Source organism: Phaseolus vulgaris, chromosome 8 (genome assembly GCF_000499845.2).
Source record: "Phaseolus vulgaris cultivar G19833 chromosome 8, P. vulgaris v2.0, whole genome shotgun sequence".
In the NCBI taxonomy this organism is placed as follows: domain Eukaryota; kingdom Viridiplantae; phylum Streptophyta; class Magnoliopsida; order Fabales; family Fabaceae; genus Phaseolus; species Phaseolus vulgaris.
In genome coordinates, this window is record NC_023752.2 from 3,541,964 (window position 1) to 3,614,052 (window position 72,089).

Here is a 72,089-nt window from a genome sequence, read left to right on the forward strand (position 1 = left end):
TAGTTATGTTGTTGTAGACATATAAGATGACAAAACAAACAGATGTAATTTTTCTTGATGTCATTCATTTAATAGAGAAGTTTCATATATTTTTAGTGACTATTGAAAAAGTGTATTCTTCTATCAAAACCATAGACATCCTAATTGAAGAAATAAATTATGTCATTAATACTTTTAACATTCATTGCATTGCTTGACTTACAATATTACAAATAAATAAATAAAATATGTTTTTCATATTCTAGTCTAAAATTCTTTTGCACTAAAAAAATGTAGAATATATTTTTGAATAATATAAGAAACTTAACTATAATTTGTGAGAGTAGCTTACAAAAGCATTGAAAGATAATATGCCTTTAAGACTTATAATGAATACTATCTAAAAGTTTTTTTTCCAATAAAAAAATATAAATATAAATAAGAGTACTCCAACTCATATAAAAAAAATTATTATATGTCTTGCTTCTTGCCTTTGACATGCATATTGAACAAGTAATAGTCAATGACTAATTCCCAAACCAAAAAGGAAAAAAAAAAAAAACTTCAAGCAAAACTGCTTTATTTTACCATGAAGATATCTATTGGAATAATTTAGAATATGCTATTGTAATATTTATATTCAAGTAAAGCCATTTCTTTTTTATCTTTATAAATAATATTATACTAAAAAGTGTCATATATAAATGATTAATTTATTTAATATAATGACTAATTTTAAAAAAATTATATAATAATTGTTTTTATTGATTGTTCATCACACATAAATTCTATCTATTTATAGGAAAAATATATCAATATTTATTTATTTATTATACTAAAATGACCCGCTTGGAGGGTGATGAAGAATAAGATTGCTATTAGGGTAAATTTGGAAAGGCGAGGGGTGGTGGTTGAGAATCTGGTGTGTGGTTTGTGTGGGAAGGTGGAAAAGTCGTCATGTCATCTGTTTTTCGTCTGCGAGTTTACCTGACGGGTGTGGTGTCTTTGTTTTGAGTGGCTTGGAGTGTCGTTTGTTATTCACAAGGACCCTTTGGTAAACTTCCAACAATTCAAGTTGTGTTCGGCTTTTGATGTGGTTAATGACGTTTGGAGGGCGATTTGGGTTGGTGTTGTGAGTGGAATTTGGAGACATAGGAACTCGGTGACCTTCGACAGGGGCGTGGTAGATGCGCTCGAGGTATTTGCACTGGTACAGGTAAATGTTTGGTTTTGGATTTTTGCAAAGTCTTGTTGTAATTTCTTTACGTACTCCAATTGGGTTTTGAACCCAGTGGATTGTATGAGGCTGATTGTTTAATGCTTTCTTGAGTTGCTTTGATTGTTCCTTATTTAAGTTGGAAGGAGTTCCTTGGTTGGAGATTGGTAAGGCGCTAGCTATTTATGTATAAAGGTTGGACCACTCCTGAAGTGGTTCCTAATTATTTATTGCTGATAAAAAAAATAGTATGCCCATACAAATGATAAAACTAACTATTGATCTTATATTCTGAGAGACGGTAAAAAATAAAGTAATCAACAAAAAGAAGATAAAGAAAATATGTTGGGTCAGTTAAAAAAGTCTACGCCCCCGTAAGGTCAAGCTTGAACATCAATTTAATGATTTCAAATCTTTGTCACCTTTATATAACGTTTACGATTTTACAGTCATGTAGTATATAAAATAGTTAATAATTAAAAATTTGATAATTAATGTTAAATATTAATTCATAATTTTTTATTAGTAATAAAATTATTTTAGATAGCAATTATTTTTTAATTTATAAAATAATATTTAATATAATAATTAATTATTATTTTTTAAATTAATTGTTATTTAATTTTGGTGATAATAATTGAGAAAAAAATGACATAATAAAATAGCAAAGTTGAAAAGAAATATATGATACCAAAAATTATTATAAATATTGAAATGATAATATAGATAAATATATACTTCCATTACAGAAAAGTAGAAATGATAAGTTCAAAAAATAAAAGAAATAAAATGAGAACATTACAACGCAAGAATACCATAGAAAACAAAAAAGAACAAACATTATACTTTTTTTATAAAACACTAAATTAATGACTATTTTTTAAAAATTTATTTCAAATATTTTATTCTTTAAATATTTATTATATATGAAGCAATCCTTCAAAATAATTTGAAAAATATTTTAAAAAAACCTATAACATTACAAAATGTAAATGTTATTGTATTTTCTTGGTACTTTTTACTTTAAAATATTTTCATTTATAGTATTTGATTATCAGTTACTTGTTATAATTTGTTTGTCCGATTTTAATAACTTCTTTAATATTTTTGAATGGTTACAATGGCATTTAATTTTTTTAGAATATTTACAAGTTTTTATGTTAATATTTTTTTCTTGTTAAAAAAATTATCAATTGCAACATAACTTTTGTGATAGTAATATTATTTATTTTTTATCAGTAAAAAATTAATAAATATACTACCATCCAAACACTTAACATTTGTCAGTACTCAGCTATAAACAAAATACATATACTTCTCATGAGATAAATATAAAAGCCACATATTATGAAATAATGGGAGAGTAGCCAAACATAAAAAAAAAAAAACAAAAAAAACATAAAGCTTAGAATATAATGTAACTAAAATATAACTTCAGTCTAGCTTGTGACATTAAAAAAAAAAAAATCAGAAAGTGTGAATAAAATCCACAAGAATCTGTGTGCATGTACTTGCTACTATAAAACATATTGACTGATTGTCATGATACATTCTGCTAACATATATACCTAGACTCCGTTTTTGTGTGTTAGAAAATTTGTACATAGAATTAAGGTTCAATTGAAGTATATACAGACGTATGTGATCCTGAAAGTACTCAAAATTGATTTGATTTACTACTACAAATAAGTATAAGAAATGGGAACAAACACAAAGTTATAAATAGATGGAAAAAAATAGAGTAGCTCAGAAGCATAATAGATTGTTTTTAATATTAGAAGAGCAATCACAATTCATTAATAATATCCGAGGGGAATGAAGCTGGTTGGTGGATGTGAAAAAGAAAACTGTTTGAATTCGAAGGAAGTTGAACAGAGAATGCTTTCTTGTTGAATTAGCAGAGAATTATTTTTAAGCTAGCTCTTTGTTAAAGGATTGAGATATTTTTAAAATATTTTTTTAATTTATTTATTTATTGTCGATAAAAGAGATATTTTTAAAATACTTTTTTTTAAAATTTATTTATTCATTATTGATAAAAAAAATATTTATGAAAATGCATATAGACAAGAGGAATGAATGATTTTGAGAAATGGAGAAGGAAGAAAAGTATAAATCTCCTTATTCTTTTATTCATGATATCGAAAAAAACTGAGGCTAGAAGTAGAACAACAAAATCAAAGTTTCACCAGCTTATGGAAGAGTAAAATCCTACGTCCAATGTTATACTTTACTTGGAGGTTATATTAGAAGAGAATCACAACATAGAATAATTAAGAAAGCGTTGTGTGTCTTAACCCAAAATGTTCTAAGTGTTTCATATTTTTTTTTATGTTTTTTTAGCACAACTTGAATTAGTATATTTCTTAGGCTTATATAGAGATCTTTATCTTTTATGGATGGGTCTAATTTGTGGAGATATGGAATGATATTAGTAGATAGTACATTGAGTGTTCAATATTCAGACCACTCTTACGTAGGATGTAGGAATGTATGATTTTGTGACATCATATTTTTTTTTTATAAAGGTTGAGATATTTTTTAAATATCTTATTTTTGTTTATTATATTTTTTGTTGAAAGAAATATAATGATACTGATAGAACACTTTTTTTACCCATGTATAAAATGTGATTCAATATGGAACAAGTATTATATTTGGATGAGAATGACAATGTATTACATTGCAATACAACACGAAACTATGTTCATTTTTTTGGATTTGGTGGGGTAAAGAAATTTTAATGACAAACTTTATGGTTTGTTTGTTATATGGATATCGAAAGAGATAAATAGTTGTATTTTTAAAGAGAATATTTTTTTTTTATGTCGGAAAGGTAATTCAAAATATCAAGTTCTTTTGTTGGACATGGACTAGCAAGGTGAATCTCATCAACAACACAACTTTTATTATGTAATAAGAATCATGAATGTTATCTCTATAGATAGTTATTCCTTACACATGTATATTTGTTATTTTTTATATTTTAACTTTGTCGTAGAATCTTTTGGCTATAATATATCTAGTTGAAATTAATATTATATAGATTGTAACAATTAGTAAGATGATTTTTTTATTATTATTTCTATTCAACGACATTATAAATGACTTGGTACCCATTCTAGCAAGTATATTTACAAAGTTGTATTATTCTTCGATAATTTTTTGTTTATAATAATAAAAAAGGTATTTTTTTTTTCATCCTCAAACTTTTTTTTTTGAAACATCAAATTTAAAAATTGAATTTCAAAAGTTAAAGTAGTTGTTCTGAAAAGGTTATTGCAGATTTTTTCCCCTTCTATATTTTTATTTATGAAATTGATTTTTATTTTCTATATTTCTATTTATGAAATTTACTTTTTATGTTATGAAAATTAAATTTCGAAATTCATGTTTTATTTATGAAATTGAGTTTTATTTTCTATATTTCTATTTATGAAATTTACTTTTATGTTATGGAAATTAAATTTCGAAATTCATGAGGTGCAAGAAGAAATTTGATAGAGTACAGGAAGAAATATCTAAAAAAACAAAATTTTCTCATCCAATTTTTCTATATATTATATATATTACATGTACATTTATATATTTTTTATTTTTAATAAAAATTTTAAGATTTTTATGCGAATCCACAGATTGAATTTGTATTACTTAAACCAAGCAGACCAATACTAACAAACCAGCCTGCATTAACACCTCCTATATAAACGTACTTCATTAGCCTTACATTGCACATGAAATAAATAATATCAAACCACTTCATCTTCTTTAATCACCAATAACATTAACCTTAAACTCTGTTCTTAAAAAAAAATTCAAAAACGGTGGATCTAATAAAATTGTTGTGACTTTTAATTATTTTTTAGTGATATTAGAGGATAAAGACTGATTTTTTTTTATAATGAAATAAATAAAAAATGGAATATTCGAGGAATGTTTCATGTAAAAAAAAAATATAGAGATTATCTATTAGCCTCTCATCCCATACAACAAGCCCCAAAAAGAGTATCATTAGAATTGAAATCTAATAATACAAAATAAATACCTGAAACCTATTACTACCAAGAAAAATAGCAAGGTTGCATTGTTTACATTGAACAAAATATAGCAGAGAGTGAGTGTGCGATCTTATGCAATGATGTCCATACAGAGTATTACTCCTGTGAAGAAAATCCTACTTGAGTATTTATGTACGAGTACCTCATCCTTAGCCCATCAATTTGTTATACTGTTTTTTATTATTTTAGTGATCTTTAATGTATGTGATATTGTGTTGTCTTAATTAAAGTAATTTTTATTGACATGGATTAATGTCTAAGTTTTCAACTTCACTACAAGAAAATCATTTAATAAAAATCAATTTAAAAAAAAAATTAATTATTATAGTGACTCAATAAAAATCAATTTTAGAAGAAAAAAAAATTAATTGCTATAGTGACTAAATTAGAGACCATTTTAGAGATTAAAAAAATTATTGATTTTTAAATTAGTTTCTATTATTGATAAATAGTTTCTAAATTGGTATCTATAAAAATCTTGCTAGCTAATTAGATACCAATTTAGAAACTATTCATTAATAATAGAAACTAATTTAGAAACCAATAATTTTTTTAGTTTCTAAAATGGTTTCTAATTTAGTTACTATAACAACTAATTATTTTTTGTCTTTAAAATTGGTTTCTATTTAATGATTTTCTTGTAGTGTTATCCAAACGAGAAGAGTCCAAAAATGTTGAGCTTAAAATAGTTTAATTGATCAATGATTTGGTTGGAACCTCTAGAAATGGAATCTGCAACTAAACAGAAGAAATCGAACTTCTTAAACTAGAAGAACATATAAGGATTTTTAGGAGTGACGAGTTTAGATTCTAAGTTTCATATTAATTATGTGTAATTTGTTGGTTGTTTTATTTGGTTATATGTAGCCGGTGATTTTAAGGGGAATTCCAGTGAGATGTGAATGTTTAACGACTTAGTATTTTGTGGACATCTTAATATTTTGTTGATAACTTTGTATTTTGTTAACTAAATGATGTTACATGGTAGTGTTTTCTGATTGTACAACACTTTGGTCTAGTTTGTTACATTGTCATAAATTTTGTAATGAATTTTGCTATTGTGGTATTGACAAGCTAGCATGATGACTTTACACTTTGTCATCACCCAATCTAAGCACCATAGTCACGGCGTTTCTCCTATCAACCGACAATGCTACGAACAACACCACATAATTATCATGGCTTATAAACCAGACCACACAAAAGATTAGTCATGAACCACAAACATCTCGGATTGTCATGCACAATTTAGCTAGATCGTTCGATACTCACCATCAAACTACACCTTGAAAAGACCAATGAAAGCCATGATCGAGCACCTAAACACATTGAACCAACTCCTGCCACACCAACTAATGAACCAAATACTCCATCACTGTGCCATGTGCAGCTAAACATCTGCCACTTAAGCATCACCCCCCCAATCCCTTGAAACCTATCTACCACATTGTCACCTATAAGCTCGCATCAACTATAAGGTCCCTATTCTAGGTTATTCCTTCTTCGTCTCAAAGGTGAAATCAAATTCTTTTAGTGTTTTCATTACCATGTACGTAAACATCTTTCATTGAATCTGTCGTATTTGGTTGTTACATGTTTTCTGGTTGGGTATGTTATGTCCTTTTGGACTACATTTTTTCTATGCAGTTTGAATATGTCTTCGCTTCACTTGAAGTAATAACTTGAATGCACATTTTTACAAATATTTTTCTCTTACATGTGTTTTATTTTTTGTTTAATGGTTCACGGGCTATATGTGTACCCTAGTATGTAAGCCTTGTATAAAGCCCTTAGCTTTATAGAAGTAATCAAATAAAAGTTAAGTGAATATGGCTTGTATTCCCTTAAAAGTTTAGTAAAAACAATTGAATGAAAAACTACAAGTATAAAATATTCTTAAATTATGTTGATAAGCCAATATGAATGGCAAATGTGTAACTTTAGCTTTTGAATATTATATGCCAATACACACATGTGAGAATGTTACGTGAATTTTCATGTCAAGATGTCACGTCATGACCAATATAACACAACAAAAAATGCATTATAAAATTGACAATAGACTACTTACTTTACCAAAAGCGTGTAATCGAAACACATAAGACATCTATGCTAGGAAGAAGTGGATTTAAGCAGAGGGCATTGCAATTAAGCTGAAATTTGTGAAGTAATGGAGTTTAAAAAATATGATTTATGGAGAGAAATATTGAGAGAAATCCGTGAATGATGTGGACAGCAATGTTTTGAAGTACAATCACATGGAATTCTGTGATTTGCGGAGAAAATATTGATATAGCCCCTGAATGAGGAGCGTCAGTTTTCCATAATCACATGATCGTGCTCATAGAGACATGTACATGACGGTCCACTTTGTTTACTTAAAAGCAAACACACTCTTATAATCACACTTGAGATCCAACCTCAATTTGGAGGCACGCACCGAAGTGAAACCTACGTTCTCTCTCCGTATTCACAAAACTTCAAATACTCATATCAACTCTTTTCAATCTTAAGATCTTGTAAATGCTAGAGCAAGCAAAATACACTATTTTGTTGTTTTCAGAAGAAAACGATAGAAACTGATATCATATGCTCCAGCTCTCCCTTGTTCTACCCTGTTGTTCATATGTATTCCTTTTCTACTTCCAATTAATGCTCATAATTCAAATTATATTTACTCGTACCTTCTGTCAACTATTTCGTTTCCATGTTTTCTTTCAAGATTTTCTTTTATAATTACACCATCATAACTCAGTTTTCCCTTTTCCAAACCCTCTCTTTTCTTCTCTTTGGATACTCCAATTCAATCCAACTCTCCTTATGTTTTGCTAAAAAACGACATGCTTGCTTTACTAGAAGAGTAGCATTATTGTCATCAGAAAAAAGTTACCCATTTTATTTCTAATTTTATTTACATGACAGTTTTTTATTATTAAGAACGAGGGAAGAGAACACACTAATTGAACGACCGACTTTGTCCTTTGCAGATGGGTGTAGCTTATTTTGCTCAATATTTAAAAAACATTTTACCCTAACATGTGTATAATGGCAACTCAACAAGTGTATGTGTGTATCAACTCTCTCAGAACATAATCATCAGTTTTTGGTTGATTATTGAGTTTTCTTCCTTCTAAGTACATAAAAAATAATCTCTGAAATTATTTTTGGATTTGTATTTAAATTATTCTCTATGAGAAATAGTCTTGTTTTTATTGTAAATTTCTTGTTTTGGTTTACACCTGAAAATAGACAAGCAAGATTGATGAAATCAGCACAAAATTTGTTTGTGTTTTGCTTATTAAAGAAGATTAAAGGAATAGTTGTTGTCAATGGTGGTTAAAACTACTTTAAGATGTAATGGAGTGATTGTTATTGTATTGTCTTTTTTGTTATATCTTTAGTGTTTCGGAGTACTTCAAAGATGGGTACAAGTTACTTTAACGAAAGTTGTCACGAACTTTGTATTTACCTATATAGTTTTGATCAAGATTTCTGTGAATGACAAAGTTTATTTATGGTATTAAATTTTTTGTAAGTGCCTCCACTTAGGTTCACTTAGGTTTTGGTATTGTTGTGAAAGAGACTTCTTACTATGATTGATTTATTCCCTTTATATAGAGTAAGTGATTAATCTTAATATTTTCTGTATAAGGATTGTGACACCCCTAAAGTTTTTCATATCTATTTCATTTTTTTGTTATTGAGAAAAAAAATTCTTGTTTTTTTTAGGGTTGTGCTACTTTCCACTCTTCTTTTGTAGAAGATTTTAAACATTTTTGAAATATCTATTTTATTTTTTTTTTCATAAAAAAATATAAAAAAAATATCAATAGTAGAAATTGTTACTGCACATGAGATTTTAGGGGAAAAAATATTGTCCCGCTAGAATTTTTAGTAATAAGAAATATGAATAAAGAATAATAAATATGAGAAGTTAGGTGATTCTTTTAAGTATATATGTTCAGAGTTGTTCTGTAATTAACAAACAATTTTAGTTTGATAATCTACGCATAAAAAACGTGTATTAAACCTTAAATAGATTATGAGGTAAAATTCATATTAAATTAAAGGTCAATTTAGTCTATTGAGGTAAAATTCCAATTGTAGTTAGGTAATGATGCAATTAATTAGAGACTTCAGGTATTCTCCTAAAGTAAATTATTAATCTCTCAAATTAAAAAATTTGTGCACAAGTTTCAATAGATAATCTTTCAAACATAACACTACAAATAAAATCATAACATAACACTACAAGAAAAACATGAAATAGAAACCAATTTTAGAAACAAAAAATAATTAGTTGTAACTAAATTAGAGACCATTTTAGGGACTAAATAATTTTTGGTTTCTAAATTAGCTTATATTATTGTTAAATGATTTATAAATTGGTATCTAATTAGCAACTAAACTTTTTGCTACCAAATTTAGAATCTAAATATTTAGTAGTTAAACCTCGGTTGCTAATTAGATACTAATTCAGAAATTATTTAACAATAATAGAAACTAATTTAAAGTAGTTTCTAAAATGATCTCTAATTTAGTTATTATTGCAACTAATTATTTTGGTTTCTAAAAATTAATTTTTATTTGATGATTTTTTTTTTTATAAGTTGTGGTGAAAGAATATAGCCTGAAGGGTTGAATTTGTTAGGTCAACCCACCTAAATTACAAAAAAAAATGGTGAAATGTACTAAATGATTTACTGCACGAATTCACCTAACCCGTCAATTTATGGTGTTTTGCAGTTTTAGTTTTGTGAAGGATTATTTTGAACCCATGTGGTTCTCTGAATGAAATTCAATTACAATAATCGATGATTACTGAGATGATTTTTCAGACAGATTTTGGTGGGTTAAATCGTAACCCCATCCTTTTACCATTGACAGACCTAAAACTCATTTCTAAATGGGGTGGATTATATTTCATAACATGTTTTCTTCTGCACTGAATCTGTCACTCATGCCTATTAAAACAAGTTAAAAGTGGTTTGGGGTGAGTTAACATGTTTTCTCACTCCTAGCACATAGTTATTTGTCAAAAAAATTCCTTGCTCCCTCCCTTTTTAACTTAGGTGTTTTAACATTTTACTTTTAAGTTTCCAAAGTCTGATTTATCAGCATCAAATATATATCTTGTAGTAATTAAGATAATGAAGTAATAACTTTAATTTTCCCATGTAGTAGAACATTAATACGACTTCTTAGTGATAAGCAATCTGATGAAAGATCTTAGTCATCGATACAGTAGAGACATAATTACAAATTGGAGCAAGTTATAAAAAGAATAAATAAAAAATAGCATAGAATTAGTAAGTTTTGGATGTAAGTAAGAAGTAATGTACAAAATTAGAGTAGAAAATAATGAGTGTTAATTTAATTAAGAATTCCCTTATCTAAATTTCAAAGACTAACTAGTAGGACTAGTCCAGTGCTTTCACTATAGAAATGGGCAAATCAATGTTTTCTTGACATCCAACATAGCTGTCTATGTTATTGTACTCTCTCTATCTCTCTCCTGTCCCCATAGTCCTTTCTCTTCCTTCATTATAACTCTCTCATCACTCTCTCCTCTCTCTCAAAACCTCCCTCGTATCCAACACTCTTCTCTTCTTCCTCCTCCTACTCCTATATATCCCCTTCCCCTTCTTCCACTAACTCCATGTGTTTTATTTCTCACTTCCCAACCCAAAACCATTCATTCTTTGCTTCCTTCTGCTTCTATATCACTACCTGCTAAAACTTATCATACATATAAATACGCACACACATACCTCTGCTTATAGCACCAAAACTAGGCTAGCTTAGCTTGCACTTTCAACAATTATATACATACACAAGTACACCAAGCTCTACCTAGCAACCTACCAACATGTCTAGCCGAAGATCCAGACAACATTCAGGGTCTACAAGGATCTCCGATGACCAAATCATCGAGCTTGTTTCCAAATTGCGCCAACTTGTTCCTGAGATTCGCAGTAGGCGATCTGACAAGGTACAAAACTCAATCTCTCACCTTACTCACAAATGTAATGCGTCTCCAGCAATCAAAATCACTTCTGAAATGCGAAATTTATATATATGTAACTATTAACCTCAGTAAAAATTATGAGAAATCACATCTAGAGCGAGAATTGAAGCAAATTAAAACCATATTAATACATAGTTACCGGAGTTTTTATACTTTAACTTTTTTTCTTAAGAAAATTGAAGGGGTTCCTTGGCATGGTATAGCATGTGTATCTAACTTAGGCTGAAGCTTTTCCTGGCTCCTATAAAACGCAAGAGTTTCAACTTCACGCATACTGATAGAGATATATATCTCTTATACAAACACAGAAACAGCTTGCTTCTTTGTTGCTGTACATGTGTAGTGATAGAGTAGGATTATGCTACCGATCATAGTGGCATGTCTCGTGCAGAACATGTCAATTGTATTATAATAAACGAGGAATCATGGATAGTCAGAATTTGACCCGCATATTGAGGACCAAGTTCCAAACAATTCCAAAATCTAAACAGATCCCTCAGACTTTAAAGCCTTCTCATTGACTATAAATATATATTTGCAAAGAGAAAGATAACATATTTATATCTATATCTATCTATATATATATATAATATTTTTTAGTGCACACATTTCTTGGTACATTTTACTGATTTTACGTTGGTGTGCTATAGTTACTTACATACTCACTAATTTTAGAGTATTTCTGAAGTAGTGTTAGTTTATAACTCATAAAAGATGCGAGCAACAGTCACGACAATATTGCTAATTTATTTTTTAGGAGAGTTAATCGTGTTTGAACTTGATATAATTACTGTGAATAGTGGTTTTTAAATATTTACTTAACTTTATAGTGAACATTTTAATTAAATAGTTATATAACACAGTTACATGTTTAAAAGGAAGAACAATCAAGCTTACACCAAAACAACTCTGGCAGTAGCAGCAGTATATGTAAGGAATGCAGAACCCCAGAAATAGAAAAAAAAAACACCATAAAAAAGGAGGAAAGTAGTCAAGTGGTTAATTTTGACCAACTCATGCATGAAACGAATCTTTCCGTAAGGACTGATTGGAGCATGTAGTAACAACATTTTGGTCAGATAGCATGTGTTGGAGTCTAATATGTTTGTTCCTTCTGATTCAGCGAAAGCAGTTTTAATTTCATGCAAAGTACGGCATGTGTGTATGTTTAAGTAAGTGACTCGCAGGTAACCAAGATACTGACTTTTTTCACAATGCAGGTTTCAGCGTCCAAGGTCCTACAAGAAACCTGCAACTACATCAGAAGCTTGCACAGAGAGGTGAGTGACTTGAGTGAGCGACTGTCTCAGTTGTTGACCACAATTGATGCTGATAGTGCTGAAGCTGGAATCATTAGGAGCCTACTTAATCAATAAGCAATGAGTGTTATGATTTTTTCATTCAAAGAGTGCTAATTATTATGAGAGTGTACTTCATTCTAGGTGTGCTGAGAGAGAGCCAGGGAGCTAGAGTGCAGTTTGAGGCTGTACCTCCCGTATGGCAGGTAGGGCATTTCATAACCAGTTGTTTTCTCTTTTGCCAATAAAAATTAAGTGCTTGTACCAGCTACATATATATGTGCCTCTTTTTATGGATGGCCAAAATGTAGCTCTTGTTAAATTTATTAAGCTTCTTACTAGTTATGTACTTTAATTTATATGGCTTCAGTCACCTAGAGGTCGGAACTTGGAAGTCAGAGTTGTAACAGATGCATATTTGATGCAGAAATATATATATTAATCTTATTTGTGGTCTTTTAAACAGATAATTATGAGGTTATGTGTAGATTGAACTCGTGCTAAACACTACTCAATGTAACGGAAAGTTTGTTTATGTGGATAAAATTGTTAGTTAATGGAGGTTGTAATGCAGACCGGTTTTAATTACATGGGATTGTGTCGGTAAAGTTGGGTTCAAGTTTCTATAATATGGCCTGAAAGTATTTGACGTGAGTGGGTGGTTTGGTCTAATTGGACGGTTGGTTAAATAATATAGAAGTCCACACTTTTAGACTTTTAGTGTTGGGAAAGAGACACTTAATTCAGAGAAATACCCTCAGAAAGTGTCTTCGTTTACAAGTGAAAAGTGAAAAGAGTTTGGAATGTAGCGGATATTCAAGGAAGCGTGCTCTATTTTCTTGTGCCCATTTTTTATGGAACCATTTACTTCAGTTTTTTTTGTTTTTGTTTGTTCGTGTTTTTTGTCATGCTAATGTAGTTGCGTGATTGTGGGAAAGTAACAACAACAGTGCGAGAGAGTGAAATGAATATTACCGTTACCAAAGGATACAGAATATTCGAGTCTCTTTCACTGCACACACTTTTAAAACAGGATTGAAAGAGGTAAGATAAAAATTATAAATATAAGTATTAATGCTATAAGAAATGTACGTAAGGTGAAAATGACAATTCAAATATCTAAAAAAAATAGGTTGTTTTGGATTTAAATCCTATTGTCCTATCAACATTATTAAAGGCAAAACGATGCTGACAAAAAAAAATTAAAGGCAAAAACAATACAATGCAATAAATTTTGAATGCTGTGGATAAAAGACTAAAATATTTCAACTATTTTACTCATTTATACAACATTGAAGTGTTCTAAGTTTCCCATTTGTTTGCGCTTCGTAATGAGATTCTTTCACTGTTAGGTTCTAAATAGAAATTGGGAATTTAAATATCAAATCTTCTAAGTGTTTTGATCCACCAACAGTGTTAATTTTCAGTTAATTACATGTGTATGAGTCAAAAAATTTAATCTTTCTAAGTGTTTTGATCTTATAGTCAACTAAAAACTATTTTTAATTTTAAAAAACCAAAATCAAGTGTGTACTTGGCCTTATGTGAAAAAACAGACACTATATACTTGGAAGTTTAAGACAATTCTATCGACATGATAGAAATGACCTTCATGGAATGGGTTGAGTTCTAGTTAAAAGGACGTTAATAGAGAGCTCAACCCTCACTAGTGAAACTCTATAATAGAGGGGGTTTAGACCTCGCTAATGGTCTTGTTAAATGGTCATTCAATATACATTTTACATTTTAGGGTTTAAGATTTATGATTTAGGGTTTAGGGTTTAGTGATACAAGTTCAGCTCCAAACTAGTATCCACCATAATCCCAACATGTTTGACCTCTTACCCACTAGAATGGATTTGGAACCTGATTTGCTCAACCAAGACAAAACCCAATTTCGAACAATGGAATTGATTTGGGTTTCTCACTTTCTAACATCTCCCTACTACACTAACCAAAACAAGGAAGAAATATGGGAATTAATAAATGGTGGAAGGAAGAAATTGAAGAAGGAAGAACTAGAGGCACGATTTTGAATTTCTCACAAGCTAGCGATTTGGTTTTAGAGAAATTGGGGAAAACCTTCATGTCTCTAAAGTGAATCTAAAGTGAATTTGGGACTCAGTAATAAGTCTTACATAACGTCAGTCAGGTCCACACAAACACACATAACACCTAGCATTGGCCAAGCCCTTGGTAGTCCACATCACCACGTCACTAATAGCATCGGCCAAGCCCACACAAATCTTTCACCCCTTAGAGTCAACTTGTATGTGAGTTAGGCCTACCTTTTGTTTCTATATTTTTTTAAAATATAATTCACTTAATTGCTCATTACGTCAACCAGTACTATCAGCCAGACCCACAAAAATCCCTCATCCCCTTAGCATCAGCTTGCAGCGTGGGCTAGATCGTCTCTACCACCTTTTTAAAAAAAAAAATATAATTCACTTAATTGGCCATTGCATCAGCCAATAGTTTCGGTTAGGCCTATGCAAATTCCACATCCCCTTACCATTGGCCTGTAGTGTGGGTTAGACCCTCTTTGACTCTTCATTTGTGTCTTTTTTAATATAATTTATGTAATTCTGATTGTGTCGGCTAAACGAACACTGAGCATTATTATTTTATATACTTTCTTATAATAATTTTTTTAGTCACAATTTATTTGTTAGAATCGGTGTAACATTATCTAACTCTAACTTTTATGGTTATTGTTGTATCGTGATAAAGTCAAATTGATCCACTCTAATAACCTGGAAGCTTTAGCCGACACTATTTTTAGGTAGCTAAAATCATTGTAGTGAATGTTAATCAACTTCATTTTTTCATTCAGATTTAACATGAAAAATCTTCATCGCTTAACACTTAGAAGTATTTAAATTGAATATTGACTTGATTAATTAATTATTTAGATCAACAGCTCAATTAAGAAATCAAAATTAGTTAATAAAAAAAATAACAATTAGAAAATTTTATATAGTGTCCAAATTTTACATATTGTGTACAACAATGTGTATGTATACAACCAAATCCTGTAGTCCTGTAGATTGTCTACCGAGTCTTGTAGACCGTTTAGCAATCCTAACTACACTGTTTAGTGATCTTAGCCAAACTGTCTAGCAGGTCCTACAAACGGTCTACTGGTTCTAGTGGGATCGTCTAACAACTTTGGTAACAAAATCATTTAACAATTCCAATGAGATTGTCTAGTGGATCCTATAAAAGACCATCTAGCGGTTTTAATGAGACTGTCTAGTGAGTTTGCTTTGTACTTTTATGTTTTCGTTCTCTTTATAAGAGACCCTTGCAGGTGCGGGAGTCAAACTCTATTTTTCATAAATACTTTGTTTTCTTCTTTTGTTGTGTATTTGTATGAGATGAATTTATGTTTCTTCTTTCTTCTTTGTTGGCCTATATGACTTTGTATCTATCATGAATTACCATATCCAATATGTAGAGGAAAAAAAAGGAAGAATGGTTTGTGCCAAATAAAAACTACATAGAAAAAAAATATAGAGAGTAAGCACCCTTTTTTTTATGGGTGTAATTCTATTTATTTTATTATCAATAAAATAATAAAATAGATATAGAGCATTTTAGGAATACTCGAGCCTTATTACAATTTAAAGGGTATGATTCCTGTATAATCCCAAAAAATAAATAATCCAGAAAAAGACAATACCCTATCCACTGTAACAATAATCTATATTGTATAAGGATTGGAACATCATTAAAATACTCTATATTTATTATTTTTATTTACAATAAAAAAAATCTCTCAACATCTATACATAACCCTTATACAGCTGCTAACATATTTTATGGGTGTAGTTCTATGCTCAGAATTATCAAGAAACAATTTTGTGATATCAAGAAACAATTTTGTGATTTGGCACCTATCAGTGAAAAATGTCAGAATCTATTCACCATTGATATTACTCGATCAGCCTTCCCAACCATTCATCTTCATCACACTTCACCAGCCAATGCCACGGTCTTCTCAATAACAGCTTCACCAATTCGTTATCATATTTGGTGCCATTAGTTAACTTCACACTTTTGTTTCATCTCCATTCTCACCGACACGACCAGGTTATGTTGGTCACCACCACCTTCCACCTCGATAGATTTTTTAATATTTTCAACATTCTGATGTCCGATTATATATCAATTCGTACCCTTTCTTTTTGTTTACATCACAATTATTGTCACGGATCCAACTTGGTGAACTTAAGTTTTGATCTTTCAAAATACCATCCCAATTCCAATTCTCTTCAACTTTTTCTCACCATTCTTCATTCCCACATTTTTATAAGCTAGTCATCACCTAAGTGCACCACTCCCTTTTAAAAATAAGGCACACATCTCTTGAATCAATCAAGTGATGATTACCTAATTAACACAATCCTTATTATTTTTTTTTCTCTTAACAGATATCAACTTATTAAACAATGATCAAATATTCATATAACTAGTTTTTTTTTTATATAAAAACTGTGTATAATTATAAAATTTGACATCTCAACAATTAAATTAAATTAAATCGATCCACTTAAAGGGTGATCAAACCATCATTTACAGGTTGACATTTTAAGTAATAAAAATCATTTGTTAGCACATAAAAAAAATATTATTAAAAAAAATACAATAAAATATAGGAAACTAGATCAAAATCTATGTATTAACAAAAAAAGGTGCATAGTTAATCTATACTTATTAATAAAGAATTCTAAAAAAAATATTAAATGAAAACCTATTATACCAATGAATATACTCTCTGTAAATAAAGCCTAAGTTAACAAACTTATCAACACATGATTTTTTTCAAAAAAAAGTGAGAAACTCTAAACTTTTTTTTTTTCACACTAATTAAGACAACTGTTCTACTTATTACATAGCTAGTTTCACTCCTTTCTTTTTTATATAAAGATTAGTTCTTAAGATATATCTCTACGTTGATGATATGTACTTTGTTTGTCTTCATCGTATATCATACAAATAATTTTGTAATGTATAAGAAACTGGTATGTATAGATACTGTCGGTGCCCCATATTATTTGTGTATCTTGTCATCATACTAATAACGTAAACTCACAGATACTCATAATGCAGTTTAATTTTTGCAAAGATTATATTAATGAGAATCAGCCCAACAACTTGTTGATATACAAATTTCTCTTTTGCCGTGTACGTGGTGTTATGAGCCTTCAATTTAACAACTTGGAGCACAAATATTATTATCATTTTTATCAGCAATATATCATTTGATCAAGCAGAGTAAGTCTTTATTTCTATAAATATAAATATAAATATATATATATATAAATATAAATATATACTAGTCACAGGCCACTTACCCCACCATCTCAATGACCAGATTTTTGGATGTTTCGAGATGTGAAAAATCTTTTTAAAAGAATGGAGTTACACATTTTAAAGACGTCAGAGTTAACCTCTATTAAAAGATAAAAATATTTGTATAGTATATAAATAGTTACAAAATTTATTCTTATAAATGGTTTTATTCTTATAAATGGTTTTATAGAATTATTTAAGTTTAAAGTTTATCTTAACAAAAACTTGTTAACCTTATTATTCCGATTTTTTGATTTTAAAAGATTGAATTAAACTTAAAATCTTCCTCTTAAATAAATATAGATATTATCAAAAGTTTTGATTATATATTTGAAACAACGTAATTACATATTATAGTATTATTGACTCAATAACAGTATTTTTTATAAATAAAATAAAATTAATTGGAGTATTTAAGTATGCTCCATAAGTAAAATGTTTAATCCAACAAAACCTACAAGTACCCTGGATGACAAGGTTTGGTTAACAGTACTTAAAAGAAGAAAGGTGATGTGTAGATAAATTATTTGGGTAGTTGAATAGAATGGGTTCTGACACTTAATCTTTTATTTATAGGTACAGAATGGTTTGAGCAGAAAGAAGGGCGTGCATGTTGAAACGAAAGTGTGGATTTGATTACCTTGCAAGTTGCAGGAAGTTGGAAGAAAACAGTAGGTTTGGTAATAAAAATGTGGAAATTTTGTTAGGTGGAGATTGAGGGAAAGTGACTAAACGTTTTTGCAAGATCTGCTTCAGCCATATCATCCATAGACATAGTTGATCCTTTGCAGTAGGAAAATGATACGTGAGAACAACCCTTTCTAGCCATTCAATGTAAACCCTCCCCTTATGCATCATCAATCACTCCAAAATATTATATATTTTCTTTCTATTACCACTCCTTTCTAAGCCTTTTGCCACAACAATTCAACACAAATAACTGAAATTTTCAACATTCTGTACATGGATATTTAAATTGTAGTCAAACATCTAACTATAATTTTGGCTCTGTATGCTCCCCTATTTATATCACCATATATAATATAACTTTTCTCAAAATCAAACTATTTACTAATGATTCTATGAAATGGGAGTATTATATATATATATATATATATATATATATATATATATATAAAATATTGTGGACACATGTTTTAATAAGTAATTTTCAGATACTGTTTCATATATTTTTTTATGCAAATTTTATTCTACCCTGTTTGAGTATAATTTCATTCTGATACTCTTAGTTTCTATATATTTTTTTAAGTTATATATACAGTTTCGAACATCCTTAACATCTTTAGATATTCTAATATAATAATTTTATTTTTTGCGATATAAAGAAGTAGGTAGAGATTTTACCAATTGTGAGTAAAAGATACACTAAAAAAATCATCAAATAAAAATTAATTTTAAAAATTATAAATATTTAATCACCGTACTAACTAAATTATTAGATATTATTATAAAAAATTTAAAAAATTAAAAAATTAATGTTTAAGTCAATATCTAATTAGTTATAAATTTAGTTATCAATTACTTTAAATATAATAATAATAATTATTATTATTATTATTATTATTGTTTAATGTTTTTAAAATTGATTTCTTCTTAATAGTTTTCTTGTAGTTGTAGTGATAAGTATTATAGAATATAGAAAATGAGTTAACTTTAATAATTTGATAATTATAACTTATGAAAAGAAATATTATCTCACATTCTTAAGGTGGAAGGAAAAAATATATATAATAAATAATAATGTTATATAAATTAAAGAATATAAATATAAAATTAAATTAAATTTAAAGTTGTTTTCTTTAATAATTTTGTATTGTGATGCAAAACAGTAAGTTATAAGTTTATTGGTTTCGCAGAGCTCTGAAATTTGATTTTCTTCAGAGATGCTGTCCCTCCCATCCTATAGATAAAATTAAATAAAATAGAAAAAAAAAATCTTCAATACAAGAGTGTTGTTTATAAAAAGTATTTTTGTATGCTAAATATGATTTTAATTAATATAAATAATTACGAGTTACTTTGCATTTATATTATAATTGTAAGAAAAGATTGAAATAGTAGAGAAACAACATACTTATGAATTGAACAGATTATTAAAGTAAAATAATTAATTAGATGGTTTAAAAATTAAAGGAATTGCTAGTTTGAAAAGCATTTAAAATACTCTAATAGTGATTAAAGAGAATTATAGAGATAAACATTTAGAAGGAGGGATACATGAGAGAATTAAGATAAAAGATTCTAAGGTGGATTTTGCGTTCAGGAAAGAGGAAATGAAAAAGTATTAATGAAAATGTGCTTCTGGGCGGAAGGAGTCTAGATAGTATAATTGTAGGTGCTCTAGTTTAAGAGTGTGTTCTAGTAAAATGGTCAAAACGTATCTTACTCTTTCACAAAGGACTCTTTTTATAGTATTGGCTTATAGGCCTTGACCCTGATGGATCGAACATCAGTTATTAATTGATGCATAGTAGTTCATTGATACTAGGAACGTGTATCTTTCAGCTAATCAGTTATTCCCGCCTATTTTGGAATGTACATTCTCATTCAACACTACTTATAATTGTTGCTACTTATTGTATTTTTTATGTTCTTTGACTCGGGTGGTCGGTCACTGAGACTGAGACTGGTCCGTCCGGTACACTTGCCCCCCAGACTCAAAGAAGTTAACTTTCGAAAAGTCGAAGATGATCGTTGGAGTTCCTGAGGTAAGATGTGATAGTTGAATGCATCAAATGTTTGGCAAAGATGTGATGTTTGCTTTTTAGAAGAAAAAAAAGTTGTCATTTTGATGAACACTGTTCAATTAGATATATCTAAAGGTTGAGATTTTGTGTCGTTTCGTATGCCGAATGATGCTAATCATTGGATGGATATGGATCTAACGACTCCGAACGGATGACACGATAACCTATCTCCTGTTCGATTTCCTATAAATAGGGCATCACTTGAACGTAGTAGGGTTTACGCTTTCTTCGTTGCTATAAGGTTTGCACTGTGTGCTTCGAGTGCCGAGTCTTTCAACATGCTTTCACTTCTTCGTACATTATTTAGGTTAGTCATGTCTTCTACCTCCGACTCCACTAATAGTGTTGTACATATTAAGTCATTTGATGTTACCCGTACTGCATCTAGTAGTGCGAGAGACGTGAGTGGCTCAGACGACTCTAAATCAGACGATCTGAGTTACGAGTGGGTTGATCCACGCATCTTGGATATCCCTACTTGCTTAAGGGATTCCAATAATTTAGATAAATTTATCCAAAGTAGCTTTCTTAAAATCAGATTCGCCCTCGGACGCACTGATGTCCGATATTTGTGGTTATATCGACCAAGTTTGTCACGGTCGAAAAAATGCACCCCACGACTTCTTTTTTGTTTATAATACCTTTTTATCTGATTTACATATTGCCATTCCCTTCGACGAATTCACCATGGGGGTCGTTCAGATCCTTAATGTGGCGCCGACCCAGCTGCATCCCAATTCGTGGGTGGCTCTTAAGGCCTTCAGAATTATTTGTGACATTTTCAAAATACTACTTACGCCTCAATCATTTCTATTCTATTATAATTTCTGTCTGAGTACTATAGTGAGTTGATTGTCTTTGTCGAGTCGACCGGGGAGTGTTCAGTTTGCAGCATACACCACCTCATATAAAAATTTTAAAGAAAGATATTTCAAAATTTTTGTGGAGTCGGACGGTCGAGATTATTTTTATGATTCTGAAGGGCGAACCAGGTTTCCTTTTCATTGGATCCCTAATCCTTCAAGATTCACTACCTAACCGAGGTCATCGATGACCTCTTAGATAAAGAAGTCCTTGTTGTTTATGACCAACTCCCAAATGAATTACCTACTCGAGAGTTGGTAGCGTTGTACGAGTCATCTAAGACGTGGGTGAATTTTACTGGTATGTGGACTTCTTATATACCTAATTGTATTCATTAAGTTGATGGTGTTTAATTGATTTTTATTTTACAGCTATCATGACTCGAGTGGACCTGACCTTTGGGGACTACATGGCCCAATTACGACACTAAGCGGCTAATAGAAAAATAAGCAGCTTTAAGACGATCGAGAAAGGAAACACGGTCGTTCCAATCGACGTAATGCCCCCAACCACCATCGTTCATCTGGTGAATCAAAAGAGGGGTCGTCCAGCTAAGACAGTCCAACAAAATGTAGAGGTAGGGCCATCCTCTTGACAACCTTCTATGTTTAACCCCCTCCTGCAACTAGCGTCAAGGGTACAAATTGCAATATCATCGGAGGATGAAAGCGTTCTAGCAGTCGATTGAGCTGCAGAGCCGAGCACTGGTGGTTGGTCGGACTCTTGGAGTAAAGCTGGAAAGAACCACGACTGTGGTTGTACCCAAGTTAAAAATGGAGTTGGTCGAGTCTACCAGCTCTTTTAAAGCAACATTGGAGGCGATGGAAGTATTTAAAGAAATAATGTGCCAAGATAATGTTGCAACCAAGAAGGCCCAGCAGGCCCTGAAAACTGAGGTAGAGGCGGTAAAGGTCAAGCTTTCCAAGAAAAAGGTTGAAGCTAAAGAAAGGGAGAAAACACTATTTGTAAAGGTGGAGAAGTGTCATTCCTTCATGATGCGCATAAGTGAAGACTACTTCCACCAAGGCCTTCGTCAAGCGTCTTCTTCCATGGCATATTTGTCGAGGATACTAGGTATTACATCGAGAAAGATGTCGTTGAAGGAAAACTAGTGTCTATCAGCGGAGGTGCCAATGAGGTGATGAATGAGGTTGGCAGTGATGGAGAGAATGGCACACCCCGCAACGATTGAAGCCATCTTTCGAGGAATTATTTGAACCGCTTTACATGGATATATCCTAGATCCGGGATGTGGGCTTAAAACAATGTTTAAATTCGTTTAACGACGGATCGAGCAACTTTAATTTTAAATGCTCCTCTTATTTTGAACATGATATTAGTAGTTAAAACTTTGGTAACTAATTTAGAAACTATTTTATAATATTTTATTAATAATAGAAATCACATTAGATACTAATAATTTTTTAGTCTCTAAATTAGTATCTAATTTAGTTACATAATGACTAATTAATTTTTTTTCTCTAAATTTGGTTACTATTTAATGATTTTCTTGTACTGAATAGAAAAATTATAATAGATGAATGAAATAAGTTTTGATAAATGAGAGAATGTAGATGAAATAGATGAGTGAAAATGAAGTAGATGGGGAGAAGAGTGTGGACAAAGGAGATGGGTGTGAGTGAAGGAGATGAGTGTGGATAAGAATATGAATATGGATGAAGGAGATGAGTATGAATAAGAAGATGAATGTGAATGAAGGAGATAAGTGCGATGAGATTTATATAGAAAGTGAAAGAAAAAAAATTATGAATAAAAAGATTTATCATCTTTAAAATTGGACATTTTGATTAAAAATAATCTACAATTCATATTAGTCGTCATGAATGCACAAAGATTCATTGTTATGAAGGCAGATATATTCATTGTCATTAACGTTAATGAAACTAATACTAGTCTTATTTATTTTAGTTAATGTCGTTTAAGCTGACACTAGTCTAACATAGAAATAAATAATTTTACTTATTAAAAAAATTTAAAAATATTATAGAATTAGCTAAACCAACTCTAGTTGCATGTACTAACGTTGGCTTAGTCAACCCTAATTCGATACTAATTTATTTATTAAAAAAATAAAAATTTATTACATTTTTTAATTTGATACTAATAAAATATTTATTTATTTATATAATATACAAGGTGATTTTACATTGTAAGTTAAACTATATATCTTTTTTTTTTATGACATAATTGAATTCAGGTAGCAGAAAAGTAAATAGAAAGTAAAAATTAAAGTAATTTACATTAGAAGAAATGAAATGTGAAAAAGGATATTTTTATTATAATTATTATTTAATAATTATTCATTTATTATATTTTTAACAACATAAAAAAATATAGATTTTATAATTTTTTTGTGGATTCCTTTCAATGTGAAAAGAGATAAAAATAACTATAATATTTTAATTATTTAGTCAATATAATTGATGATATAATTATGCTTCATAAGTTTTACATTGATGTAATTTTTAAATATTTTCATAATTGATGTAATTTTTCTCAGTCTCATTTTATGTAATTTTTTAGGAGTGACAATGTTAACTGACATATCTTATATTTTGTCGATAAAAAGGGGTTAAACCATGTATAAAATTTATGGGCAAATTCTCCCTCCACAACCAATCAAAACACTATAAAACTTATTTCAACCACCAACGTTTACCACCAGCCTCCACTTGAAAATAATGAAAAAACATCATACTCCTCACTATACTCAAAAGGATATTATTAAAATTAAAATAAAGTATAGAGATGTAGAGAGAAGGTATGAAGGTGTAGGAAGAATTTGCCAACTTATAGGTTAATAAGTTTGATTCGGCGTGTATTACTATCATGTTGCGATTCTATAGGTCAACTAACATTAATTAAAAGTAAAAAAAATTAAGAAATTCTTTATTATTTTTTTAATTTTAAATTTAAATATTTTATAAAAAAATATTTAGTGCAAGTAAAAAATTCTTAATAGACTAATTAATTATTCACTTTTTATTGCAAATAAATATTAAAATATATTATAAAAAATTAAAGTAAATTAGGAAATAAAATTTAAATTTATACTTCTCAATAAAAGATTTTAGTAATTATGAAATTTGGACATGTACTTTAAATAATGTATCCTTATGTTCGACACCGACATACTTACTATATATATTAATGAAGTATCCAATTCAAAAATATGTTTTTGGATAGGTGATAGTTATAATATTTTATAAAGAACAAATTCAGTGATTTTTTAATAACTCACAACTTTGGATCTGTTTGCTTCAATGAAAGTACGATTCTTGTGGATGGAAAGTACACTAATATCCCTCATGAATAATGTTTTCCAGATTTCTCCTCAGATTATAAAGAACCTTGCGGGAAGACCACGTAAATATGTGTGTTTTTCTATTTTAACCTCGTTTTCGTCTTTGTATAGTATAGTTAATATAATAATATAATATAAATAAAATAATATTAAAGTTATCTAAATACAAATATTAATTATTACATAAATTTAACTAACACAAATATTTAATGATATTATTAATAAAATAAAATAATAATAATTAATAAAATTAATAATAAAATAAAATTTTAATATAACACCAACATATATAGTTATTTATAATAAACAAATTATATAAAAATTATTATTATTATTATAAAAATAATATTATTATTTACATTTAATAAAAAAATCATTTCTAGTTATACATTTTAATTTATAAATATTTACATTATTTATTTCTATATAACAATTTACTATTTTTACATATATTAATAATTTTACATCTAAATATTTTTCGTCAAGTAACTCATATTTTATTCAAAAATAATTATTCAACGGCATTGAAAATAATTTACAAAATTTTAATTAACTCAAATTAACACAAAAATGACTCATATTTCATTATTCATATATTTTTAAAGACGATGATAAATTTATAATATCATATTTTACACTTTTAAAAGAAATTCAAAATTGATCTCATAACCATCACATCACTCACCAACTTTAATAAATTTTTCTCATACATCTACCCTACACATATTCTTCACACTTTCCTCTCAAATTCCCCACACATCCACTCTTTCAATTCCCCTTACATCCGTTTCTCCATCAAATCCTTACACATCCACTTTTCAATCAAAACACAACTTTATTGTATGAGTTTATATTATGGAAATAAAAGAACAAACTCTATATATAATTTGAAATATTTAAATTACATATATATTATTAAAAAAAATTATTTAATCTTTTATTATATTTTCATATAAAATTGAATTTATTAAAATTATTAATTTTTTAAAATAAATTTTCACTAAATATTTTTTTTTATAAAAATAATTATTTCCAATTATATAATTTATATAATAATTATATTATATAATAAAAATGTTTTCGTTATAACTGACAAAATAGAAGTTATAACTAAAAATTTAAAATATTATATGAGATTATTGTTATGATCTAATAATTTTAAAGATGATGTCGTACATAGGTAAAGTGAAAGTAAGTTTATATTTGATTTAGGGTATTTTCCATGTAATATAGGTGTGTGTAGGGTGCAGTGTAGATTTCCAAAGAAGGTAATTTAAGAGAGGGTTGGGAGTATGAGTGAGTGCGTGTGGTAAGAAAGCGTACAGACAAAGATATAAGTGTGTGTGTCTCAGTGTGTGAGTGTCACAGTGATTAATTGCAAAGGAATCATCTCTTTCTCAACAAAACAACACACACAGTCTCTGTCCTGCACTGCACCATGGCTCCAACTTCGATGTGGTCCAATCATAACCCTATCAATCTCCCCAACAAACTCTCTTCATTTCTTCTTTCTCCCTATCTCCTTCAAATTGCTTACTGTCAATTATGTATCAAGTTGCTCTATACGCCAAACCAAACATCTTCTTAGTATATTTCATCTGTACTTTTGTTTTATGTTGTTGTTTCTCCTTTTTCTTCCTAAGTATAGGCATAGGAGAAGAACAAGGTTTGCATAATTATGCAACAAATGAAGGGCAGTAGAAGTTGATGTTTTTATTTGCAGTCAAAGAAAGACTTGTGCTGCCATCTATTCTTAAACTGACTCTCTGATGAATAAATGAAATCATGCAGATCTGTAGCGGTAGTGGTCAAAGTTGACCAACTTTTTCTTGTTTCATTTGCATTAAAATGTTTATATAATTATATCCAATTACACTTAAGTAGAATTAATAAAGCTAATCAACAATCAACAGCTAGTTAAAACATTTCTAAATATGACCCAAGCTCTCTAATTTGTTCCAATAAGAAACATTCACTAAACTAATATAAATAACACAGATTCCAAAAATCAAATACGTCATCATATAGTGCTATTACGGAACGTTAAATACTAAAATTGACTTGAACGTCGGAATGTCTTCTACAGGTACCATCCGAGTTTGGATTACCAGAAGACTGAGGAGTGGAACAAGAAGGAAGGAGCTTGCAAGGAGAGAAGTTGAAATACAAACCGACCGACCAAGGAATGAGAGGAACAGTCTTAACAATTCTCTGTGTCCAACCCCATTCAGAGAACAATAATTATTTCTTAATTCTTGTCATTTTTTATAATCTATGAGATCTGATTTTAATAGTTATAAAATAATTTTTCTGTTGTGTGAATTCATATTTTTATTTCATTCTTATTGTTTTTTTCATCCTCAAGTTCATATACCAGAAACCACAACATAAAGTTTTGAACTAATGCACATAAAACATACACATGGTTAAGAATTTAAGAAAGTTATACTCCTCTAATTTTTCATTTATTGTTTATTTTTTCTATTATTAAAAAACAAGATATAGCTATTTATACCTCTAGTTTGTTTTGTGATCTTTTTTATTGATAATATAATAAGGAGACATAAAACAGAAAGAGTATTAAAAGAAAACTTGTTGGGAAAATAGAAAGATACGTGTGCTTAGTAATAAGGAAAGGTGTAAATATCAATTTTACCATACACTAAAAAGAAGAAAAAAACACAAAGGTATGTTCCATTTCCAAGTCCAGTCCTTAGGAGCCCAAAGTCCATTTAGGTTGATACTTGTTATATACTCCCCTATTTTTTATAAATATACTTTCATTTATTTTTGAGTAAATATTTTAATTTATTTAAGAGAAATTTTTTGTTAGGAATTTATCAGTTAATACACTCATTCTCTAGGGACCAATTTGAATATTTACTCTTATTTTAAATATATTTTTCCAGAATGCTAAAATTTCAAAACATTCTTAAAAGTATTTTTGTGAAATATATTAAGCATTCTATAAATATTTTCTGAAAACAATATTTAAAAATATATAAAATGGAGATTTATTAGTAAAATAAGGAAGTGCATATAATAATTATCTTTAGGTTTTAGTCCATTAATAATATTGGAGCAACAAACTATTCAGTGATCCAAAGATGTGTATCACGCAAAGATATGTATCACGCGGGCCAAGTAAAAAATTAAATTTGAGTCCCAAATCGAGTGAATAACCCAAAACTGATGTGTTGTTGAGTTGATGTTGACTTGAGGAATAAAAGGAATGGTTGTTAACTTATTTATACATGTTTGAAAATTTTCAAGGAAAAAAGAAATTTCTTTCTTCATTTCTATAGTTTTATTTTTAAAAATTGTATAATTTATACATCTTTTAAATTCTATAATTCAAAATACAATTTTTTTTTAATTTTAGAGTTTGAAATGTATTTTTTGAGTTTGAAATTGCATTCCAAATTCTAGAGTTTGAAATTGCATTCCAAATTCTAGAGTTCGAAGAAGTGAAACACTATGCACATATCATTGAGAGTCTTTACTCAGTGTTAAGGACAATTGTGTTTAGACTAAATGTTCTCCTAAAAAGAATGAGTTTTATCTTAAAAATTATTCTTTATTCTTTTATACGAATTGACGAATTGAGATAGTTTTGAAATGTTTCATCTTAATATTTTAATTAATTATTTACTAATAAAATAATTGTATTTCGTATTTTAGAGTTCAAAATGTATTTTCGAATTTCAAACTCTAAAATTCAGAATAGAATTTTGTATAAATTCTAGACTTCAAAATGTATGAAATGTATGAATTCAAAAAAAATAAAAAAGGGGTGTAAATAAAAATAATGAAAAAAAAAAAAAAAATCATTTTAAATCTATTGAGTTATTGAGATAGAACAAGTGTACGAAGAAATATCCTCAATTATAGAAATAGTGATTATAAGTAAAAAATATTTTGAAGAGGACTAACAGGATGATTTTTTTATTAATGCTCATGCCACATTTCTCTTAATTTTTTTAGTAAAACTACAAAATCATAGATGTGACTAATTTAAAAAATTGAGATTTCTAATGAATTTGAAGCTTCTCATGGTGGGTTTTCAACAGTTTTTAAATATTTTTTATTTAGTTCAATGTGAAAAAATATATATTTTGTAATAAATTAAAAAAAACATATTCAGTATTCGAATTTTAAAATTCAATAAACTTACCAGAAAATTTTTTATTGGACAATGGTATACATTACTTTAACTATTTTTATTAACATTTGTAATTTTTGTATGTTATAACTAGCATACTATGCAATTGTAGATTAATAATATTATTAGTAATGGCTCTCCTCCTCTATATGCTCTTTCTATTGTTTTAATTTATTTTAAAATTACATAACTATATATGAAACTCATTGAATAAGAAAGATCTAAAATATTTTATAATTTATACTTTTTTTTATAAAAGTAAAAAGAAAATTGATTAAAAAGATATATTAAAATACTATTTAATAATATGTAAATGATATTCAAAATAAAATAAATATTGACATAATTTCAAATAACATGGGATGAAAACAGTATAGTTTCATCTCCAAAAAATTAAATTCAAAATGAAGAAAGGGTTATATTTTTTTTAGGAAAAAGGCATAACTTTTGCATTAAATAAACTATCTCCTAAAAGATAACTCCCAAGATGAAACGCAGTATAAAGCTATCGTTTTACTACCCACCTCACTTTTGCACTAATCTATATGTATGCCACCAACCCTATTACTCCACCAATTCAATTTCACAATAATAATAAATCATGAAGAATCTATGGCACAAACCTTATCCCTCACGCTCTTAGGACAGCAAATATGTCACGCGCCAGTTGAAATAGAAAATACTAGTTACCCTTTTATTAATTTTTGTTATCAAATATTCTTAAATTTATTAATAAATGATTTATTGTTACCAATAATTTAAGGTATTCAATTAGTAATAAATTGATGGAACTTATGCACGTACTTTATTGCATGTATAATCAACCAACTAGAATGCCACACAAGACAAACTTCAGGCGCGTGAGATTTCACAAAATTCTCATTTTCCATTGCTCCAATCACAAAAAAGCAATTCCACTTTGGATTAATTAACTGCCGATACATTCTCCTTCTCTCTCTAAACTTTCCTCTGTTTCAGTTCACCGACAAGAACTGTCAGGTAAAACATCTAACCAGTTTCAATCTCTTTCTGGTATTTGGTTTATAGTTTTCTTCAATTACTTTTGTTTCCCCATATTGATGTTGTGGTTTTTCTATTGTTTTGTTTTAGTTTCTTGTTCTGTCTCTTTCGTGGATCAAATCAGTTTTTTTCTTCAATGATTTTTATGAACTGTTCAACATCATAGAATTTGCTTGAGTTGGATTCATTTGCATTGGTTGCTTGAGTGTGAAAAAATTATGTCTTCAGTTGATGGGCAATCTTCATTCTCATTTGTGTTCTAAAATAATAAATAAAACAATTGAAATGATAGTCATGTGATCTGTGGCATAGTTCTGTGTATTAAAATTGAGGTTGATATCTGTTGGGACTATTATGAAGATATCTGTGAAGCTGTGTAGTAAAACAGTTTACGTAACTGCTTGCCCAACAGGGACCACCAAATATTTTGGAATTTACAATATCTTGAGGATGAACCGAATGCTACTGAATTATAGATAATGTTTTCTATCATTTAGTGTAGTTTTGCTTGTCTTCATTGTTTGATCTAGCAATCCGTGCCCTTGTTAATGGAGAAAACAAAATGAAAGGCAAGCCTATTCCCACTACCAGTTTCTTAAGTTATATGAGTAATCCTTACATCTTTTCCTCTTTAAAGTTGTTAGTCATTTTTTTAACTTGGTTTGCTTTCTGCAGATTTGTTGACCCGGCTCCTACTTTTTCCCTTTGAGATTGAATCACTTGACAAGTATGTATACTGACGGTTACACTGCTCTAGTTACAAACTTATCTCCAAGAGCAACAGAGAATGATGTACACAATTTTTTTGCTTATTGTGGTCCAACTGAGCATGTTGAAATAATAAGGTAATGTTACTTTTTCTGGTAAATTTCTGTGTATCAAAATTGAATCTTTTGATAGATGTTATGATCTACCAGCCCCTCACTCCGATATTAACATGGTGGACTATAAACATAGTGACATGGACAAAAAAGTCAGAATCTTAATTTTCCTTTTGGTGATTGTGCTTCACCAATACTGCTATCTAATCCTTCCCAGCAGCAATGTTAAATATTTATGACAAGTCTTGATAGTATGTTTACATGAGTCTCTGACTTAGGTTATTGAAGGAAATTCAAAAATGTGTTGTTTTGAGTGTGTATTCTGTGTCCATAACTTCATATTTGATAGATTCCAGATTTCCAGTTTATTTCAATTTCCTTTATATGATGTCTTCTAGTTAAACAGTTATGTTCTTTATCCGGAAATAAGTTAGTTATCCTGTTTGTTAAACGAGTTTCTACTATGAATTGGCTAAAATTTTCCACAGCTTTTACATTATTACAGTAAATTTATAGGAGCTATCAATTTCCCTTCTACAATGTTATTGTGGAGTATTTTTTTCTAATCAATCAATAACAATTAGCATGCTTGGATGGAATGTTTCAAAGATGTTACTTTATTTCGCAGTATGGTTATCCAGAAAGATTTTATACTTGCAAGTTACAGGGCCGAAATGATATCATTTTTAGGCGACTTTGTAGTTACAATATGAAGGTCTCTTGAAAACAATATGAACTTTAGTTTTTTCATACAGATCTGGTGAAAATGCTTCTACTGCATATGTGACTTATCGGGATGCTTATGCCCTGGAAACTGCACTATTGCTAAATGTAAGTTGCTTATTCTCTTACTTCCTTGCCCTCTTCTTGTAGGATATCATGGATTCACATAACATACAACAACTTCCTTCATTTGCTTCTCACAATTATGCTTTAGATATGTAATCTATACAACACATGAACACAGACGTCTGAGTGCAGGACATTTGTCTGACACTCTTGTATGACACAGTGACAACACGTCCAATGCACATCCATAAGTTCCTAGTTTATTATTGTTGTTATGTCCCTGATAGGGTGAGTCATAGCATAGACATGGCATTTCCAAATCAAGAACACACACATACAAAGGTTGTGTTCATGCCCTAAAACGTTTATAATTCGGATTGTCCAATTGCTCTTTGTCCCTGTCAATAATGTTTATGCTTCATAGTGTTCAATAGACGATGGTGTATTGCTTTCCTCATGAAGTGCAAGACGAATTTGAAATCTCGCTATATACGTTTTCCTTTTATCTTCTGATGGGGCAAATGGTTGAATTTTGTTTCTAGATGTATTCAATTTCAGAATGTAGATAATGATGAGAACCATTATTTTGCATCATGTCCTTTCTTAACACAGTTCAAGAAAGGATGATAAAAATAATTATATATGAAATTTTAATTCCATTGCATTAGAGAAAATTTGTTTCAGAAATAGTGTATTACTTGAACCTCTTTTAAATCAAATTCATCTTCTGATGTTGCAGAAATTAATTTTTCAGTGATGTGCCATTGTTCATTTGTTCTCACTTAATATTGTTTATATTAACCTGCATATTTGGTTCAATGTTGTTTCAGGGATCAATGATATTGGACCAATGTATATTCATTTCACGCTATGAAGCTTACGTAAATGACTATGATAATTGGGGCAGTCATGTATTAAAGCCTGAAGACAGTATTACAACCTCACAAGTATGCCTCAAATCCTCAGAATGACCTGTTTCTTTTCGTTAGACCAAGCTGAAAGAAGAAGTTTTAGAGGTTTTTTCACACCTATAATTATCTCCATGGAAAAGAAAGAGCGATTAAAAATAGCAAAATATATAAATGCAACTCAAATCCATGAGAATGTCTCAGTACTACTCAACCTCGAAATTTCTGGCTTGCCTTTCATGCACTAAAGAATATAGTGCTTCTAACATATTTTGATTAGGATAGATGTCAAGCACTGTGTTCTTTCATTTATTTCCTTCTCATCCTTAGGAGTAACTTAGTTGATGGTATGGTCATCTATTTCAGTTCATGGACTGTAGAATTTGGTAACTCCATGAGTTTAGTGAGGTAAGTTTAATGAACTTTGAAGTTGGCTTATGAATTTCTATTGATGTATCACTTCTTGTTGTTGGTAGTTTTACATATTACCTTAGTTTATCATTAAAAGAAAGAAGTAAAAGAACCTGGTAGAAAAACCCAACTTATCCTAAAACTTCACAACAATCCACCTTCGTAAAGTGTAAAAAGTGGCTTATGAGGTTGCTGTTTGAGGTCAAGAGTTGATTAAGTTAATGGTCGTTTTCTATGACAGGGTGATCGCATGGATAAGTTTGTTTCTTCCCCAGGAGAAGCACTAACTCTGGCTCAGGTGGTTGTCAAAACAATGGTGGCTAAGGGATATGTGTTGGGCAAAGATGCATTTGTCATGGCAAAAGCTTTTGATGAATCTCATAATGTGTCATCTACAGCATCATCAAAGGTTGCTGAACTCAGCAATAAAATTGGGTTGACTGATACCATTAATTCAGGCATTGAAACTTTTAAATCTGTGGATGAGAAGTATCATGTCACAGACTTCACCAAATCAGCTGCAACAGTGACTGGGACCACAGCTATAGTTGTGGCATCAGTTACCGGTAAAGCTGCTGCGGCAGCTGGAAATGCTATAGCCAACAGTAGCTACTTTGCCAAAGGTGCTCTTTGGGTTTCAGATATGTTGACACGTGCAGCCAAAGCAGCTGCTGATTTGGGTCAGAGTGAAAAGAAATGAAACTCCAAACAAAAACTGCTGCCTAATATGTTGAGTTCTTGGACCCAAACAAATAGCATCATTTGTTTGTTGATACTGTATTATAAGACATGAACTTGCTTTACATCTGTGGCTACTCATCTGGTGCAAATGTTCATATCAGTAGTTTTTGAGAATCCATGGTAAGCAGCCACTTATATGTGTACCGTTTTATAAAATTTGACAATATACAGTTTTAAATTGTAAGTACCAATTTTCTTATTGCCTACTTTCATATCAATGTGCCTAAACTTATATGAAGGAAATGCTTTAGATGGATTAATTTGGTGGAAATATTATTTTTCTTAAAAGCTCTCTTCAATGGCTAATGGTAACGCTTTTTAGGGAGATTTCCTAGAGTTTAAAGACTAGTTGAGTAGTTGCGTGCGACTAAACAAAATTGAATGCATGTGACTTGGAGATGCAAGTCACACCTATTTAATATTTCAAAAAGTTTTCTCTTTATACAAGAGCTGTTAAATAACAAGGTAAGTCTCAACCATCGCTTAATTCCTATAAATGTGCACATTTAAACAGTGATCTGAGTGATGCCTAACAATGAGCTTCTGTTAGCGGTTCAAACATGTCATAAACACTATGTATGGTATTATTGAATGTGTCTTCTTGTTCTACCACATTTTTTATACATAAAAAAACTCAAGTTAATCAGAAAAAGAAAAGGATTACTGCAATAGAGAAGGCACTTCCAACCAACCACATGCTCGATTGTTCATAGAGAAATCATTTAACCAAATGCAGTGCAGGAAAGATGCAAAATAGACATTGCTTGGCTTCCTCCATAAAATATAATTAATTTATGGTGTCAGAAGATTTGTTGCAACAACGCTCTTTTCACGTTGTCTTCAACCCAGGGTTGTTACTTTCAAAACATAAGTAACCAACAATTTACATTATAACATGTGAACTACTTTGTAATATTTGTATGCTGTGATTGATTCCTTGCCAACTTCATTGTTATGGTTTTAAAGGCATCCTAGCCAGCATTGCAAACAATTTATCATTCTCTATACGACTCAACCACTGTTTTGCGTAGTCGACTTACTTTGGTCTAATAACTTACATGCATTGATCTCAATTATTTAAATGTACTATTTCTTGTTGGTTCTCATACCGTGTCAATAGGAAAATGTAACCACATTTATCCATTCTTTTCATTTTTGTTAAAAGTACACATTGATTACTCATCTTATGTATCCATGAGGGATTGGCTTGTGAGTTTTGTTTGGTGAATGGGTACTGTCAAAGTGTGTCTCCTCCTTTTGTATTCCTACGACAATGTGCCAGTTGCAATACTTTATATACCATCAAAGTCGGGTAGTGGTTGGTTTATTTTTTCATACATGAACTCTTTTCTTTAGTAATGATATTAGTGTGAACTTTTTCACTTATGTTAGCTATAACAACATATCTCTCTAAAAGGTAAGCGAGTTTCTCTATGGATCAACAGTCATATTGTGAATATAAAGTCACTAAGTAATTATTTTCACGCCAATCTAGTGCTACACCTTTTTGTGACGATGCATTGATCCCTGTTAAATCAAAACTGTTTGTATCTGTATTCTACATCTAACATTGCTCTCCACATAAATAAGCTATCGGCATTTACAACAATTTCAGCACTGTAGTTGTCATCTACCTCTTACCTAAATGTGTTGTGATCTTGATTGGACGGCAAGGGACGTGTAGCTTATCGAGATTTTCTTGCATCTATGGCCATTGATTGCATTATATGAAGATGATTAAAAGGACATATAGATATAAGGAAGAAAAAAAGTCTTGCTTCTTTGGCACAGATCATTTGCATGATTTTGGCCTTCCTAGAGGTGCATTCTTTTGCCATGGATTTCTAATCGTGAACCTATGAATTATAGTGATTATTTCATATAATAGGGTGCCTCGAATATGGCAACGCCTCGTAATGATCAACCAAGTAAAAGTCTTAATGCTCCTTTTCAATTTTCCACACCTTCTTTGGAGATATGCTGTGATGAAACCTCAAGTCAAACTTGGTGTCTTTTAAGTTTTGGACCATCTGGACCATTCAGTGTCATTTTCTTGCACAGATTATCAGAATTCAAAGCAATGGTCTTAAATCCTTTACATTAAACTGAAGTTCAAATTTATATGTGTATAAAAAAACCCGTTAAGAAAAGTATTTTATCTTTGGTGTTTAATGGTGATTTGATAGATTAGTCTGTTCTAGGAATATTTTTTAAAGCCAAAAAACCAAGCCTCTAATGCTGAGAAGAATAAAAGAAAGAAACATATACCTGTTCTGTTGCTTCTGAAACTTTTTTAATTTTGAAGAAACTTTATATTTTCAACTGTTATGTAGGTTTTAAAAGAAGTCGTCTACTAGGTTGTGATAAGTTCACATGTAAATATAGTGCTTTGCCATCAAGAGAAACATGATTTGACTCAATCACAAGCCTCTTTCCAAAGTTGACCTATGCTATGTCCTCCTAACATGATATTTTATGCCCCCACTAAAATGACCAAGAATGCTTTAGAAAACAATCAGTTCAAAACAAATATAAAAATAAGCCATTAAAGCAGAGAATGAATAGATTACTTGAAATTTTAAAAAATTGGTCACGGTTCATTTACCAGTAACCAATCAATTGTAACCCAATATAAAATGAGGGACTAGAAAAGATGTGCTAGCCATCGACGTTCTTAATTCGTGAAGTGGTCAACATTTGATAGCAAAAAGATCACAAGCATGACAACTGCATTGAGCTCATAAACTCCATACCCTCAAGTGCAATTGGTTCAACTCTGGGCTTCAAAAGCTTCATAGCCTCCCATGCCATAACTTTCAAACATTACATCTTCAAATTTGTAATGAAGACAAATTATGAAGTGAAAGAATGCAAACGATACCAGATAACTTTATAATTCTCTTTTGCATTTCTTCTTGATTTTGCAAGAAAGGCAATGGTATACAAAAGGGAAAATGAAAAGTATACACTATGCAGCAAACTACACTGATTTTGTAGAGGGAGTGATGTGAACACATTATTCACTCCCCACCCTAGTATCCAACACATTAAAGCTTTACTGTACAACAAAATTTCACAAAGTACAGAATGCCCAGAAGAATAAAACTCAAAATTTTGTTTCAGTACCTCTTGTAAGTATTCACCCGGAATTGAGAACTAACAGCAACACATGGGGCAACGAATTAGTCCATTTTCATTGCAATCAGGGCAACGCTGGAAACCGTACTCCCCCACCTCACCATCAACATACTCTTCTTCATTTTCATCACCTTCATAGTAAATTTTACAACTTCCAGAACAGGTTTCACAGGGAACAAACCTTATATCCCCACAAGCCTCACACACTCCCCCTCCATCACTTCCAACACTGTCCTCAATCTTCTCACAATAACCCAAAAGCTTCTCAAGCTTCCCATCCTCATGCAGCCTCTGAATTTCCTCAACTCCACCAATGTAATTCTTCCCAACAAACACCCTTGGCAATCCTAAACCACCATACCCATCACCCAGTAACTCTTTAAGCTCCTCCTTGAACCCTGAGTGCATAGACACATCCCTCTCATCCACCCTCACTCCTGATCCCTTCAGAATCAATTTCACTTGGCAACAGTCCTCGTAAGTCTTTCGCACGCCGCGTAAGCTAGTGAAGTACAAGACCACCTTATCCTTCCCACATGGATGATCAATCTTAAAATCATCCTGAAAAACATCATCAACATCATCACCTTTTGTTTTATTTTCCTCAAACAGGGACCACTTTGTAGTCCCTTGAACATCTTCATCACTCGGTGCCGGTCGAAGGTGGAAAGGACTATCTGGCGAGAGTTGTTGGAAGGACTTCCTGAACGAGGAAATCATTTCAGGGTCAAAATCTGATATTGCAGGATTGAGTTTTGAGTCCTCCTCAGTCATCAGAAGCCACATGGGTTTTGGAGAAACAACAACACTCATTTTGGGTGGATCAACATCACCAACATCATCACCATTGACATCAAAGGAGAAGCTCCGGAAGTGACTCGGAGACCGGAAAGGGGTGGTATCTTCAAGGCCTTCCATGAGTTCCCATGTGTTGATTGTCTCAGGCTCACCAGGTGGTGTTCTAATTGGGGTCTTGGGAAAAACTTTCGGCAACTTTTGTTCAATCATGCTAGACCAAGTCTTGGCCTCAATCAGCCCCATTGAGAACTCTTTTCTTTTCTCTTTCTCCAATACCTCAATCTTCTCTTTCTCCTCCAACCTATGGACAGAGCTTTCACTATCAAACCTGAAACTTTCGGCATTACCAACCTTACCATTGGAAAGCCTGAAATCGTGGTCGCAATTCCCAGCAGAACTGTGAGTTGAAGCAGGAGAATTGAGTTTGAGAGTTCCCAATGTTGTGGAAGTGAGTGCCACAACATGGTAGCTATCACCTTGTGCCTGAGGTGGATGATGAACATGCATTGAGTAGCTTCTGGGAGCAGGAGAATAAGGAGCATTGCAACGCCGACATCGCTTTTGCTTTGAACTCGCACAACCCATGATCACCACAAAGCCCCCCAAAACATCTCCACCTCTTTGCCTACAACAAAACAAAACACATCCTTCTCTTGTTTTAGTTACACATTACACGTTAGTTAAAAAAGTGAAAAAGATAACAAAAGATGAACTACCTTTGTGTTGTGTGGATATTCAAATTGGTTGAACAGAAGATGAAGAAGAAGAAATGAAAATCCTTTTAGATTTGGAGCTCAAATACACACAAGGGGTGGGCCAAGTGGCGTAAATGGAGGGAGAAAAGTAAAGAAAGAAAGTGTTTTTATATACACACAGCGACCAAACTAAAAGGAACCACTCGGTTGCGTACAACTTACAATGTATGTTCAAATCGAAATTCATACTCTTCTAAATATATAGCTACCCCAAATGTTCCTACCTTACTATGATCCATCGAGTTTCCAATATAACTAACAAAAAACTCTCATTATGATTAATAGACCAATCATCAAACTCATAATCATGATTAATTGGTAATTCTTATATTTGCCTTCTGAATTGCAAAATCATTGAATAAATTAGTTTGTGTTTTAGAAGCAAAAACCCAGCATTCCGTTTCAAAATATAATTTAGCATCCATGAACTTCAGTTAATTAACTTCATTATATGTAAAGGGGAACACCATTTGTTAGAGGCTCCAATTTAATTCCAAATAGCTAAATCATTGCGTACCAAATAAGTAATAATTGTGTGGAGTAGCATACACTTGTTGACAAAGAAGAATCATGTCCGTAATGAAACTGGGAAATTTACGCAATTGAACACGCTTACACGACAAATTTTAATGTATCTTTAAGAATAATACCTAATCATTTAGATTTTACTCACACCATATAGTTTCATTTCCCCTGTGTGTGATGTTAGGGAATTAATAGCCCTTACATCAATTTGTTGAATTAGAACACAAAGATTTAAATTATAATTGACCTAAAAATGTAGATTTACGTGTGATATCACGACTTTACACTTTTTGGCACGAAGCTTGGGACATAAACATAACTTTTTCTTACAAAGGATAAGATTAACATAAGTACATATTTAACCTCTTTACCTAAGCCATCATACTAAATTAGAAATCATAATAAGTTTTAGGGCGTGGGGTTTATCCGTATAGGATATGCACTGGTTAAGCAATCAATTGTGTTTAAATAATTTCTATTTTTTATAATTTTCGAATGATTCTCCAAACTAGTAAAACCATTTTATAATTTTTGTATTCATAAATAAAAGGGTTTAATATATTTTTCATCACTCTATTATAATTTTTTAAATTAATTTTTATTTTTAGTTTAAACTTTAAATCTCGTAATATTATAATTTTTTAAATTAATTTTTATCTTTAGTTCAAACTTTAAATCTCGTAATATATACAGTAAGAAAATATGTGTTCATTTTTAAATAACAATAATATTATGACATCTTTATTAATAACGAATCAATATGAAATATTTTAATTTTATAATTTATATTGAAAATTTGTTTGTTTAAATAAAGGCTGACAATAAATTTTTTTCACTATAAATACGTAAAAATTCTAGAGTTTGAATTACGAAAAAAATTAAATTTGCATAAATATGTAAAAATTCTAAAGTTTGGATTAAAAGAAATCAAATTCAAGTAAAAGTATTGAATTAAAAACATATTTATATAGAATTAAATGTATGAGTAGTTGAAAAATTATTGAAAAAGATTTCGGATAAAGTGTATTTGTAATTTGTATAGTTGGGTGGGAGTTGCGGAGATGGTGGTGACCAGGGTTGGGGTTGGTCGCATTTAGAGACTTTTATTAATTGGTTTAAATGTTTTTTTTTTCAATAAATATGATATCATCTGTCTTCAATTATATTGCTCTTATTTTATCCACTGAAGACTTGAAGAAGTCACAATAACGGGACATAGATACACTAACTAACACATTTAATAATATCACTATGAGTATAGGCACGATATTAATTAAAGTATACCAGTAATTTTTAAAAAAAAAAAAGCTATATTTGAAAATTAAGAACATATATAGAAAATAATATGTTGTTAACAGTTTTAAAGAAATTAATAAAAATGGTATTACTAATATATATATATATATATATATTAAAATATTTTTACTATACTATTAATTGTGCAAATTATTTGGTATGAAACTTTTATAGTTTAACTAGTAGTCTTAAAAAAATAGGTGTGTCTGCTTTTTGTAACGAAAAGTACATGTATTCTATATTTATTTGTTTTCTTTTATCATATTTGAGTTTTATTTAAATGATATACATACAAACATGTTCCATTTATGATTGAAGAACATTACAACCATATTTATAATATTACCTCTAAGTTTGGTCTTAAAAAGGTAATATTGGATTATACTGATTGTCTTTTTTTCATAATATACTTATTAAAGAGGTGAACATCAACCTTAAATTAAATTAAATTTAATTAAAACAACATTAAAAAAATTATATTTATAAACTGAATAAATTCATAGATGATAACAAAAATTAGTAGGTAAATCAAATTATTCACGAAAGAAAATTTGTAAGTAATGTGGACGTGGATGATTTATATATGGATGACGCATGATGTATACAAAGAAATGGACCATTATCTCGACAATAACAAGTTGTGGATAATTGAAACCGTTGATTACCCACAAACTTCAATTTATATGTAATATTCATCAACTTTGATAGGTAGATAATATTCATCCACTATAGTTCATAGATAAAATTCATAAACTTCCATTCATAAATAAATTTACATAACATAAGGAAAATATTCAAAATTATAAATAATAAAAAAAATTACAATTATTTAATTTTCATAAGATTTGACATAACTAATTTAAATGATGAATAGTGATTCTTCAATTAAATTAATAATAATCATATTTTATTTAAAGTTATTAAAAAATTAAAAATAATTATAAGTCATAAGAAAATATGATCTTTTAATTATAGAGTAGGAATGACAATGTATGGTGGATTATGCGGGTCAGTTTGTAGTCCGTTATGAAAAATACAGAATGGAGTCCGTTGACCCGCTTAAATCCCTTTTCTACAACTTACAACCTGTATGAGCCAAGGACGGGGTGGGATAGGCCAGCTCTCAAGTCCGCATAATAATAAAACACTACAAGAAAATAATGAAATAGAAACCCATTTTTAGAGACCAAAATAATTAGTTGCAATGGTAACTAAATTAGAGACCATTTAAGAACTAACGTTTTTGCTACCAAATTTAGAAACTAAATAATTGGTAGTTAAAACATTATATGCTAATTAGATACTAATTTAGAAATTATTTAACAATAATAGCAACTAATTTAGAAACCAGATTTTTTTTAATTTTTAAAATGGTCTCTAATTTAGTTACTATTGCAACTAATTATTTTGGTCTCTAAAAATTGATTTTTATTTCATGATTTTCTTGTAGTAAAAGGGGTGTTTCTTCCTATGTCCTCTCAAATTTCTTCTTGCACCCCATCAATTCTAGAAATTGAATTGAAAGACAAAATAGTTGTTCCAGATTCTGAAAGGTAGACTAGCTGTTTTAGAAAGGTTTTTTGGAATTTTTTTTTTCTCTTCTAAATTTTCATTTATGGAATTGACTTTTATGTTATGGGAATTAAATTTTGTAATTCATAAGGTGCAGGAAGAAATTTGATTGGTACAAAAAGAAACACCTTAATAAAAAATAAAAAAGTGTTTACTCCAACTTTTATTTTCTATATATATATATATATAACAAGTGAATTAATATTTTTTTATTTTTAATGAAATTTTAATTTTAGATGCATATTTGTCTGTAGTTTCACATTACTTAAGCGAAAATCAACCTGACCTGCATTTCTCAGACTAATATGATCGGACCAGCTTGCATTATCACACTAGTCCGTGTATCCTAAACACTAAAGAACTTTATATATAATTAAACAAAAGAAAAATATAGCAATTAATTGTATTATGCAAAAGTAAGCACAAGGATTATTAACAAGATATTAAGATATTGTTAGGAAATTTAAATTTATAAATGTTGAAGTAATGGTAAGCATAGAGTGATATCCACTTGACAATTCAGGTGAACAATGTTATGCGTGGTTGGTTCATCAACGCAACATTGTCAAAAATCAGAATTCATGCTTACATAAGTAATAACATAGTGAATTAATTAATTAATTAATACTAATTGGTATTTGGAGATACACGTGATGGCACGTGGCCGTGCAGGAGATCTTTGCAGCTACCTGAGCTAACTCCTGCTTCTCGAATTATGGCTCCACATGTTCAATTTCCCTCATCAACGCCTAAATTTGGTAGCTTCTTTTTTTCTTTTATTTTTTATTAATTATATACATTTTATTATAACAAATACGAGACCAAATATTGGATGGTTTCTCAAATGTACAAAGCCTTTTCACTAGAAAAATACCATTAATTAATGGTAAAAAAATATTGGAATTAGAAATTATGTTAAAAGTAAATAAATAAGAAGTGTACTATACATTATAGTCACCAAAATCATGTTTAAAACTCGAAGCAATAATTATAATTAATAGATTTAATTAATTTGTATATTCAGGTTTAAATAAAATTAACTTAAAAAATCATAATAATTTATATTCAATATGAATAATATTTTCGTTCACTTCTATCTATCAACATCAAGATAATTTTTTTACAATATTTAAATCTCGAACTACTAAATATTTATTTTAACATCGAAAACTTTTTACAGATAAAGAAATGACTTATATACAAATGTAAGATCAATAAAAGAAAGAAGAAGACGTCTTCTCGTTCATGCAAGATTTTTTTTTTATAAATAATTTAATTTTTAATTAAAAGTATAATATTCATAAATTATCTTTGTCTAACTCCGTTTGTATCTCTTGACTGATTCAAAGTTATTAGCATCGAATTAATATTTCCCTTATTTTGCCGCAACATTTATATATATCAAAACTTAAAAAACACGTATAGACTAACACATCACATTCCATTCATATTTCATTTCAACCATTTAATAGTGTTAGTTTTCAAGTCAACCTTCATGTTGATATTTCTTATTGACCTTAATCACCATTTGTACTCTATTCATTTGAATTTCTTTGAAAATCCATTGCTACAAACCTACCAAAGCTAAATCAATATTTTTTAGAATGTTAATTGTAGCTGCAACAACACAACCTTATTGGAACCAAATCAATTCATTTATGTATGGTTTTCTTTAATATATGTATAAAAGAAAATGAGAAACCCTAATGATGACTACAATTTGAAACCTTGACCACGGGTAATCTTAATTAATTTAACCAAGCATAGAAATTATTAGTATATGATTTAGTGGCAAGAAACAGGGAAGGAGATGAGTATAATATATAGTTTATGAGAATATATAGTTATATTATTTGTTGGAGGGTATGTTTGTCGGTTCATGGTAGGTGTATATATATAAGTCATGAACTCCACTTCCAAAGTTAGGATGGTGTATTAAGAAATTGATTATTGAATGAAGAGAAAAGGTGGTTTGGAATTTGGTGACTATCATGTTATCTGATTATGTTCTCACCTTCTCCATAAACACCTCAAATTGCGCATTTCCTTTTTCTATTGAATTCAGTTCCGAATGTGGAACAATTTTCTACTCACACTCATTTATTATTTTGTTTTCTTATATCAAGACATTAAACTATTTTTTATTACGTCATGTTTACAAATTTTCTGTCACTGTTTATGGATTTTGTGTAAACTATTCTCTGTTAAAAAAATTGAATGATCACTTTACTTATATTTTTTTTCTCAGTCATGGTTTTTATTCAAAATGTTCAAACTCAACACCTTATTTAATTACTGACATTATTTTTATAAATTTAATCAAACTTGTTCTGTCAAATTAATATATAAAACTGTTGCACCTCCAAATGTAAAATTAGTATTTGGTAAAGCTCAAACATGGCATGTTGTTTTTGGGCCGCATATGGCCTTAGTGGTTAAGCCATGTTTTTGTATATTTTGCAAGTTAGGTTCCTTTTGGGCTTTTGGGCTTTTGGGCTTTTGGTTTAGGTGATCTCTTTTATGCTGATTATGCCTGCACCATCAATTCAAATATGTATCCAAATGTGAAATACTTAATGATTTAAAAGATTTCACTTCTGGATATTCATATTCGTAAAGTTAAATTAGAAAGTTCTAAATATGTAAGTCTGAAACTAATATGTCACTTTTGAATTTAGCCATATGAAAATTTACCTAAACAGTATAAATGACTTTATGGATGCCAAGATCCATAAGCAAACATAAATGAGTTATGGATCCATATTCTCAGCACCATTTATAACACACCATTCCGGACATGGAAATCCAGAACTCATAATTCACTTTCAGATATGGTCATCTAGAAGATTAAATGAAACACGAAAATGACCTTCCGGATATCTAAATCCAGACTATATAACAACCACTTTCGGATTTCTACTTCCATAAGCAATCATGAAGCCATCCGGTAACATCTCAACACCATTATCAACTAAAAAGAAAATGTAAATGGTTTTCTTTATCTCAAAAGAGATTTGCACCGCACCTAAGAGTAATGGCTTCGCTCCACCACCATAACAACCCACTTCACCATCACCACCTCCACTCAAAACGCACAACACAGTAAAAAAAACACTCCTCTGCAGCTTTTTTTTCAAAATAAAGAAGATAAGGGCAATGTTGAGTTTTAAATTTTATATTGGGTGCATGTCTTAAATGATGTGGTGAAGGGAGAAAAACCTCTTTTAAGGATTACAATATTTAGAGGACTCATTACAAGCATGGATTACAAGAATTAAGTTTTTTTAATAAGGGTTGAAGTATTTTTTAAATATTTTTATTAATTCATTTTTTATTGATGATAAAAAAATTATAATAGGTTTCTTTTATGGTGTGTTTGGATTGGAGAGTGGATGTGTGAGGATTTGAGAGAAAAGTGCTAACAAAGTGGATGTGTGAGAAAAGTTTATTGAAATTTGTGAGTGATGGTTATGAGAAAATTCTGATATTTTTTAAAGGTGTAAAATGTAAGTTTACAAATTTGCCTTTGTCTTTGAAAATATTTGAATAATGAAAGATGAAGTACTTTTGGAGTGCCTTTTGCAGGTATCATCCAAGCTTGGAGTTTATGGAGATGAGTGGAGAGACGAGAGGAGTACATAAAGGTCATTTGAGTGAAAGAGAGGAAATGTATACCGATCGATCGAGAAGGAAGATAATCGTTCTTTGGGTTCCAACCCGTTCAAGAACAACTACAAATTTATTTATATATTTAAAAAACTAATTAATTAATTTATATATTTATTTTTTATATAAATAACTATATTTGTTTTTATTATATTATAATTTTATTTTTATTATTAATAATATTATTAAATATTTGATATAAAAGAATAAAATAAAATAAATTATTATTAATAATTTTATTTAATTTACATTTATTATCATTATTTTAAAAATTTATTTTATTAATAACAATATCATTAAATATTTGTGTTAGTTAAATTTATAAAATAATTAATATTTATATTTAGATAATTTTAATATTATTTTTATTTATTTTATATTATGTTATATATAATAACTATATAATGAAAAAAAAAGTAATTGGTCACTTTCATGCAAAGACAAAAATAGGCTAAAATGGGAAAAATACATCTGCTTACGTGGCTTTCCACAAGGTTCTTTGCAATCTGAGAGGAAGTATGGAGAACACGGTTCACGTTGATCCTCCCTTCCTCTTCGACGCACATCAGTGGATCCAAATGAGGGACATCACTGCACTTTCATCCACGTAAACAGTACTTCCCTTGAAGCAAACAAACTCTTAGGGTGTGTTTATATTAGGGAAGAGATGCGTGAGAATTTGAGAAGAAAGTGAGCGTGCTTAGATTGATGTATGTTAGGTTCAATGTGTGAGAAAAGTTTAGTATAGGTTGTGAATGATGTGATCGTTATGAGAGAATTTTGAATTTTTTTAAAAGTGTAAGATGTAAGCTTACAAATTTATCCTCTATCTTTAAAAATATTCAAATAATAAAATATGAGATATTTTTATATAAATTTAAATTAATTAAAATTTTGTAAATTATTTTCAGTACCAATGAATAATTATTTTAAAAAAAACACGAGTTTATTTGTAACATGAATTCTTATAAAAAATATTATGGGGGCTCTCCTGAGTTTCATAGATAAGTTTAGCACTAGAAAAGTGAAAGCACCCAATGATTTCTTCATTAATGTATAAGCCACATTATGGCATAAAATATTCTTGTACATTTGAATGCCCTCTTGCTCTTCCCTGTATAAGTCATCCTTGTAAAAGTGAATGTGGTGGTGACTACTAATTCAGAATTCGTATTAAGAGTTCATTGTATAAGGTATGTTCTTGGTTTCAGTTGATGTTTAAAGATTCACTTTTATTATGGTAGTTGAATTTTCGTTCAAGATATGAAGTCAGGATGAATTTTCTCCAACTAAAAAAAGTTATAAAACAAGTGATAGCATATAAAATGATGAATGAAATACCACAATAGATTTGAGAAATGTTGGTGAGGAATTTGATGTATATTCTAATTAATTTGAATTAGTTGCGTAAACAATACCTTTGTGACGATTCATTGATCCTTTTTAAATCAGAAGTGTTTATATCTAACGGGGTCACTGAATGTTAGGTGATTTTTATGAAAGCATAAGAAAAGTAATGTACTATTTGTGTATTCTACATCTAACACTGCCTCCACATAAATAAGCTATTTCCATTTACAACAATTTCAGCTCTGTAGTTTTCATCTAACCACCTAAATTTGTGGTGATCTTGAATGGACAGCGAGGGATATGTAGCTTATTGGTATTTTCTTGCATCAAGGCCCATTGATGGCCTTATCATATATGAAGATGATAAAGAAAAAAGGACACAGTAGGTAAGGAAAATAAGTTTTGCTTCTTTGGCACATATTATTTGTATGATTCAGACGTTCTTTAGTGCTGCATTCTTTTGTAAATGGCACCACATGGATTTTTAATCGTAAATTCTATGGATTATAGCAATTATTTCACATAATAGTGTGCCTGTAGCACTTCCATGTAATGATCAGCTAAGAAAATGTCTAAAACACCTTTTCAATGGGAAAACCTGAACTCAAAATTGGTGTTTCTTGGTGTCTTTTAGTTTTGGACCATCTGGAATCAGAATTCAAAGCAATGGCTAAAATTCCTTTATCTGTAAGTGATGCTAAATTTTATACATGTATTAGAAAATTCATCAACAGACGTGTTTTTCTTTGGAATTTGATGTAATTTGATAAATTAATCTCCCCGAAGAGTATTCTTGAAAGCACAAAATGAAACCTCCAAATTAGATGGTTGAGAAGAATAAAATATTTGAAGTTTTAAAACATGGATCACAGTTCATCTATTAGTAATTAACCAATCAATTCCAATCCAATATAAAATCAGGGACTACCAAAGATGTGCTAAACATGATTTTGGTCAATATATGATAACAAAAATGTTACAAGCATGATATATATTGCATGGAGCTCATAAGCCCCACACCCTCAAATGCATTCTGCAATTAGCTTGTGGCAGGTTCAACTATTGGCTTAGAATGCTTCAAAGACCTCAATTCAATAACTTTCAAACATTACATCTTTGGAACTGTAATAAAGCAGAATATTATGTGAAGAATGCATATGATAACATATATAGCTTTATAATTCTCTCTTGCATTTCTTCTTGATTTTGCTAGAAGGCAAATTGTGTACAGAAGGGAAAACGAAAACAGTATATACTATGTTTCAGACTACACTGATCATGATGGGGGAGTGATTGTAACACGTTATTCCCTCTCCATGGTATCCAGCATATAAAATACTTGACTGTACAACAAAATCTCACATAATATGCAAAATGCCCTGAAGAATAGAACTCAAAATTTGGTTTTCAGTACCTCATGCCACCCGGAGTTTGGAACTAACAGCAACACTTGGGGCAACGAATTAGTCCATTTTCATTGCAATCAGGGCAACGCTGGAATCCACACTCCCCCAACTCACCATGAACATATTCTTCTTCATCTTCATCTCCTTCATAGTAAATTTTGCAACTTCCACAACAGGTTTCACAGGGAACAAACCTTATATCCCCACAAGCCTCACACACTCCCCCTCCATCACCTCCAACACTGTCCTCAATCTTCTCACAACAACCCAAAAGCTTCTCAAGCCTCCCATCTTCATGCAACTTCTGAATTTCCTCAGCTCCACCAATGTACTTCTCCCCAACAAACACCCTTGGCAATACTAAACCACCATACCCATCACCCAATATCTCTCTAAGCTCTTCCTTGAACCTTGAATGCATGGATACATCTCTCTCATCCACCCTCACTCCCTGTCCCTTCAGAATCATTCTCACTTGGCAGCAATCCTCGTAAGTCTTTCGCACGCCGCGTAAGCTGGTGAAGTACAACACCACCTTATCCTTTCCGCACAGATCACCAACATTAACATCATCCGCAAATGGGGACCCCTTTTTAGTCCCTTGCATCTCTTCATCACTCAATGCTGGTCGAAGGTGGAAGGGGCTATCCGGAGAGAGATGTTGGAAGGACTTCCTGAATGAGGAAATCACTTCAGGATCAAAATCTGAGATTGCAGAGTTGAGTATTGATTCCTCCTCAGTCATCAATAGCCACATTGGTTTTGGAGAGGCGGCAACACTCCTTTTGGGTGGATCAACATCCACATCTCCATCATCAACAGTGTCACCATTGGCATCAAAAGAGAAGCTCCGGTAGTAACTCGGCGACCGGAAATTGGTGGTCTCTTCAAGGCCTTCCATGAGTTCCCATGTGTTGATTGTCTCAGGCTCTCCAGGTGGTGTTCTAATTGGGGTCTTTGGAAAAACTGTTGGCAACTTTTGCTCAATCATGTTGGACCAAGTCTTGGCCTCAATTAGCCCTATTGAGAACTCTTCTTTTCTCTCTTTCCCAAATACTGAACTCTTCTCTTTCTCCTCCAACCTTTGCACAAACCTTTCATTATCAAACCTTAAACTTGTAGTGTTACTAACCTTGGCATTCGAAAGATTGAAGTCGTGATCACAATTCCCTGTAAAGTTTTGAGTTGAAGCAGGGGAATTGAGTTTGAGTGTGCCCAGTGTTGTGGATGTGAGTGCCACAACATGGTAGCTATCACCTTCTGCTTGAGGTGGGTGATGAACGTGCATGGAGTAGCTTCTCGGAGCATTGCAACACCGACATCGCTTTTGCTTTGAACTTGCACAACCCATGATCACTAGAAAACAAATCTGAATTGTTTTAAAACAAAAAAACTTTCGAACCTTTAATTAGGTGAGTTTGGAGCTAAAATACGATGACCCTTAAAGGTAACAAATTCACAAGGTGGAATTGTTTCTTTAATTGCGTTTTAACTTATAGCCTCCTAAGATGATTCCAATTCTTGAAAAATGTTGTGTCAGTCACCAATCCAATGAACATAGCTCCTAGCAAACCCAACTTCATTCATATTCTTCTGGTGCTCATGACCATGTTGGCTGCAACATTTAAAGACCAAACAAACAACAAGAAAAACGTAACTATTCAAGATTATTTTTCAAGAACTGTTCCAATGCGAAAACGAGTATCAGATTGAGGAGAGGGAGAGAAATCCCAGAAAGAAAAAGCAGAGGGGTAATGGGAACATGAATTGGAAAGTCAAAAGGAGAGATGGATAATCATTCATTCATCAATTGAACTGGTGCACCATTTTGATGCCTCAGCTTTCTCTCTCTAAAATTCTTGAAAGATAAATAGATAAAGTGAGAAGCAAGAAAGAAAGTAGAAAGATTTGAGAGATGCAACTTCAGTTTCAATAGATTTATACTATATAATACGAAAACATTTCTTTCTTTTACAGAAAAATAAAATAAAAAGAAAAATTGGTGGCAAATTACTTTTGAATCTAAAGAAATCATTCTTAGGGCAAAATGTAAATGGATGAGAACAAGGATAAATGTGGAATTTCCTTATTCTCTTTTTTATATCCATAGAAATAATAGTTCTAATCTCATTTATAAGTGTTATGTTTTAAAACAAAAATTTAATTTTCTTCGTTATTATTCTATGAACATAAATGTTGAATTTATTTAGATACAGTTACCGAGAGGTGTCAAGAGTGATGCCACCATCACTCGCACGTTCTATAGCGTGAAAATATTTTCAGAGCTTTTCATTTTATTAATTTTTTTCCCCAATAAAGCACTTTGTGAAAAAGAGAAACACTAACCAACCCCTTCCAATTCTAATATTTAATAGTTTTTTGCTATTAATAAAAATTATTATTATTATTATTATAAAAAGTATGGCCATTAAAAATAATTATTAATTATTTTAAATTTATGTTAACATAAAATTAATAAAGTGAATACACTGATTTTAAAAATATTAAAATTTACTTTAAAATATTAAATTAAAAATATTGATTTAATATACTAAAGTAAATTAATTTTATTACAAAAAAAGTATATTCATGATTCTTATTTTTTTATTAATATGATTTTTATAGAACTTTTGCAAAGAATTTTCATTTAAATTTATTATTATTAATAAATATATCAATTTATTATACATAAATTATTATGAAAACTAGATATATGATTCTTAGTTTAAAGTGTATTTGATTAATGTTAATTATTTGTATTATTTACATAAGTTTTTTAAACAACTTTTGATTTAAGTCATAGTAAACCAGTTGATTAAAATTATCTCTCAATATTTTTTAAGGTAGAGTTATTTTTTGTGTGTAAACATTGGTTTGATATGGCAATAGTTATGTCACTAAATAACTTTAGAGTTATGTTTTTTAATCTTAATTATTATGCGTAGTATTTATGTGACTCAATATAATGGTGATGATAAGGATTTCAGAAAAAAATGGTAAAGTGACTAGCTGACCTTTTTTTTTCTAATTCTACTAGATTTTTCTTTCCAATCTTTAATTATTGTTTGTAATACTAATAAATCTAAGAGAATCATATAGAATTATATAATCTACGGGTATAAACTTAATAATTTAAAAAAAAAACATGAAAAAAATTATGCAAAGTTTGTGAACAGAGTAACTTGTTGGGTTTTTTTCGTCAATTCTGCAAAGTTTAATTTTTGTCAATTTTAATCTTATTTATTTCATTTAATTCAAGAGTATTATCTAAAGGTGAATACAAATAATTATTAATTTATTATAATAATAATTTATTAATAATATTTTTTTAATAAAATATTATTAATGTCAATAATCAATATTAATAATAATAATTTCTAAATAATAACTTTAAATATTATTTGTAATAATCATAATAAATGGAGATATACATACTAATAATAATAGTATTAATAAATTTATTAATTCATTAAATAAATATAATCCAAAACCATTACTTTTAAATACATACAAATTAAAATGTAAAAAATAGCTAACGCAAAATTGAGGCTCAATTCCCTATCTAACACCATTTACATCTTTATTTTCCTATCTAGCACCCTTTTGTTTTTATTTCCCTATCTAGCACCCTTTTGTTTTTATTTCCCTATCTAACACTCTTTTATTTTTTATTTCCCTATCTAGCACCATTTTAAAAATAAATAAATAAATAATAAATTATTATTTTTTTAATAATTTTAATTTTGAATGCATTAAAAAATAAATATTTTTAATGTTTAAAATAATTAGAAATATAATTAATGAATAAATAAATGAGTTTTTACAAAATAAAAATAAAAAAGTAATAAATTAAAAATGTTTAGTTTAATTTTTTTTTAAAATGAAGAAAATAAAAAATTAAACTATACAACAACATAAAATTTGAATCTATAAACATAAATTAGTATTTATTTTTATTATTATTGATGATATAATTGATGATATAATCATGTTAATTTCAAGTAAAAAATACAGGACATAATTATAAAAAAAACCAAAGTCAATTAGTATTAATTAATAGTGAACACATAAATAATATTAAAGTGTCTACCCTAAATGCAAAAGTCTAAAAAAAAAACTAATGCAAATGCTACACTTAATGCATTAAAAAATAAATATTTTTAATGTTTAAAATAATTAGAAATATAATTAATGAATAAATAAATGAGTTTTTACAAAATAAAAATAAAAAAAGTAATAAATTAAAAATGTTTAGTTTAAAATTATTATTTTTAAATGAAGAAAATAAAAAATTAAACTTTACAACAACATAAAAGTTGAATCTATAAACATAAATTACTATTTATTTTGATTATTATTGATGATGTAATCATGTTAATTTCAACTAAAAAATACAGGACATATTTATAAAAAAACCAAAGTCAATTAGTATTAATTAATAGTGGACACATAAATAATATTGAAGTGTTTACCTAAATGCAAAATTCTAAAAAAAACTAATACAAATGTTACACTTAATGCTTAAAAATGAGAAGAAAAAAATGCAAAAATAAATAAGTCTAGAAAATAAAAACAACAACAATAAAATAAGTGTAACATTTGTAAAAAATAATAATTTTAAACTAAATATTTTTAATTTATTACTTTTTTATTTTTATTTTGTAAAAACTCATTTATTTATTCATTAATTATATTTCTAATTATTTTAAACATTAAAAATATTTATTTTTTAATGCATTCAAAATTAAAATTATTAAAAAAATAATAATTTATTATTTATTTATTTATTTTAAAATGGTGCTAGATAGGGAAATAAAAAATAAAAGAGTGCTAGATAGAAAAATAAAAACAAAAGGGTACTAGATAGGGAAATAAAAACAAAAAGATGTTAGATAGGAAAATAAAGATGTAAATGGTGCTAGATAGGAAATTGAACCCAAAATTGAAGCAATAAACAAGTCTTGTTTGGCAAATAAACTTGGAAGGGGGTTTCTTTGTGTGATGTTTTCGCCAAGGGTTTATCGGGAAAAATCTTTACATTTGTTTGTCCGGCGCGTGATAACAAAGAAGTGTTTTGGCGCGTGGGGAGAATCCATGCGCTGAGTAGGATAATCTATGCTAGATTGACAGTGATGTATCGCCTTAAACCTTAAGTAATAGTTTTAGTGATTTATTTATTTTCCATACGGATTTTTTTATTGTTGGTGAAGTAAAGATGGATTTAATTTTATTTATTTATTAAAATGAAAATTTACTCAAATTAAGGCATGTTAAAGGTAATTAAACAGAATATTTTAACGAAGAGGATATCATTGGGATCATTTAACAAGCATTATCCACGCAGTACCCATGAGTGTCAATAATTATTTTTTATGCATTAGCTAATCTGTTCTCTTTTTTTTTTGGATAAAATAAAGTACTTTCTTGTCACATGATAGTACATATAATAATTTAATTGAAAAAAACAAAAATAAGTTTATGGGATTTCGAGAATAAAAAATGTTATTATCAAAATTCAAAATCTGAAAAAAATATATGCTTACAAGTCATATACTCTAATTGCTCTAAAAATGTAAATGTAAGTGTCATAATATATGCTTAATAACTTATTTATAAATTAAGATATTTGATGTGAATGGTATCTTCTATTTGATGTTGATAATTCAATTTGTTCTTAATATTTGCATGTGTGTGATAAATCCGTAATTCTTAATCTTGAATTTCTGAGAAAAAATATTGATTTTTTCAAGAAAAAGTATAGATTGATATAAATATATCTTATTTTATTAATTTACTGTGATTCTAATATTTAAATTGTGAGAATAATTCATAAAATATAAGATTTGGAAAATGATTCTTGATATTAAATTTGAGTAAATTCATTCAACATGTTGAAATATTAGAAATAGATCTTACTATATTGATGATTTATAACACGAATATTCAATGTCGTTTATCAAATACTCTAGGAATTAATATTTCATAAATATTTTTAACCTTATAAGCAAGAAATTGTTTAATAAAATTTATAATTATGTTGAAAGAATGCCAATTAGAAGATGTATTAAATGAAACCATAGATATTAACATTAAGTTATTTTCAAAAAATTCTGAAACTATTTTGAAAAAATTTAATTTTTTACATCCAAAACGGAAATCCAAGAATCCTCGTACCAATTCAAAGACCCAAAACATTTTGTACTAGATTTCATTAGCTTTGCATTGTTGGGTGGTTTCTCAAGTGTACATTTCCCCTAGAATTTTAATTTCGGATAACTTTTCTTCATTAAGTAAAATATTAAAAGGCATGCTGTAATCAAAGAACATACAAGATATATAAATAAAGACATGACAAAGTGTCTTTATTTAACCCATCTTAATTAATTTGACCAAGTATGCAGAGTAAAATATATGATTTAGTGCCAAGATAACAGGGAAAGATGATGAATATATTGTATAACATACAGTTATAATATTCATGCTTAGCTAAGTGGATTTTAATTCTTGGATGGCATGTTTGTCTGCCTCTTGCTACATACATAAATCATGCACTCCACTTCCTAGGTTACTTTGGGCTATAGCTATTAAGATATTGATTATTGAATGAAGAGAAAAAGTGGTTTGGAAGTTTGTTCATTATTGGTGGAAAACAGAGACACTTCCACCATCTATGTCTTTAGCCTGTCCACAAACACCTGAAATTGTGGCCAAAATTTATGCATCTCATTCTTATGAACATACACTAATTCTTTATAAACACACCCATTGATTATTTTATGTACAAAATGTATAGTTTAAAGTATTTTAAATATAAGATATTTAGAAATATTTTAATCACTAACATTATTTTCGTAGCCTTAAATTGGAGAAAATTAGTTTTAATACAACAGGATTCACCACAAGAAAATGATGAAATAGAAACAAAATTTAGAGACAAAAAATAATTAGTTGTTATAGTGACTAAATTATAAACTAGTTTAGATACTAAAACAAATTGGTTTCTAAATTAGTTTCTATTATCGTTAAATGGTTTCTAATTTGGTATTTAATTAGCAAACAAAATTTTTGCTACCAAATTTAGAATTTAAATAATTGATAGTTAAAACTTTGGTAGCTAATTAGATACCAATTTATAAACTATTTAACAATAATATAAACTAATTTACAAACCAATTTTTTTTTTCAGTTTTGAAAATGTTATCTAATTTAGTTACTATAACAACTAATTATTTTTTATGTATAAAATTATTTTCTATTTTATGATTTTGTTGTAGTAGTAAAGTCTAATGGAATACACTAGTCTCTCACAATATCATGAATTAATCTTTGAATTCTCATTAGAAGAGATTGTAGTGCTTAATGGTGTTTTTGGGGGAAGAGATGTAGAAAACCAATCCAAGAAATTTTTAATATAAATATGATTATTAATACAACATATATATGTTTCTCTCTTTTTTTTTAATGAAAAAGCTTAATTTAATATTTATTTGAACTAAAGCTTCCGATGATGCTTCAAGAATTTGCTTAGAGTTTTATGGATGCAAAAGTATATGTATTCACGAGAAATGCAAATCATGAAATGCTTAAAAGTAGTTTGGGTCATATCAGATAATCTGGGCAATTGCTTCCTGCACCATATCACTGCACCCGATCTTAGCGGAAAAGACGAAACTGTCCTTAAAAAAAATTTCCGAAATATGTGTTTCGGATATATTTTTCCGGAACGAAATTTTATATTACGGATTTTTTTATTCGGAATTGATTTTTTATTTTTGTTTCCGGATTTTTATTTCTGAAACACAATTATTTCTTTTCCGAATTTTTTTTTCGGAATGTATTATTTTTCAGTTCCGGATTTTTTTGTCCGAAATAGAATTTTAATTTTGGTTTCTGAATTTTTATTTCCGAAACTCAATAATTACTTCCGGATTTATTTTTCCGGAATATATTATTTTCAATTCCGGATTTTTATTTCTGGAATTAAGGGCATTTTTGGAAATTAAAAAAATATGTTGGGTGCAGGTTAAAAATGATTGGGTGCAGGGAGCATTTGCCGATAATCTGATACACGAGCCCAGCACACATAAAAGAACATTTTGAACAATGAAGGACAAAAAGGGTGATGGCCGAAAAGCAAAAAATACTACGAAGCCCAAAGAATGTATAAGGTGACGGTAATATGAAAGCCCAAAAGTATATGTTCAGTTCCTTAAATTTAAAAGTGTATGTTTTAATTCATATGTTTAAAATACTGTTAAATAATTTACTTATATATAAATAATAATATAAAACAACTTGCATGGAAGTCTGCGATATTATATTTTTATAATTAAATATTTAATCTTTCGTTTGTTTTTCTTTCAAATAATATTTTTTAGAATTTAGGATTTTGAGTTTAAAGTTTAGATATATATTAAATAGTCTAATAAAAGAATGATGTGACATATAAGTAATAAACGTCGAATATTTTAGTTCATGAAATTATTGTTGTGTTAGTTCCTACATAAAATTATCACAGCATTTTAATCCTGCAAAAGAATTAATATTACAAATATTTTTTTATTAAATTAACATTACATTATTTCCATGCACAATATTATTTGCTTGACAGTTTATCATATTTTGCTAATTAAACTATAGCTGTCATGTCACAAACACAATGGCAAGGTTTCAGCAGTTATTTATATATATATATATATAAGGACTATCAATTACCATTAACCATTATAGAAAGTATAATAATATTTTTATAATAAATTTAACTTTAATTATCATAAAAAATATATGTTTTATATATGTTCTTTTTCACAACAATTATCATGTATAATAAACTCAATTGACACGTATGTATTTCTAAATAAAATCTTAATGATCTAATACATTAACAATTATAAATTTTACTAAAGATTAATATATTATTTATATAAATAATAATAATTTTTTAATTTATAAAATAATATTTAACTTAATTAATTATTCTTTTACTAAAATTAATGTTTATTTTAATAATTTTCTTGTAATAATAATTTTAATTTATTATTGATATATTAATTTAAACTTTAGTAAGCCACCTATTTTTCTGGTTTACATAATTGAAGAAAATATGGTTAGATTAATTCGACTCATGGTGGATTTATTGAAAGTTAAAAAAAGACATATCATAGACCATTTTATAATTTTTTTTTCTAACACAAAAACTTATTTGATAAAAGAAGTATAAAAAATAATGGCAGCATTAAGAGCTAAAACAACAAGATAATTAGGTTTTCATGTATTAAAAAGAAGTTGTGCATGACGTAGAACTTACTGTTCTTGACATTAGTGGTTTAACTTGAATATAATTATATTATGGATATGTTTCTACTGTACAAGACAGATGAAGTAAGAAAGGAAGTGAGAGGAAAAAAAATATTTGCAACAGAGACACATGGGAGCAGGAAAACATGTGAAGAAGATTCAGAACAATATTTTTGATAAGTAATTATTATAAAATGAATTTTAATTACAACTCAATCTTATAAAATCGATTTATGAGATTGGAGTTTGCACCCACTTATATATAATAAAATGTTCTTATTTCTAATCGATGTGAGATTTTCAACAGTAATTTTGAAATAGATATTATGAAATCTTAATCATTTATGAAATAAGTTGGCTAATTTAAGATTTTTTCATAGAGAGCCTTTTCTTTAGTATAATAGGCTTCCACCTTGTCTATTCTTATAATTCTTTATGAATAGGTATAGTCTACCTATGTATCGTTTTTATTAACATATAAGTTTTGGTTTAGTCCTCCCGTATTTTTATATATATATATATATATATATTTTCAATAATACATTTTTCATGTGATGGTAAATGATTGTTGTAACTTGAGGTGTCTGCCTGAGATCTTAAGTTGCATAATAATATCTAACATGAAAATTTTTATTTAAAAAAAATAAAAAAATTTACACTCAGTTATATATAATAAAATATTTTTATTCAGTTAATTCAATTTTGTATTGGTAGTTTGTTGAATGGCAGCTAAAGAAGAAGAGAATATGGGCCATGGCTAGTGATGCCCATACGTGTCCCATCCTTCCACCATCATTACATTTGCACAGAAATCTATGTGACAATGTGATTGCAAGTGATGCTAATGTGATTGGAAAAGTGAAAGCACCCCAATCATTTCTTCATCAATGGATACAAGACACACCAATCTTATCCCAAACAATTTCTTCTATATTAAATTTCAAACCCTTCTTCTTTCATCATTCTAAAACTGCTCAGAAGATTAACAAATTTTAGAATCAAATTTAAATGACTTTTATTTTATGTTAAGGTTTATATTTATTTTTATTTTATAAGATATTTTTATCTTTTAATGAAGGTAAAATCTTGAATAACTTTTATTGTATGAATTTTTTATTTTGTAATGAAGTAAGATGAGACCAAAGGTTAACTATCCACATATCAGCCAACAAATTCGTTGATTTGTTCATTTTTAATTTAATTAATCAAGTGAAAGCTTTCAATAATTATTAAAGAATGACAATTATAAATATCTAGATAACATAATTATAAATTTAGACTTATTCTACTTCTAATCACCACAGGAAACTATCACTCGAAATATATGAAAGAGAATAAAAATATATAGATTATAGATGAATGATTAATATTAAGAGTTAGAGTTTAATGATTAATATTATATATTATTTAATAACTGTACTATTATCCGAAAAAGTCATACAACTTTATCTTTTTATATCCTACTTTTTCTTTTCATGATTTAATCTAATGGATATTGAAAGTTATAGATGAAGCATTAATGTTATAAATGATTCAATAGCTGATAAACAAAGAAATTATTTAATTATGATTATCGAAAAAAAGTCATATCACTTTTTTTTTGTTATGCTGTGGATAAAGTGTAATAAATAGAAAACTAGAACTTACATAGTTGCTATATTTTTTTTTATATGAACACTTTTTAAATGTTCTATTTTACCTATTTTATTTTATTACCAATAAAAAAATTATATAAAATAATAATAAAAATTTAAATTGTATTTTTTTTAAACCACATGTGACCTTTTAAGTGATGATTAAGAAATTTGTCACACAACTATTTATGTATTGTTATGCAGTTCAAATCTATTTTCCCTCCCAAATTTCAATGTGTATTATATTCTGATAAACACATGTTTAAGCTTTTCTATGTACCTGGGCGTTCGAGGATATGAAGTAAGAATTTTTCCAAATGTAACTGACAACACACATAAATGGCCCGCATTAGTGAATATATTCCAAAATCAGAGTACAAGATCTTTTTTAATCACTAAAAATAATTTATAAATAAAGGGTACATCATACCCGAACCCATATACACAATTATGTATATTAAGATGTTAAATATTGTAATAATACTAAAAAAATCATTAAATAAAAACTAGAGAAAAAAAAATAAGGAGATAAGTTAATCTCATCGTTATAAAATAACACATGTACAATAATATATTTACACCAATGTTTATATATTTTTAAAATACTTTTGAAATATTTTAAGCAATTACTTAATACTACAAGTGAAGAATTGTATATAAGAAATTGTACCGGTGAAGATCGTGCGACTGATATCACGCTTCGATCCTTATCATTGGATTGACCGACAGTTAATCAAGGCCCATGTCCGTTAGGCCGACCGACAATTCAAGTCCAATTACGTTCAACCAAGGTCTGCGAAGCTAATCTATGATTAGGAGCTAGATAATGCAGCCCTGCAACCCTAAACACGGTTCAACTCCTTAACTTGACCCAATAAAAAAAATCCATCAAAGGTAATATTAATAGCGCATATTAAACCATGTACATCATATGCAGTGCTCTGAGAACTGAGTACCGAACGCCTTTACTGACTTGAGTGCCTTCTACAGGTACCCTTCAAATTTGGATTGCGAGAAGACTGAGAAGGAAGAGTGAAGAATTTGCAAGAAAGGGAGCTTAAGGACTATACAAACCAACAAAAAAAAAAAAAGATAAAAATCCTCTCAATACTCTAGATCCCATGAAACAGTAATTTTCTTATGATAAAATTGTTGGTTCCTTTAAGTTAATACATCATCATAAACCCTAAACCAAATACAATTACTATCTTCGAACTTATTAAAGGTGTGCAAGGTTTATATTATGCTAGATGATATATAGCTTTTTTTTTGTTAATGTTCAATGAGTAGATATCTTTTAAATTTTTTTATACGGGTTCTGAAATAATTTATTTAATTTTTATTAATAAAAATAATATTAAAAGTGTGTGAAGTTGTATAAGTGATTTTAAAAATACGTGTGAATGATTAAATAATTAGTTGTCTTTTTTCCAGTGGGGGCTTAACGAAGAATATCTCCAATTATACATATACAAAGGGCACAAGCAAAGGACATCTCCCCCACGAAACTATCTGCTTTTCTTTAGTGTGAACAGGAGGAACCACACTTTGAAACCAATTTCTAACTCCAGTATATATGGTGAGCAATAAAAGGCCAAAATATCTTATACGTAAAGGTATTTTTGGCCATGAAAACTCCAATAATATATATATAGTTCTATAGTTTCATGCATAAAGAATTTTGGCGTCCAAGTTGTCCAATAATTAAATTTGAACTTATCTATAAGGCAATGTAAACATATTATAATATATATATACTTTGCACACCAAGAGTGACTTTCTTTAGATTTTGTATTATTTACTTTGCACACCAAGAGTGACTTTAATATATATATATATATACTGGACTAAACTGTTAGTTGATATTGGAAACCAATTAATTAGAAAATGATCATTTTTTTTATAATAAATTATAAAACCAGCACTATGATTTGACTTAGACTAAGCAATATATACTTTAAATTTTATTCATTAATAAATTATAAAAGAACATATTATATTAATGAATCAGTAAAAAAAATGAATACAATATTTGTATTTCTTCAAAAGAATGAAAAATTAACTTAAAGTATATATTGCTTTTTACTCTAAATGTATGTTACATTTAGGAGAAAAAGCTCTAAGTATGTTATTAGTAATAGTAATAGATATTAATGAGTATTAGTGAAACTTATATTTAAGTTGTAATTTTGTCCTGGTTTTGTTTGGCTTGGTAGTTTAGAGGATGTTATAGGAATATCAGTAATTAGGAGTTGATTTTTTTTTATTCTGATTGGGCTTTTAGACTTGAAGCCTCTTTTGTTTTGTGTATATAGGTTGTAGAGGTTTTGCTTTTTGCTTCAGGGCTTGAGGGTCTGCACATTGTAAGTAAGATATTATACTCATTGTAAGTAAAATCCTAAGAACTAACCATTTCAAAATAACCTGAAAATAATTTAACATTCATTTTTCACAATAATGCCAACATGCAGACAGATTCTTAGAAGGAGAAGAAAATACTGAAGGTTTTCAACTTTTAAAATTGGTGTTATATATGTTTATACTTTTGCTAACTTGTGATTAATAGGACCCTAATTGAGAATTGATGTTGATGCTGTAAAAGGGGAGGAAAAGAATGAGAGCAGGTTGAGGAATAATGTTTTCTAAGGTTTTTAGACAATAAGGAGAGTGAGTGACTTTGTTTTTCACTTTCTAAAAGCTTCCACATACTATTTCTACTCCTTTTTATTTTTTATTAAACCCTAAGATCCAAAGTAAAACCTCACCCAAATAATTAAGTTGCGGTTTCCCTCGCTAAACCATCCTGTGGAGGGTTTTTAAACCCCAGAAAAAGACTTTCATAACCTCCGTAAAATAAAAAACAAAGCACCCACAACTAATATTGCAAAGAAAACTCATCAACCAAGATTTGAACCCAAGTCCTTCCAATAACCAAGGAAGGGTTAACCATTAGACCAGAGAAGTTCTTTGGTCATATTATCATTTTTATTTTACTTATTATTATTAACATAATTTATACATATTAATATTATATTAACATTATTATTAATATTAATATTATATTAACATTATTATTAATATTAATATTATATTAACATTATTATTAATATTAATATTATATTAACATTATTATTAATATTAATATTATATTAACATTATTATTAATATTATTATTATAATTAACATTATTATTAATATTATTATTATAATTAATATTATATTCATATTATTAATATTATTAATATTTATTAATATTATTATAAATATTATTATAAATATTATTATAAATATTATTATTAATATTATTATAAATATTATTATTAATATTAATATAAATATTATTATTAATATTATTATTAATATATTATTAATATTATTATAAATATTATTATTAATATTATTATAAATATTATTATAAATATTATTATAAATATTATTATAAATATTATTATTAATATTATTATAATGAATAGTTTCCAGTATATGATTCTTCAAAATTTGATACTGTAAATGTAACCAAAAAATAAATTATGATGATGTATATATGTGATAAGTTAATGTCACTTCACACACAACTTATTTTTACTTATTGAAATTCATAAAAACAAACTTTAAGAATTGAATAATAATTTCAATTAATGAAGTGCCTTCTAACTTCAATTAATGAATCAACCTCTAAGACCTAAGTTCAAAGCATATTTAAATATGTATACCAGTTTAGGCTAAACTCACTAAAAAATTTAATTATATCTATTTATTAAGAATTGAGAAAATATATTTTATTGATGTTTTACAATAAATTTTTGACACTTAAAAAAAATTAAAAAACTCTATTATTTTGATGAGATTTTAGAATAAATATTTAGAATTTAACGAAGGTTTTAAAATAAACCTTTGGAAATTAACGAAGGTTAAAAAAATCTTTGTTATTTTATGGAGGTTTTAAAATAAACCTTTGTAAATTAACAAAGGTTAAAAAAACCTTCGTTATTTTGTGGAGGTTTTAAAATAAACCTTTGAAAATTAACGAAGGTTAAAAAAACCTTCGTTATTTTGCGGAGGTTTTAAAATAAACCTTTGGAAATTAATAAAGGTTAAAAAAACCTCTGTTATTTTACTGAGGTTTTAGAATAAACCTTTGGAATTTAGCTAAGGTTAAAAAACCTCCGTTATTTTGATGAGGTTTTAGAAAAAACCTCAATTAATTAAATCAATTTCTAAGGTTATATTAACCTCCACTAAATAACCTCTATTAAAACCTTTTTTTATTGTAGTGTGATATTAAGTAACAAAACAAACATACAATTCAATTCAGAATTATTAAAATTCACACATAAAAAATAAAATAAAATAAAACTTAATCCATTTGGATATTGAAACATACACTACAAAAAAAATTATCAAATAAAAAATAATTTTAAAAATCAAACTATTAGTATCTAAACTTAGAAATAATTTATAAATTAAAATAAATTATCTAAACTTAGTTATTATATTAATTAAATTAAAAATCATTTTATAAACTTAGAAATTATTAGTATCTAAACTAATTTTTATTATTAATAAAAATTTATAAATTTATAATTAACCATTAGTTACCATAATTTTAACTAATAATTACTTTATATTATAAATTAGTTTCTATTAATTTTTTAAAACTAATTTATAATTAAAATATTAATAATTAAAATTTTGATAACTAATTCAAAATTTATTTTATAAAATTTTATTAATAATATAAACAATATTAATAAATTTTAATATATAAAATAATATGTAGTTTAATTAATATAATTATTAATTTTTTTTTAAAATTTAGTTATTATTTAAAGATTTTGTTACAGTAACTTTGCGTCTTATATACTTCTCAAGTTTTAAAATACTACATATTTATATTAATTAGTTTTTTTATCAGAAAAATATTAACTAGTAATGTTTTGAAATAAATTCCACTAATAAAAGAAAAGCCAATTCTGTAACATTTCATGGAGTTATTTTCACATCCTTTAAAATAAGCATATAATTTATATAGTTATCTGGATTTAAAGGTGCATAAGTTAAGAGTTATTTGGAAGGGATCTAACTCTCTCTTTCTCTCTCCTACACAGTTGTCTGTACTTAGAAATCTCGATCTCTGCACATCGTCATCTCCCTTTCTCAAAGTTTTCTGATCATGCACCTCCTTAAACTTCAACAGTAAGACTCAGAAACCAATTTGCATGTACGATATATCACTATCATATCATCATCATCATCATCTTCTTCTTCTTCTTCTTCTACCATGGCCTTTCCACCTTCTCACAGCTTCACGTTTCACACTCATGAAGAAGATCACCACCACCTCCCTTCAACCTCTCTCAACGCCTACCCCTCTTTCCCACCACAACACTTTCAAGGTTCATCAATCTCTTTCCGTCACAACACAGCTGTCTTTTAACTATATATATATATTCTTTGTTGCTGCAAAAATATAAACTCATATTTCCCTTTAGAATTAGATAACATTATATATAAGTACATATTCTCTTTTCTTTTTTGTCGAGTTCAATTTCTATACCCTTTTACTCAACCGATGAAAAAGTATTGTTAATACAGTTTTTAAAACAAATATTATAATAACTGAATGAGTGTGTAAATTTTTGTATACTATTGCTATGTTATTTACTCTTTGTGGATATGATTTCGGGAAAATTGGGTTTTGTCTTAATGTTGCAGGGGGTGCACCACCATTCATGTTGAAGCGGTCCATGTCGTTTTCAGGCATTGAGAACAAGTGCGATGAGGTGAACGGAGATGATGAGTTATCCGACGATGGGAACTTTCAATGTGGGGAGAAGAAAAAGAGGCTGAATTTGGAACAGTTAAAGGCTCTTGAGAAGAGTTTTGAGTTGGCGAACAAGCTTGAGCCAGAAAGAAAAGTGCAGTTAGCTAAGGCTTTGGGGTTGCAACCAAGACAAATTGCCATATGGTTCCAGAACAGAAGGGCCAGATGGAAAACCAAGCAATTGGAGAAGGAATATGAAGCTCTCAAGAAGCAGTTTGAGGGAGCTAAGGCTGATAATGATGTTCTTAAGATTCAGAATCAGAAACTACAGGCAGAGGTAATATTGGTTCTAACTTGCTTCAAATTTGTGTTTGGATCATTCATTGAACTTTCCATACTGGTCTCTTTCTGGATCAAGGTTTTCTAGGATCAAAGTAATAAAGTTTTTTCAGAAATTGACCAAGGGGAACATGAACTTAATTACTCATCAGACTCTAGGGGTTAATGTCACTAAACTGTTGTTCTTGATCTTTATTCAGATAATCTGAATGTGTTATATATATTCTAGTCATTGACTTGATGTAATTCAATTGAGTGGTGATATGTTAACACCACAAACAAAGAAATCTTTTCCAATTCAATTTGTTACATTTTTTTAATCAGTAGGAAGTTTTCCTACTCCTCATGTTTTTTTGGCTTTATAAGAAGATGAACTCTTTTCCATGTTTTTTAGTTTTGGTACTTCTGAAACCCCATTTCTTATTCTATCACTATACCTGACATTGGACAGCAACTTTTTAAAGTTTCCCACATGAACTATTTGCTTCTATAAGTTGGTTATTAATTTGGTGAAGAATCTGTCACTGTCAGACCCCATACCTGCAACAAGTTGTAATGTTTTTTATGTTTTATGCAACGAGTTTTAATTTTTACTATGACTATAACAGACACATTGCACTGATGTTTCAAGCTTTTAACACACTAGAATATATGATACTTGATTATCTTGCTTTTACATTATTTTTTTCTACTACATAATGTTTGCAGTTAGAAGCAGTAAAAAGTAGGGGTTGGTGTGAAGCTGGAACAATCAGCCTTAAGAAAGAAACTGAGGGTTCATGGAGCAATGGAAGTGAGAACAGCTCAGACATTAATTTAGATCTCTCAAGAACACCAATTTTGAATAATCCTACATCTTGTCAAGCCCCCTTTCCCACCAGCATAACTCAGATCCTTCAATATTCGTCAAAACCAGACTTTCAGGATGATGACTTCTGCAACGTGATTCACAACATTGATGTACAACAAAACTTTTGGCCCTGGCCTGGTCAACAGAACCACCATTTCCATTGACACTATAAATGATTTTTGGCTTCAGTGATATAAGGATCTCTCATACAACATTTTTCCTTCAGTTTTTGTTCTTTGCATTATTATTTATATGGTGTAGATTGGTGTATAAAGTTTGAACAGATTAAATGTATGTAGATGCATGGCGTCGGTGGACTTTAAGCAGTGCAATTTCCTTCCCATAAACATTATTGTTCCATACACATTATTGTATTGAAAACTATAAAATAATATTTACGTTAGGCAGAGAAGTAAAAAAATATTAATGGTGAGTTATGGCATGTGCCTCCTAAGTGGATTTCCAGGTCTGCAGTGCAGAGTGGACCATGGATAATTAAAAAATGGATTCTCTGTTTCCTTCTTTAAGCACATATTTTATTTCATATTGGTACTTTGCAATCTTCACATTGAGATGATGTTGTGGAAAAATGCATGCAAAGCTCACCATAATCAGAAAAAGAGTGTGGCGAGCACACACCCCAAGAAACAATACAAATGAGATTTTTACTTATTTATATATATTATAAAATGTTATTAATTAATGTGTCTAAGAATAATTAGTTTGAAATCACAGGAAAAATTACTTTGCATGACGTAAGCAACTCAACATCTACCATCATTGGCATTTAAGAATGGTTGACAAAAGCACTTGTTGTTTGTTTTGAGAAATAATTAACTCCAGATTCTTATAATAAAATTTATGAGAAATAAAATAAATAGAGAATAAGTACACACAAATTGACATAGAATTTGGTTAATTATATCTAGATCACCATGTTACAGAAAATGTGTTATTAAAAGAGAAAATTATAAAATATGTACTATTTTATAAAACACTCCATTTACTTTTAAAAAATATAAATAATATTTTCTTACCAAAAAATATTTGATACAAATTATCCTTACACTATAAGAAATATTAAAAATTAGTATTATATATATGTATATATTAACTGTAAGTAAATATATATTTACCATTTAAAATAATTTTACATGTTATTCAATTATAAAATATTATTAGTATGATTTTTAAAGTATTTTTTATAAATAAGTATCATGGATTGTATATATATATATATATATAATTTGATGAAACTTTGTTCTTAATTTACAACTTTCCTAGTACAAAAATATAATATTGTCTACATACACACAAACCCAAAAAACCGACATAAAATCGGTTTTCGTGAACAGTCAATTTTTTTAATATTATAATAAATATTTTAACTTTTGAAAATTTTGATATAAGTTAGATAAATTAAATTGATTAAGTGTTTCATTCTAAAATTAAATCTATGTAATGGAGGAATGAGTTGGTGATTTTTTTTTTATATTTATTGTGATATAAAATATGTTACTTTTCATAATGAACCATAAGATTATCTTAAAGATTTATTTATAATGTATATAATACAAATATTAAGACTAAGTGTGAGTAAGTAACTTATTTTTAATTCTTAGATTAGTAAAATACTAAAAGTGTCTCAAACTTGACCACAACAAATAGAATATATAACAAAATTATTCTTTAATTATTGGATCTCTTTCCATTTTCTTATCGGGTTAATTTATATTCTTGGTAGTAGATGTTATGACACATACAATGGAATTGTTTGATCTAAAAAATAATTTTTTTTCAATATCGCACCTTAAGAGTAATTTTTTGGTTTTGTCAAGACATTAATAAATTGGTTATTTTTAAATAATAGTAGATAGAAACAATACTAAGGATAAATGGTTTTCCAAACCAAAGTTTAATTGAATTATGTATTTATTTTTGTTGTATAAATTAAATTATTTTTTTGTTGTATAAGTTAAATTGCTTTTTTTTTTTGTATAAACTAAATTTGTTGTTGTATAAATTATATTACTTTTTTTTGTATGAATTAAATTTATTTGTTGTTGTATAAATTAAATTATTATTTTTATATAAATTAAATGTATTTTTGTTGTATAAATTAAACTATTTTTTGTTGTATAAATTAAATTATTATTTTTTGTATAAATTAATTATTTTTTTTTATAAATTAAATTATTATTTTTGTATAAATTAAATTATTTTTTGTTGTATAAATTAAACTAATTTTTTGTTCTATAAAATTAAATTATTATTTTTTAATAAATTAAATTAATTTTTTTTGTATAAATTAAATTACTTTTTTAAAAGTTTTAATTCATTTTATTAAGATTTAATTAAAATGTTTAAAATATTAGGAAAATGGTGAATTAAATATGTATTAATTAATTTTTTATATAAGCTGGGTCGGCGTGAGCCAGGCGATGCAAAATGCCCTTCCACTTATGTGTTGGACGTGACCGACGCATACAATGCCCTTCCACTTATGTGTTTGACGTGACCGACACATACAGTATGTTATTTAAATAGAAAATTTATTTTTTCCTCATTCACATTTCGCTGCACCCTCCGTCTTTTGCCGTGACTACTCCGACATTGTTCACCGTCGGTGTGTTCTTGCTTCGTTTGTCTTCTCTTCTCTTATTTTATTATATTTTTTTTCTTTTCCATTTCAGCTCTAAGTTTTATTGGTCTTCTTCATTTAAGCCTTCATCGCTACTGTTAAGCTCTACCTCCTACTCTACTTTGGTCAGCTTTCAGTTCCTTTCGCTGCTCCAACACCATTAATCGGAGGTAAAGTTTTAAAATTTCATAATTTTTTATTATATTTTTTTTATTACAGATGTGAATGTATGTGATTCTGAGTTTATGTGAATGATTTTATTGCGAACATAATTAAAAAAAAAAAAAAAACTGTAATAGAACACCTTGAAACTTGAAAGCTTATGCACGTGAGAGTGGCAAAGAAAAAAAACTGTTGTGAGTGTACAAAATTTATAAACCTTAATTTTAATAAAATTGAATTACTAAAACTAATTTAATAGAATTTAGGATTTCAATTTGATTAAAAATAATTTAATAAAATCTGAAAGTTAAAATTTTCATTAAAAAATGGAAATGAGAATAAAAGGAAAAGTATTTAATAAAAGAAGAAAAAGGTAATTAATAAAAGAAGTGATAATTTTTCATTAAATATCTTGTAGTAATGTAGATTTAGAATTTTTTTTATTTTTTTATTATTGATTATGTTGAATTAATGGTTATGTTGCAATAATTAAGTACATTATAAGTTTAGAAGTTTTATTTTCTTTTCCATTGTTGTAATAATTAAATACATTTAGAAGTTTTTCATTTTTCCATTGGTTATTTAAAAAAAATTAAAAGGTGATGGGTGTACAAACTAAATAGGTGCTAAAAACATGGGCAGCAGATTGAGCCAAGTTTTTCAAGAAAAGTTTGCAAATAGTGATGTGTAGGGTGTATAAATTAAATAGGGGCTCCGTAGAGTAAAAGTTATAGGCAGCAAAATGGGCCATATTTTTCATTAATATGTTGCAAATAGTGAACTGGTGGGTGTAGAAAACAAATAGGGACTACATAGAATAATAATAGTCTTGGGCAGCAGAATGTACCCATGTTTTTCAAGAAAATGTTACAAATAGTGATGTGAGGGTGTATAAATTAAATAGGGCTGCATAGTATAAAAGTGATGGGCAGCATAATGGGCCCATGTTTTTCATATTAATATGCTGGAAGTAGTGAAGTGGGGGTGTATAAAATAAATAGGGGCTTCACAGAGTAAAAGAGAAAGGGCAGCAGAATGAACCCATGTTTTTCATTAATATGTTGGAATTAGTGAACTGGTGGGTGTAGAAAACAAATGGGGGCTGCATAGAGTAAAAGTCTTGTGCAGCAGAATGGATCCATGTTTTTCAAGAAAATACTACAGTTAGTCATGTGGGGGTGTATAAATTAAATAGGAGATGCATAGAATAAAAGTGATGGGCAGCATAGACTAAAAGTGATGAGGAGCATAATGGGCCATGTTTTTCATATTAATGTTGGAAGTAGTGGTGTGGGGATGTATAAAATAAATAGGAGCTACATAGAGTAAAAGTGAAGGGCAGAAGAATGGGCCCATATTTTCCATTATTATGTTGCAAGTAGTGAACTAGTGGTATAGAAAACAAATTGGCCCAAGTTGCAAATAACTAGAATATTTTTAAAATTGTGATAGATAAAAAAAGGAATTAGGAGAGTAAATTTATTTAATTTTTATATGTACACGTTAAATGAAATTACAATCTAAGAATTACTATGTTTATACGTTCACGTTAAAAGAAATCACGATGTATGAGTTACGATATTTATACGTATGCGTTAAATGAAATTACGATGTATGAATTATAATGTTTATACGTACGCGTTAACTAAAATTTCGATGTATGAATGAGGATGTATGAATTATTGTATTATGTATAACTCGAACCTTATTGTGTCCTATTCGTTTAGGATTTACAAATACAAAATTCTTACAAATGTCCATCAAGTTGATCCAACAACTAAGCGTCTAACTTGGAAGAAAGTTGTCGGAGGAAAGAGTAGAGGTCGAGTGTAAGGTACGACACACTTGGCTGTTAACTTCCGCCAAGAAGTCTCTTCCTTCACTCAACCCTCTACTTTTAGTGCTTCACAATTTGATAAGTTGATTGAAAATCAACAACTTCATGCAGAACTTAATATGTGGTGTCAAAAGTATGTACACTTAGAAGACGAACTGAAGGTCATAATGGAACAGTTTGCCTCAATGTTGCAACGTGACAATCCTTCCACTAGCACAACTCAATTTGACCACCAATATAATCCAGAGCATGATGATCAACCCCTCTCTTAAAGTGCATCCTAGATTGGAAGTTTAATTATTTCATATTTTTATTATATACTAAATATTTTAGTTATTTACATTTAGTTATTCACATTGTTTGTTTTTTTTTACAGGTTTTGCAGATCACATAATTGTTATTTTTACTTGAAGGGATGCATTTTATATTTTCATTTGCACTCTTTTTATGTAATTGTATTATCGAACATTTTAAGTTTTAGTACTTTTAGTTAATTTCTAAAGTACAATTTTATTTTATGGTTTATTTTAATTCTAAGTTCTGCTTTATGTATTAATATTTAGTTTGAATGATTTAGATGGATGGAATTATCTAAATGACTTTGTTTAACTATTTGGATGATTTTTCAATTGTGAATGTGGTGTGAATGATAGGAATTTGTTATTTTGAATTGTTTATTTGATTGAGATTTGTTATGTAGCTGTTACAAGTAAAAATGACTAGAACAAAAAAGAAAATGATTCTTTTTAAAATCATTAATGCGTCGTCCAAGCCCATACAAACAATATTTTCTTTTGCTTCAATTTATGCGTCAACTAAGCCCACGCAAGTTTTTTATTTTTATTTTTTATCTTAAGTTATGCGTTGGCCAGGCCGACGCAAAATCTGATGCCTTTTTTTTTTTCTCTTCTTCGTCGACAGAACCAACGCATACGCGTTTTTTTTTATAAGTTTGCATCCTTTTGGCTCATACATAAGCCGAAAATATTACGTCGCTTTTACGTCGACCTGGCCAATGACATTTGCATCCCTTTTTCGTTGGTTGGGCCCACGCAATGTTCCTCGCTTGTGGTGGCCGACGAAAATATCACTTTGCTTCCGTGACTTTTTCGTCTAATGGTTGGTTGACACAAAATTGACATTTAGTCGTCGGTTTTGGTTCATTCTCGACAGTTTTTGGCTGAAGAAATATACTATTTTTCTTGTAATGAAATTATAAACTAATTTTTAAATAATAATATTTGTTTTTAGTCTTAATTTGTTGTGTAGTTAATTAATGAAACACTCAATAATTTCATATAAGTGGAGATATT

General features: G+C 28.8%; 5 protein-coding genes and 1 long non-coding RNA gene across 7 annotated transcripts; 4 read left to right on the plus strand and 2 right to left on the minus strand.

The window, feature by feature from the left end:
* Positions 1-10,729: 10,729 nt before the first annotated feature.
* On the plus strand, positions 10,730-13,049 carry LOC137826798 (transcription factor PRE6-like). Its single transcript, XM_068632934.1, has 2 exons — positions 10,730-11,245; positions 12,502-13,049. Exons 1-2 carry the CDS (start codon positions 11,123-11,125, stop codon positions 12,655-12,657), a joined length of 279 nt encoding a protein of 92 aa, XP_068489035.1. The 5' UTR covers positions 10,730-11,122; the 3' UTR covers positions 12,658-13,049.
* Positions 13,050-29,863: 16,814 nt separating this feature from the next.
* LOC137825489 (binding partner of ACD11 1) lies at positions 29,864-34,006 on the plus strand. 2 transcript variants are annotated; one of them, XM_068631157.1, is made up of 5 exons: positions 29,864-30,055; positions 30,752-30,921; positions 31,653-31,728; positions 32,517-32,633; positions 33,247-34,006. In XM_068631157.1, exons 2-5 carry the CDS (start codon positions 30,806-30,808, stop codon positions 33,703-33,705), a joined length of 768 nt encoding a protein of 255 aa, XP_068487258.1. In that variant the 5' UTR covers positions 29,864-30,055; positions 30,752-30,805; the 3' UTR covers positions 33,706-34,006. The 2 variants fall into 2 exon arrangements, with proteins under 2 accessions (XP_068487258.1, XP_068487259.1); XM_068631158.1 differs by lacking the exon at positions 29,864-30,055 and adding an exon at positions 30,086-30,645.
* Positions 34,007-36,631: 2,625 nt separating this feature from the next.
* Positions 36,632-38,610, minus strand: LOC137826288 (uncharacterized protein At3g28850-like). The gene is made up of 2 exons (XM_068632199.1): positions 38,399-38,610; positions 36,632-38,307 (listed from the first exon to the last, which is right to left on the minus strand). The coding sequence occupies exon 2, from the start codon at positions 38,265-38,267 to the stop codon at positions 36,903-36,905; it is 1,365 nt and encodes a 454-aa protein (XP_068488300.1). The 5' UTR covers positions 38,268-38,307; positions 38,399-38,610; the 3' UTR covers positions 36,632-36,902.
* A 9,153-nt stretch (positions 38,611-47,763) lies between these two features.
* On the minus strand, positions 47,764-50,165 carry LOC137826878 (uncharacterized protein At3g28850-like). Its single transcript, XM_068633034.1, has one exon. The coding sequence runs from the start codon at positions 49,601-49,603 to the stop codon at positions 48,284-48,286; it is 1,320 nt and encodes a 439-aa protein (XP_068489135.1). The 5' UTR covers positions 49,604-50,165; the 3' UTR covers positions 47,764-48,283.
* Positions 50,166-64,257: 14,092 nt separating this feature from the next.
* Positions 64,258-66,498, plus strand: LOC137826746 (homeobox-leucine zipper protein HAT7-like). Its single transcript, XM_068632879.1, has 3 exons — positions 64,258-64,579; positions 64,899-65,284; positions 65,995-66,498. Exons 1-3 carry the CDS (start codon positions 64,465-64,467, stop codon positions 66,298-66,300), a joined length of 807 nt encoding a protein of 268 aa, XP_068488980.1. The 5' UTR covers positions 64,258-64,464; the 3' UTR covers positions 66,301-66,498.
* A 2,149-nt stretch (positions 66,499-68,647) lies between these two features.
* Positions 68,648-71,226, plus strand: LOC137826994 (uncharacterized). Its single transcript, XR_011083635.1, has 4 exons — positions 68,648-68,762; positions 68,861-68,947; positions 70,667-70,773; positions 70,888-71,226. It is a non-coding gene; the product is annotated as an uncharacterized lncRNA (long non-coding RNA).
* The last annotated feature ends 863 nt before the right edge of the window (positions 71,227-72,089 follow it).

What these genes read in the sequence shown, in the direction of transcription:
- LOC137826798 (XM_068632934.1), top strand. Translation starts at nt 11,123, where the DNA reads ATGTCTAGCCGAAGATCCAGACAACATTCAGGGTCTACAAGGATCTCC. An exon ending in GCAGTAGGCGATCTGACAAG is followed by an intron (nt 11,246 to 12,501) that starts GTACAAAACTCA and finishes TTCACAATGCAG; the next exon opens with GTTTCAGCGTCCAAGGTCCT.
- LOC137825489 (XM_068631157.1), top strand. Translation starts at nt 30,806, where the DNA reads ATGTATACTGACGGTTACACTGCTCTAGTTACAAACTTATCTCCAAGA. An exon ending in AAACTGCACTATTGCTAAAT is followed by an intron (nt 31,729 to 32,516) that starts GTAAGTTGCTTA and finishes ATGTTGTTTCAG; the next exon opens with GGATCAATGATATTGGACCA. An exon ending in ACAGTATTACAACCTCACAA is followed by an intron (nt 32,634 to 33,246) that starts GTATGCCTCAAA and finishes TTTCTATGACAG; the next exon opens with GGTGATCGCATGGATAAGTT.
- LOC137826288 (XM_068632199.1), bottom strand. Translation starts at nt 38,267, where the DNA reads ATGGGTTGTGCGAGTTCAAAGCAAAAGCGATGTCGGCGTTGCAATGCT.
- LOC137826878 (XM_068633034.1), bottom strand. Translation starts at nt 49,603, where the DNA reads ATGGGTTGTGCAAGTTCAAAGCAAAAGCGATGTCGGTGTTGCAATGCT.
- LOC137826746 (XM_068632879.1), top strand. Translation starts at nt 64,465, where the DNA reads ATGGCCTTTCCACCTTCTCACAGCTTCACGTTTCACACTCATGAAGAA. An exon ending in CCCACCACAACACTTTCAAG is followed by an intron (nt 64,580 to 64,898) that starts GTTCATCAATCT and finishes TTAATGTTGCAG; the next exon opens with GGGGTGCACCACCATTCATG. An exon ending in ATCAGAAACTACAGGCAGAG is followed by an intron (nt 65,285 to 65,994) that starts GTAATATTGGTT and finishes TAATGTTTGCAG; the next exon opens with TTAGAAGCAGTAAAAAGTAG.